We start from the raw sequence: 72,089 nt of genomic DNA, 5'->3' as shown, positions 1-72,089 counted from the left end.
AAATTTGGGCCAGATCCCTCCTGCGTGGAAAGCTCCTTGCTCACACATGCACATCTTTCCAGTGTTCATATGCTACGCTCCAGAGACCCAGGGCAGCTGAGAGCCCCCCGAAAGTCTCCTGTAGCGGTGTTCACGGAGAGCCACGTGTCTTAGAGACAGACACAGACAGAGGGAAGGGGAAAGAGAGGAAGAGAAAAAAAAAAAAAAAAAAAACACGGGATCCTCCGGGGCTCGGCAATTCACGAGCCGTCTGAGAAAGCCGCACAGTAATTTTGTTAAAGAATGGAAAGGCTGTGTAGTCTGGCGCTGAGTGACTTTTCCATTTGCTCGGACTACGTGGCGCTGTTCCTCAAACAGAGATCAACTGGGGAATAAGAATAATCAGAGACTCCTTCTGTCGGACAGCCGTGTGATTTTATCAGTTTGGAATATTAGAGGAAGGATTTATTTCAAGTCTCTTGTCAGGGACCTGTTTGTTCTGTGACACAGGATGACAGTCGTGGGCAGAATTGATAAAAACATCAGCCGGCAGAGGCAGCTGAGAAGGAGCTTTAAGAATTATCACCTGCAGTCGGTACGTTGTCCAAACGAAGCAGATGAGGAAACATTTTTGGGCGTAACATTTAGTTTTTTCCAACAATAGCGGAGGTGGCAACACACGATTAAGGCTCAGCGTTTCAGATGACGCGACCCGGATGTCAAACATCTGGATACCTGACCTGTCATCTTGTTGAAGAACCTTCACTGGCTGAGAAAATCACATAGAGCCAACGAAGAAAACATTTTCAGGCTTTTCAGCCGAATTCTGTAAAACTGTGGAAATATGTGATGACGCAAACATGGTGGGCTCTGCGGAAGAGGTCGCCCTCTCTATTTTTAACAGGTCATTTTAAGGAAACAAAAACACAACAGCTCCACTATTCAGCTGGTTGTGGGATGATGAAAACATAATTAGAATATATGTTTTTGTTCCTGCTTAAAGATTCTCTAAAATCTCACCAAGTTTAACTGGCAATGTGATTTTCTTTAGGCTTCAAAACATACAACAACAATAACAACAAAAAAAAAAAGTAAGCCAATCCCGCTTAAAATCATTAGAATGGTTAATTACAAATATACATAATTTCTCATGTTTGAAATCCACAAATGTCATGCAAGGTGTTTTCAGAAGGCATCTCGTTATGTCTCACAAAACCAGATTTAGAAAAGGTCATTTCAATGTAAAATTGAAATCTTGTGTCTGCACTTGTACACAACAATATACTTATATGTAAATATGATGTTTCCTGGAGTTAATATATTATATTTGGCTGTAGATGTAATGTGCACACTGCATATCAGCAAATATAATGGAAACAAAAAGCAAAAACACAACAGTGTTCATGTTATTATAATAAGAAGTATCAACCATTCCACTCATTAGGACCAATCCTTGATACTTCACCCATTTGGACGCCCAGCAACACTTCAAGTAACTTTTCATCGTTAGTTTTAAAGTTATGGCAAGAAATGTGGAAGTTATCAAATGTGGTCATCTTACAAAGGGTTAATCTACAATAAGTTAGCATCTTAGCAGTTAAAACAATTAGAAAATTATATATATATATAATAAATAATAATAATAATATATATTTATTTGTATAGACACTCAAAGGCACTTGACATCATCATATTGTAAAACCAACAAGCATAAAATGGAGAAACATCATAAGAAAAATAAAAAGATAATAATAACACATAATGACACATAATAAAAGAAATAGATTTGTGCTAAGCATTAAAAGCAGTTCTGAACAGGTGAGTCTTGACGAGGGATTGGAAGGTGTTCAGGTTGGTACAGTCACAGATGTGTCGGGGCAGAGAGTTCCAGAGTGTGGGGGCAGATATGGACAAGGCTCTGTTGCCCCCCGGCTCGGTGTTTGGTTCTGAGCAGGAGGGGGAGGAGGTTTGCATCAGAGGATCGGAGGCTGCGGGAGGGAGAATGTCGGTGGAGCAGGTCTCTGAGGTATGGGGGGGGGGGGGGGGGGGGGGGGGGGGGGCTTGGCTGTGGAGGGCTTTGTGGGTCAGGAGGAGGACTTTGAACTGGATGCGTTGTGGAAAAGGGACCTTGCGGAGGCTTTGGAAGACGGCGGTGACGTGTTCATGGGAGTTGGAGTGGGTGAGAAGGCGTTATGGGTTTATGTCAAGGTTCTTTTTGAGTACTTTGTTGTGACGCGATGAACTAATCGTGCTGATTGTGACGTACGAGGCAGTAGATGACCTTTAGAGATGCGGGTTCTTTCACTCTGTGATGACTCCTGTGAGGTGCACTGATGTGGGCCTGTATAGAACCCTAACAACAGACTCATTAATAAACCCTGTTGCTTTATTTTTTCCTTTCTTCTTCCTCTTCCTCTGCATAGTTTGCTGCTTGGGGACATAAATAGGTGGGGAAAGATCCAATTATGTTCACCAAGAGGCAATTCCCTTTAACGTGATTGTATCTGAGAATCTGCACGTCAGAGCCCATCGTCCCTGTCAGATAGCCAATTTATGATCTTACTGGATTTTTTTTTCCTTCTTTCTCTCAGTACGATTTGTCCTTGTACTTGTCCTCACATTCAAACACTTATTTCTGCTATAAGATGATGGTCTTACATAAGCACAGAAGAGACTTTATGTTAAGAATAACATCAGGCTATAGGGAACAGTTCTGTTTTTTCTTTTATTTGTTTTGTTTTTGTGAATAATATAAATGTACATTCCGGTTTGTCAACTGACCTTTATATTTCAAACTAAGAAAATGCCACCTGTATTTTCTGGTGCTGCTGTGTGGGCTGCAGGTATTTTATGGTGAAGGAACATCAGAAACACTATAGTTCACACTCTAATAGGTACCATTGCATAGTTTAGATATTGTTGTTGAGAAACCTATTTAACTGTGTGCATTGGTATAGGTTTCACATGGTGTTGTACCTGGGTCGGAGCGTCAACTTTTTTTTTTTCTTATTAGCCTTTTGGAAGATGAATTGATTATCACACGGTTGCTTCCATTCATTTCTGTCTCAAAAAGTGGCACATATATCACAGTAGAAACTCGTTTTGGCGAAAGCACGTTTCGATAGTTTGAACTGTTTTCTCACTGGAGTGCGCCAAATGAAGTTGGTTATCGCTCCCTCTGGATGTTTCTCTTGATACAATTACAATAAACCAATTAAGACCAGTGAATCATGAAATGAATTGTTTTGCCAAAACAGGGGAAGGAAATTGGGCCACAAATAGAACGCCCTCAAAAGGTCTGGGAGCACAGGTGGATCGTAAAAGTTCATTCATGCTTTGGTCAGCAAACTGTTAGGAGCCACAGAGCAGCTCGGGTCTGATCGTTGATGGATTTCACGTAGTGGTGGAGGAGCACACATTTGCTCTGGTGCTGAGAGTTAGATAAGAAGTTGCATATATATCTCTCATGTCTGCCTGCTAATTATGAAACCACAATCCAGAGATGGCACTATTATCTTAACATAAGTGTGTAATCGCATACGTATTTCTGCTTACTTTTACTAAAATAGAGATACAGATTTGGTCAATATATCAATTTAAAAAAAATTGCTTTTGGTGGGACTGTAATTCAATACTTTGCACTGCAGTGTGATGTAGCTGCCGTTTTCATGCGTTCACTGTGCGTACGTGTTGGTTTCGCTCACTGTCCAAAGACATGCGTGTTAAGTGGTTTTTAATTGGCTTTTAGTGGGACTGTGTGCAGTGATTGATTGCCTCTGTTGGTTAGAATTGTGATGGAGTGCAACCTGCTGTTTCTCGATCTGTGTTTGCAGGGATAAACTCAAGCCTCCCTGTGATCCTCATGTTCATGAAGCAGGTTTTGACACGAGGGAACGAAAAGAGAATCATTTCCAATGTGTCAAACCATCTTTTCGAGATCTAAGTAGTAATTACATATTATCAGTGAGTTTACATCTAATAAAGCCAAGAAGGTAACTTGCAAATAATCTTATTGAATGTTTGAGCCAATCTCTTTACACCTTCATATTGTACGTTATTACATTATGGTCTACTTTTTATGAGACCATAATGTCTAGTTTATTGCATTATTGGCAAGTTATTATGTTATTGTCTTTATTATGTTTTAACATGAAAAAATTAGTACTTTAGTAGCTATTGCAGTATTACGTTATTGGCTGCTACACAGTCACAGTTTATCTCTGGTCTGGACTGAATCCTCCTGAATGAAACTTTAAAGATGTTTAATAACATCACCAAGGAGAATTTCATTCTCTTTGAATTCTGTGAACCACACGTCAAATATTTGAATATGTGTTGATTTAGCTCCTGCTTGTCTTCTGGTAGACGCTAACGATTGTTCTTCTTTGTTTTGAATAAACTTGTCAAAAACCTGCATCATTTTAGGAGTCACGATCTCGAGGTTCTCTGATGACTCTGGTTTTAAACTTGTTTTTTGTTTTTTTCCCCAACTAGACAGTCATTAGGGTGCCATTAAGGTAATGACAATGGATTAATTTAATAACTGCCGAGCAGTGGCGTGCATCGGATAGCTGCCAGCGATAATTCATCCGTCCTGCAGCTTTGTGGATCACAACAGTTTGCTTCAGGCATATATCAACTTGTTTGTGTGAGAGGGAGACAGCTATCAATATCATTCGCTGGGCACGAAAATGATTTTTGTCATTGCAATGTCCTGTACGGTGCTGCTGGGGAATACTGACACTGCCACATGTTCACGGGGTGTGATTTAATGCCATGCATCGTCTTGACGTTATGCGTCGGTGTAATTGCTTTGAAGTCAGCAAGAAGAGCAGCTGTAGAATTTTGTTATAGACTTCCGAAAAGTCTCTGTTCAATTATCAAACTAGAACTTTAAAGGTACAGAATTTAAAGTAATACAGATTTTGTGCACCGGGGGGCAGTAGTGAGTCACGCTTAGTTAGTTAGATTTAGCAGTTTGCTGTTAGTTGTTGCTAAATGCTTTTTTTTTTTTCTTTTTTTTTTTTTTTTTTTCTTTTTCGCCCTTGTCCTGTTCGGCAGCTTGGGCCAACAATATGATGTGATTGAGAGCCTTCGGAGTCAGAACAGTTTTTGGTCTTGCAACAGGGGGAGACCTGGAGTCTCCTCCTGTTGCCTTCTCCGTCAGAAGTTGGCATGGCTGCCGTACACGACCGGGGGGGAACGCACAAAGAGAGAGAGAAGAGAAGAGAGAGAAGAAAGTCGAGGGGGGAGGGGGTGAGGGGGGAGGGGGGAGGGGGGAAGGGGATAACATACAATGTCCTTGTTGTGCTACATATATTATTTGCAATAATCACACTCATCCAAATACTTTCCAACTGTTATTAGATTGAACCAGCCTGAGCAGCTCTATCTAGACAGTAAGATGATTTTCTAGATTAACCAGCCTGAGCAGCTCTATCTAGACAGTAAGATGATTTTCTAGATTAACCAGCCTGAGCAGCTCTATCTAGACAGTAAGATGATTTCCTAGATTTAACCAGCCTGAGCAGCTCTATCTAGACAGTAACGTGAAGCAGGAACATGAAATAACAAAGAGGCAACAACAAAAGACTAGCTGGTTAGGTTAAGTTTTTTTTTAAAAACTAAAAATAGTACATACGGCACTTTTGTGGAATGTAATACACACGTTTTTAATCGTCAAATGGATTTTGGTTTTCTAATGTGTAATGTTTTTTTCTGTCTTGCAGGATTTCTGACTAACAACTCTCACTGTGATTACGCCCAACCTATTTTCAAGATTCAAGATTTTGGCTGTAAGTATCCCACCAGCAAACACTCTCTGTGCTCGACTACACGAGTCGAGGCGCCAAGAGATTTCTGTAAGACAGAGGGAGAGAAGAAGGGATGGGGAATAGGATGAGGAGAAGATTCTGTCCTTCATCAGTGCGGTCCAGAATAATTTCTGTGACCCCCCCCCCCCCCCCCCCCCGCTTTTTTCAAAACAAAAAAAAAGAAGACCCATCACTGCACATTGCTACACGACTCCATCCTCTGCAGCTTTCAGAGATATCACCCATTCCTCGTCATTTCAGCGCTGCAGCTCGCCTCTGGGTGCTCGCTGTCCACTGACGGCACGGCCCAGATGGCAGGCTGTCCATGGCTGGATGCTCCCTGAAACTGTCCAGTAATATAACACTCTGATGAGCTGTGGGGTGAAACACGAGTTGACCTGAAAGAAAAATCTGTTGATTATCATAATCTATGCAGTAGAAATTCTTCTTTGAAGAATTGAGTATCAGACCTTACTCCCAAATTTTAGATTTTTTTTTGTTTGTTTCCTCCACAGGAGTAATTTCACATCATGCGCAGAACAGTAGAAGAGGACAAATCAGTGTAGTGCAGCAAAAGAATCTGTGGCTAGATTTCAGTCGTGTGTAATCACATGTTTTGGACTCCACTAGATGTCAGCATGAATCGTCGTGTGTTGGGTTTTCCCCGCTTTCCCATCTGCTCTGAGAGAAGCTCTGAATGTGCCAGGCAGGAGGGAGCCCGCTGCAGTGCGTAGTAAGCAGCAAAAGGCGTGGCGAGGATGAAGGTGCAGCCCACTGTGAACAAGCCGTGATTTACTGTAGGATTTGCTCTTTGTGCACCGCTCTCCAGCGCGGCCTGCACACTTCAGCACTCAGCTGATTAATCAGACTGATTTCCATGAGTGATGGAGGCTCCAGTGCTGCGGCAGGCTAAAGAAAGGTAATAAACCCCGGCGGGAATTCGGCTACTCCTGTCAGGGCGTTTACTCGCGGCTGCATTCATGCCAGCTCTGTCCGGCTGCCGTCGTCCAGCCCTCACTGCCCTCCGCCAGTGTCATTGTTATTAGCATTGATCAGGCCAACATCTACTGAATTAGAATTCATACCCTGGGGGTGGTGGGGCACAATAAGTGATTTTAATATGAAGAGCCATTAGCTGGTTGGAGCTGCTGCTAAATATATAATGATACTCTCACATCTCATACATGGCTGAATTAAAGAAAAAAAAAAAAGATTTCTCATTACATTGGTTTTGCCATCTTTTACACTGCTTTGACCCATTCGGGGTTATAAGAAGCTGGAGCTCATCCCAGCTTCGGATAAAGGATCTGAAAGGAAACTGGAGTAAATCCACTCGTGCACAAGGAGAAGATGCAAACTCAAGACTGAATAACTAATAAGGACTTGGACAAGGGGCATTTTTGCCACTCACAAATCAATACACCACCGTGAAGCTATTGTAATTTTTAGATGTCAAATACTCCACATACTTGCCGGTGCCATTACTGACGACCTCTCAGGTTGATGTAATGAACCTGCAATTAGCTCTTTACAAATGTCTCTGTCCTCAAGCAAAATGATGGTTCATTTGCAGTTGTGTTTTTTGACTATGTGACGAATGTATGCCCAGTAATGACTTTGACAACTTTATCTTTCACCCTATTCTGATCCTCATTGGCTATTTACCTGCTAAATGATAATGTCATTCTGTCATTTGCTGCTAATTATACGGCATACAGTTTTTGTTGTTGCTTCATTGAACAGGTACCTAATGTCTCTTTTTTCTTTCATGTGTTTATTAATATGGTAGAGACAGTGCCCATCGCTCAACAAAAACAATTCAAATGTAACTGAGGTAGTTTTCATCATAATGTCCCAGGCAACTGCTTAATGTGGAAACCTGAAAACATGACTGGAATGTTATACAACTTAATACACAAACAGATTTTTATATAAACTGATACTGATACTGGGCTGACTCAACACATCCAGTAAACTTTGTGGTGTATATATGTGTCAAAAAAACAAAAAATATCATACTGCTACTGGTTCAAATAAGGATTTGACTGATGCAGTTTAACAGGGTTAGGGTGTAGTGGTTGGCACTCTCTCCTCAGAGTGTGTCCCCGGTTCAAGTCCCAGTTGGGCTTGGGATCTTCTCTATGAGGAGTTTCTCTGTGTTTTTTCTCTGGTGAATCTCAAACTGACTGCAGGTATGAATTTGACTATGTCACTGTCGGCTTTAGTCCTGTGCTGGACGAGTGAGATGTCTCGAATCTAACCTGCCTTCACCCATAGTCAGCTGGGATTGGCTCCAGCGGTCTGCAGCCCCGAACAGGATATGGAAAGATGATGGATTTAATACAAACTTATAGCTGTATGCTGTAAACTGAAAATAATGGGTTTAAAGATGGTAAAGGAGTCAGTAGGAATGCATATTCATAAAAACAGCATAGAATAGGAATCCATAAACAGTAAGTGTATCTGTATTACAGCTTTAATAATAATAAATAAAACAACACAAAAACTAACTGAATGAATACATTTAAATGACCTTTAAAAGATAAAGCGTTAGAATATAGCATTCAGTCTGAAATCATTATTTCCACTTCCTGTAAATGAACCTGCAGCCACGCAGACAGTATCGCAGTACTTTCTGATCAGCAGTGTGGGGGCACAATATAGAAACGTGGCTTCATCACCACATCGAAAACAATGTAATAAAAGTATTGCACTGTTGCACCTCCTGACATCTGCTGCACAGATACAGAAGCAGATCTAATCCCTGACTGCCAGCCACAGCATGCAATATTTACCATTCGTACGAACATGAAGGCTGCAGTCAACAGAAAGATTTGCAGATAGAGCAGCAGTAACAAAACTCTGATGCTTCATGTTTAATAACCACCGCAGACATAAATCCTGAGACTATGCTCGATAAAAAAGACAGTAGATCCTATCATACGTTTGTGCATGAATGCTTTATGTTTCATCATGACACCTCTTTTCGTAACCTATTTTTTCAGTCTTTGCACATTTCTTAAAAAAAAAATCAAATTCAGTTGCACTTGCCTGTTTTTTCTCCTCCTCTGTTGTTGTAATCCAGCCCCTGAGGACAGAACAGGAGTGTAAGCAGGCACAAACACTATTCACTCCAAATCCAATAAACACCAAATGCATAGAAATGAGCAAAGCACAGGCAAATATTAAAAAGGAACCAGGAGACCATGGGAAGTGATTGAAGGAAGCAGCTTGGTTTGACCTGATGGATAAAAACAAATAGATGGGTACTGATGATGAGCCAAAGGCAAGACAGGTTTATCAAGCAAAATACATCAAATTCATGCGTGAAGATTCTTTTTTAAAAATGTTTTCTTGTATATTCAAATGTAAATATAAGAATTTTCCAAAATGTTCATATATTTTCAAAACATAATTGTGAATATTTGGTTAAACCTCATCAAATCCTTCTTTCACATGAGTCTTGTTTTTTTTAACATGTGGTCATTTAACATTCTGTTTTGCTGTGCTGCATCATTTGTGTCATTTCTTTATTTGTCATTTATGTCTATTTGTGTGTAAATGATGACCGAAAGATCACGTCTCAACACTGATTTTAATCTGTACCAAGTGCAAATCCTAATAAAGTATTCACTCATTCCTTGGTAAGGTGACATAGATCATTAAAAACAACAACACCAATGCTAATAACAATAATAGTTTCCAAAAAAAATGTATATCATTAGGTCAGATAAGTCTTATGTAATTCAAATCATTATTATCATAAATCACAATCACTTCATCCTTTTTCTCCATTTCACATTCTATTTTCATCTTGGGGCCACACGGTGGAACAGTGATTAGTGCACTCGCTTCACAGAGAGGGTTGTGGGTTCAAATACCAGCTGGGGCCTTTCTATGTTGTGTATGTGTGGGCTTCCTGCTGATACTCTGGTTTCCAACCAAAGTACAAAAACATACTGTACATGTGAGGTTAATTGGTGACAATACATTTCTCCGAGGTGTGAATAATGCGAGTGTGTGTTGTTGTCTGTCCCTCTTTTTGTCCTGTGATGGACTGGAGACCCGTCGAGAGTGTATCCGGCCCTCGCCATCGTCAGCTAGAATTAAGTTGTATAGAAGATGGATGGATGGATACTGTAGTGATGAGCACTCTTGAACTCATAGCATTAATGTCTCAGGAGTCTGCCTCTCTCTCTCTCCTCTTTGTCTCTCTCTATGCCGGTGATGAACTGGTGTCATACCCATAGTCAGGTGGGATCAGCCACCCCCCCCCCCCCCCCCCCCCTTCTCGACACTCTGATTTGTAACAAGCGGTATAGACGACAGATGGATTTGCAGATATATTTATTTTTACTGCGATAGTACTTGCCATGTGTTTCTAGTCCCTCTTATAGGTCACCCAGATTCACTCATTCACATATATAGAGTACACTCTCCTAGAGAACATCATGTGCAAGAAAAATGCTTCTCACGAACATGAGGAAACATCAAACATAATGTTAAAAAAAAAAAAAAATAATAAATAGCACATAATTAAGATAATTTGAAACTATTGAACCATAAAAGCAGATCAAAACATATAAAATACAAGACATCATCTCAGTATGGTAAGTCAGACTCTTCAATATGATTCAAAAAAAGGCATCAGTGAACATCAAAGCCTGGCAATGTTTCTGCCCCTCACTCCCCCGTGATGTCCCAGTACTTTATGCATGGCTTCTTTTGGCTGCAATTTATGTTTTCTGAATGCATTTTATTATATTTTAGCTCCGGGTTTCTCTTGAAGAGCCTTAGTAAAGTTGTGTTGACTCTGATATGCAGTTGTATTTCAAATATAGCCAGCTTAATTATTACTTAAAAAAACACATCACATGCTGCCTCATGTGCTTGGTTGTGCATTTTAACAGCTTCCTGCAGCCATTGACTGAGCAGCTTTTAATACACGGCTGTAAGCCTCATGCAGCTAGTCTCCACAAACACGCACGACTTATTAAATATGTATTTCAAGTTGCACCGAATCTCTCCGGAGACTTGGCCTGTTTAGTTCAAAGGAAGGTCTGTTAGATTTTTCTATTTATTTATTTTTACCTCTTACTCAATGAAACTGTGTTGGTGATCACTCGCTTATAAGTGCATTTACAATCTGCTGTGGCAGCATATAGGATAAAACAGTGATGGGAGCATTCATACTAGTCATCTGTCACTGCAAATCAGTGTCCCTCTGTGTTTCATGCCTCATGGGAGAGGTGCCAGTTTGCCTCGTGATGGGTTTACGCAGCATGCCTATGAATCATGGTTGGATCAATATCCCGTTCATACGTAGACACGGAATCCGCCCTGCCTGGGTTTCAGGGCTGTGGGCTGTAAGACATCTCCCACAATGTGGAAAGGATTTCACAAAGGAATACAAGGTTGACTAGATTTCACAGTTTCAATGGCGAGGCCTAAATGTCACCATGCAGAGGGAATAGAAACTATTGAGCTGTTGAGTCAAAATTGCAGTGGAAGGCTGCCATTTTGCCTTCACCCTACACAAAACAATATGGAGGCGTGGTGCTGCGGGAGGAGAAGAAGCAGCCACTCTGTAGGTGTGCTCACTGATCTCAAAGTGATCTTTTGTACTTTGGTTTGTCCCAAAAAAAAAGAAGAAGAAGAAGATGACAAAAAACCAACAATAAAGTGTGACTGCCAACAAGCCTGGTATAGCTTTTTTCCCTCGGCTTTATTGTTGTTCTGCCACTACAAACACACACCATGTTCCTTCATTTCATGAGCAGTGTAGTCGTTGTTTGGAGCCGATCCCACATTCACTGCCCTGCTGTTCTGAAAACACAACAACACCAAATGTGTATCAATCTGCAGCTCAATAGAGGAAAATTCTCAATTTGAGAAATGCCCAACTGTTAATAATCTTTTTGCAAGCTCATCTCTTGGTATGCAGCTGGTCATTGGACGTGCTAGCGTAAAGCCTTTCTGTATTGTAGCTTCCGCGATTAGCACTGGGATGTCACTCGATGTTTTACTTTTAACATGTCCACGAAAATGGAAAAATATTAAATGGAATCAAAAAGTATTTGGAGACTAACCAAGACGCCATATGAATGAATATTCAGATTACTGCTGACCTCACCCTTTAAAGACAAATTGAGATGACCTTTGAATACGTGATTGTGTAATGGGAAACAAGGTGGTGTAGTGGTTAGCACTCTCACCCCACAGCATTGATGCTGTGGGGTTTGAATCCAGGCTAGACCTTTCTTTGAGGAGTATGTTTTCTCTGAGTTATTCTTGTTTCTCCAACCGCCCAAAGACATGCATGTGAGATTAATTAGTGACTCTAAATTATGTGTGACTGCCTTGACGACCTATTCAGGGTGTGGTTTACTCTCCCTTTGCACATTGTTCGCTGGGATCGTCTCCAGTGTCTCAGAACTGAATGAAGCTGTGTAGAAGATGGATGGATGATGACATGTTTCCAGAAGAGAACACTTCAACGTATGAGCGATGTGTTCCAGATTTTAACAATATTTTCAGTAGCCAGCCGCGTGTGCGTCACACATCCAAGTCAAGTTGAGTTGACATCCTAAGCCGGTGCTGCTGTTGGTGCAGAGGAGTCACCCACGTAGCTCCATGTGCATTTCTATTGGATGCAGAATTAGGAAACACCCTCGAGCCCAAGATGAGTCATCAGGCGTTTGAAGACCATTTTACAGGAAGAGAAACGGGGGGGAATATTATCTGAATATACAAGAGTAATCTTTTTTTCTTTGATAATTATTATCCTATGCACACAAGCTTGTTTTTTTTTTCCACATCATGGAGCCTTGTAAGTTTTTACACTCCAATTATCATTCATAGATGTTTCACAGGGTTTTCAAAGAGACAGTCATTTGCATAGTTCTTCATTCCACCAAACACACAACATCTGGGTTAGTCTCTTAATGCTTTCTGACAGAATATTCTATCTCCTCATCTCCGTTAACAACCATCATACATTACCGCCTTGACCCTGGACTGAGAATTGGTACGTGCGGATGGAAAACAAATTGGATTCCCTCTTCTCTATGTTGTATGTTCTGAAATTACGGAAAGCTATCCCTCCCCTGCCCTCTCTCTCTCTCTCTTTACCATGGTCACTGATTGAGACTTTATTGATTTTTGGTTCAAGTGCTCATTGCTGCCCAATAAGGTGCGTGATTCACTTAGGGCGCGATGATAATTCTCGGTGGCACCCAGCAACACCCTCTGGGCTCCAAACTGTCTGGTTCGCCATTGGTGTTAAGCAAAAGAGTGCGTCACATCTTGTCATTAGTAAGCACATTCACACAATAATACGCCTACTGCAAAGGGAACGAAAAGTTGTGTGAGCTAAGAGGTCTGCGTGGCGATTTATACTGGGAGTTATTCCCACAAGGAATAAAAGAATAAAGTTTGAAGCAGAGTCAGAAGGTAAAAACATGTTTTTCAGCCAATCACAACAAAGACGCATGAAACACATACTGCATAGTTTATTTATATGCTTATATAAGCAATGCCGTTATATACATACATATATATATCCTGCAAATGTTAAATATTAACATCTTGCATGATGACAGTGGGCGTGGTGCAAATCCAAAGACATAAATCAGATAAATGGATAGCGATGCGTAAGAGCTAAAGTAGCAAACTACTGCTGTGGTAAGCACACAGCAAATGACAGCTTCATTGTTGTCTTCCTTCCTTTAGGATGCCTTTCTCTTTTCCTTTTCTGTGCCTATTTACATAACCTGTCTTTTTCAGTTGTGGGCTTACTAACATACGAGAGCCCCGTGGAGTCCCCCCAGCAGAGATGCTGTTCGAACGAGGCTGCGTCTGGAATGCCCTCATGCTTTGGGACACAGATTGCTGCATACAGCATCTTGTGAGCAGCATCACAAATCATCCGTCCGGGGCAGTGAGTGCTGGAGTGGAGGCAGAGATGGGAGATGGAGCGAAAGCTGAGGGGGGAAATGGGAGAGGTGAAAGGAGGGGAGGTGGGAGGGGGGTTCCTTTTCACTGAAAGAGATGGAAAGAGTACAGAGAGGGAGAGGAGGGGGGAGGAGGAGGAGGAGGAGGAGGAGGAGGAGGAGGGGATGGAGAGAAACAGAGGTGGGGGTAGTCACAGAGAGAATGACTGAGAGTGTGTGTGCGTATAGGAGAACAAGTATTGCTGCAGTGGAAACACTGCGAAGAGGACTGCAGTTTCTGGTGCTGATGGGAGAGCGGTCGAGGGACGTTATTAAGGCACTGAAACATTAAGCCTAAGTGCCTGTCTGGTGAATGGGTTTACCTGTTGTGGAGAATAGGATTACGGATTTACGGTAGTGCTGGTAAGGGTGTATTTCAACTCTCCTCTCAGCATTGCCAGAGCACTTCCTTTGAGGAATCTGGAATAGAGTTGCAAGCGTTTAAGGCTGGTGTCTCTCTCTCTGCTGTGTCTCATTTGGTCAGTGTGTGCATGTTACTCAGTGCTGCATGAGGTCCCAACTTTGCTTCAAGGTAATTCACGAGCCATGTGAAGGAGGACATCCTTTGGGTCCCGATGTGCCCTCCCCCCCACCCCCCGGATCGAGCTATGGAAGCTGTCTTCCTGCTATTTGTGTGCTGTCTGCTATGGTTTCACATAGGGACTGCTATTTTTTCAGGATGGGGGAATGGTGCAGCTCTGGATTGAGATTATTCTCATTGATCATGCCTCATTTAGCTTGCCTGGTGGGTGTAGTACCTCTTTCCTGGAGAGTGTCCAGGAGGCTGCCCTGCTGACAGATGCTTTGCTTACCCCTTTAGCTACACCGGCATCTCTCACAGCCACTGACAAACGGCCAAGTGGAGCCGAAAAACAGCACAATGCATGGAAATAGCAACCTGGTTTAATGTGTTTTATGCACCAGATAATAAAACAGACACAAGCCCAAGTGATCTTCAGTTTCTGAATGTAGTCTCAGACAAAACGCGTCTGACAGTTGTGCTGAGGAGTAAAGAGAGACGGGTGGGGATTTCATAAAGTGCTGCAGGATGCTTCTTCTTCTCTTTTTTTTGCTGTCTCTCATGGGACATATAGCTCCGGCAGCACTGAGGTGACAGTACCAAGGACAAAACCTATCTTAGGCGGCTTGTACTTCTTACTACCGAATGCTGACTCTTGTGATTCCTCATCAGGCTTTTGATTAGCACAACAGAGCTTTTATTTAATCAAATTTCATTTAAATTCATGAGAGCAAGCTGGCTATAAATAGTAAGAGGATGATTTTTTGAGGTGTTACTAGGAGCCTGATCTTTTTTTTTTTTTATGAACAAAGGATTATCCGTTTAATTTCATAATTTTACATTATGCAAAAAAGAGAATGATTTATTCTCCTGTTTGCACAGGGTGTCGTGTCCTGAAGTAACAGCTTGAAATATAAACCAGTTTTTTGGGGGTTTTTGTATTCGGGATTGTAATTATCATAGACAGTCAATGGATTTCCTTTGGAGTGGTCACATGATCGCTCAGGTTTCAGATGTGTAGTAAACAAACAGCGTGAAAGATAAAAGAGATCACATTACAGATCAGTTTGTGCTGCTCATGTATGTATATTTACTTATCCAATAATGGGATTGTGGAAGCTTATTTGATACTGGGCATACTCTGAAGGTTTCTTTTTTGTCAAGCTCTAAAACATTCAGGCAGGCTCATTAAGTCTGTACCTCAGGCAGCCGCTCCCAGTGGCTCTTGCGCTAAGAAATACTCTCCGAGTCTCTCACACATAACCAGAAAAATGAGACGGGGCTTTGAAGTTCACCAATCTTATTTCTGTTTTTTCTTCTTTTTTTCTTCCTGTTGGCTCCCTCCAAGAAGGCAGCTGGTACCCGAATGCTGGAACTTCTGAAAGAGAAATAGAAAGAGGAAAAGAGGCTTATTCTGTCTGTCTGCACTGACGGGAGTGGGTGTGCCCGCTCCCTCTCGCACTGTTGTTTTCCAACTTGCAGCTGCTTCGCGTTTCTCTCTGTTCATATTTCAAACTGTTCCACAAGCAGAACAATCTTTAAAAAACAAAAAACAAAAAAATATATAAAAAATGACAAAGGCCGCCATGTTGGACTCTAAGTATGAGTCAGTGCTTTTCCCTGTGACACATTAACACAACTATGACTGTGACTGCTCAGCTGCTGTCAGCTTCTCACACCAGGTGAGAGCTGAGCCTCTCCCTGTCTTGGCCTCGGCCCACGTGATGGTGTGTTGCTGGCAGACCATGGCGGAGAGCTTTCGTGTTAAATGCTGTCACTAGTCACAGCATCCTGCTATGTGCTGACGGGGCATTTTTGCCACTGTTTATTCTTCAGAGGGAAAAAGGAAGCATGCCGGTGGTGGTAGTTGTAGTGGTGGTGAAAGTGAGATTTCTGGAGGCCTTTTTTTCCCCCCCGGGGTCTTTAGCTTTAGATTGCAGGGGAGGATTTGTGAGAACATAACACAGAGCAGGGAAGCACTTTGCCATGGAGAATGAGCAAAATGATTTTCAGCGTATTTCATCATGCTGGAAATGGCTTGAGTAGCACCCACACTGTTAGAGCAAAATGTAGGAATTCACAATGAGACGGGCTGCGTGGAAACGATAAGTAGAATGATTTACATAAAGTGCAACGGTGATGAAGCCTCACACCTGAAACATTTCAGTCCTTCTCTTTAGCCTTGTCTTCAAGTTAACATGTTTTCAATGGATCTTTGTCTTCATGTTAAAAATAAGATCTCCAGTTAACACAAGCTCAGTGGATTGTCATGTTTAATTCAGTCACACCAGTCAAACCTATAAATATTAAACTTTTCTTGTTATAGAATTAAATTTTCTTTACTCTAAATGCGACTTCGAGGCTGTACCAGACATCATCATGTTGAGCACCTTCATTGCTTTGTGTTCATATATTTGTGCTCTTAAAGTTCAATCGTTCACACATTTATGATTTATGATGTGAAGACAAAAGAGGTGAGTGCAGGTCACAAACCTTGTTAGCAGAGGGACCAACGGGACAAGACAACAGTTGTTGTGTGCTTTGTTGTTAGCATAGCATTCGCTTTTCTCCATGAGCACCTTTATTTTAAATCAGGAAACGGTTGTAATGACTCCCTCACATAACAAAACATCTAAGTATCACTCTTCTTGCGATCCAAAACAACAAGGGAAACATCCCAGTGACCTCTGGCTAAGGGAAACAAAGTGATGCTCACCTTTCGGTTGTCATTTGTAGACTTTTGACACGATATTAAAGAAACAACCATCAACCTTAACTTAAGCATTAAGAACTGAAACAGAAATACCTCAGTCCAGAATTTGATCACTACATTGTGATTTCAGACAAAAGATGACTCAATGAGGGCGATGATATGTGTCTCCATGCCTTAAAAATGTGTGGTCTTTATAGTGCAATAAGATGAGTTTATGCACCCTGAAAGAATTTTATAACAGCTATTCTCCAACTAATGAAAATGCAGCAGGATATGATGCAACAAATACAGAGAAACTGGTGCAACAACCAAATATGATGACGGATTGCAATGAAGGTGAAACACCAAAGAAAAAGTTTATGGGGTTCTAGAAAAATCCGGTAAACATGTAGAGCTGTGGCAGTAGAAGCTTTTATTTTTCTTTCACACATCCTATCATCCAGCTCCCACCATGACCGTGACGTTGATACACCGCATCGTCGTCATCGTTGCATGTCGATGCATGACGCAGTCACATCAGTATCTGTCCATGGGCGTCACCTTCAATTCCATGGAGGTTGGCATCGTACTAAAAACATGCTGTACCCAAGTTTATGAAATCGACGTCACACAGTGTGCCGAGTAAAGAACTTAGAAGCCTGCTAAGAAGACTCGCAAAACACTATCCTTATTTGACCAACGGTCCAAAAATTAATCGCTGCAGGAATAAGAAAATATAACACAGAAAACTTTTGTTTAATAGGTCAAATAGCTTCAAAACTTAAGTTAACCTGCTGCTGGTTGTAATCTAATGTGTGCAAAGCACAAGATAGTTTCAATGTTTGCTCCGCACCAAGCAAGATACAGACATATTTCCCATAATGTCCAGCAACTCCTTTAATACACTCTTATTGAAACGAGAGCTTGGACTCACAGTGCTTCTTTTTCAATTCTGAAATCAACTGTCATTAGCCGTGGCCTATCTGCAATGCTGCAGAAGCCCTCTGCTCTGTCACATTTCCTCTACACAGCCTTACATGCAGATTGGGTCACTGTCTCTGTGACAGAATGATTAATCGACCTATCAGGGGACAGGGAAAGGGGCCGCGCTGAGGGGGTGAGGGAGGATGTATGGCAACTGGCTGTAAATGATCCCTGCAGCAACTCGCTCAGCATTCAAACCCCGGCACCTCCCACCTCCTTTTCAAGGATCTCTCCTGATAATAGCTGAGTCACATTCAGCTGCAGGTGAGAATAAGCATTGTTTTATCTGCACGAGCAGGTTTGTAAATGAGCCTCTCTGGACCGGCCTGTGGGTCAGCACACAATGAGATATATGAGGGAGGGACTTCTCTCTGATTCTCCTCAGTGAGATGATGTGCAGAGCACCTTTTTGACATCCTTATCTCCGACGCCGCTCTCAGATCGGCAGGGACACCGGCAGGATTTCCTGATGTTTTCCTGCATTTTGTTGACATGGACGCGTAATTGCCCCGTTGACATCTCTGATTGATGATTAGTTTTTTTTTTTGTGTGTGTTTGTTCTTTGTTTTGTTTTTCCCCACTTGTATGGTTTATGTCTGTGTTCAGCATATTTGTGGAGACCTGAGGCAAAGCACAGGGAACTGGTGCCTCGGTAAAGGTCCCGGATGGTTGCGTAAGCAGTTTTTGCTGACTGTGTTGCAGATCACTTGCTGAGCGAGTGAGTAAATGTCATGCACTCTGTTGTTTGTAGGTGTAGAGGAATGGTTATTGTCATGGCATTGGTTTAAACCCCCCCTCCCCCCCAAAAAAAACAGACTTTAAATCATTTCAGTTCAGGGGTAAGCATACAGTGAAATTTGATTGCAAAAATAACCACAAGTCCTAATGTTTCCATCAGTATCCATACATAGGCAATGTCCTCGATTGCTACAATAATAATGTGGTGGGAAATACATAACGTTCTTTTACTACTCGCACTTTCTTTTTCTTTTAAACATCTTTCACAGCTAAAAAAATGCCAAAAATATTCTTGGCTTCTCAAATCTGCAAAAAGATCAATCCTCTCAGCAACAGTATTCCTCCTCGCGTTAATGTTGGCAAATGCCTGTGACTTTTCACGACACGCAATATCGGCACTCTACACCATGTATGTTTTTGTTTTTAACATTTGAACTTCACCCTCATGCATTGGCTACTTTGCGAGCAATGAGAGAGAGCTACTTTTTGTGCAGCCCCCAGTGAATAAACCACAAACTGCAGATGTTACTGTTAAAAACTGAACCCCATATAATTGTTATTAGTTTTCACAGTTAGCAAGGTCGTCCTGCAAGTCCTTTTCCCCCCTCAGGCCTTATGCCTGACACGCCTGGTGTGAATTCATCCTGCGGGCCGGATGAGACTCTCTCCTGGGCAGTTTTGGCCTGCGGGCTGTATGTTTGAAACCCATGTTCCAAATTAATGCCATCATTTATCAATATGAAAACCCATTAACTACAAGCTACTGCTAATTGTTAGTCATTATCGACATGATGTAGATTGGAAGATTCTTGCCCTAAAATGGAGCCACATGGTACAAATTTGCTTAATTTTGGAGTCTCCTAACTTGAATTAAATGTCTTAGCCACTATTAAGTTAAAGTGTGGAGCCCGACAGATGCTTGGCACCGTTTCCCATCGATGCATTGTGGCTAAAGACTGAGAGGCTCTTGGTCAGGCGAGGAGAGAGTCTGGCGCTGGCACATATTTCGTACCGTGTGCTGTGTGTTTGGATTTGCCAAAGCTTTGTCAGTCTCCTGGCTCCCGACCACCAAGTGACAACAGAGGAAGTGCTTTTCAGCTACAGTAGGCTACCTTGCAGAAATGACACTCCTAGCGTTTATCTGACCGTGCATGCCAGCTGAAGTCGGTTCAAGCGACTTCTTGTGAACTACAGATGAAGATGGGAATGAATTACAACTGTAAACGACAAGTAGAGTCAAGGCAACTGTGTGAATTCGTTGGCCTCTCCCTTCTTTTTCGTTCACTGAGTTAAAGACAGAGCATTTGGTGAAAGTTTTTCAGCAATAATTAGCTCTTTCGTTGATTTATGGTATAAATGAGTATTTCCATAATAATGAATTTTCTTCTCAGGTTCAGCTCAGGCCAAGTCACAAACAACATCTCATCCTTCAGTGGTAAATAACAAGCAAAGCAGCCATCAGAATCCTCCCAGTAATCCTATTAAAACCTGGCCAAAATGAGACCATTATGACTACGGGAGCCCCAAGTCCATTACAGTAGGGGTGAATTACCATAGAGCAGCAAGAGTTCAGGAACAAAGCTGCACATTATCTCTAATTGAAACAACTCCACCATCTCCGCTCAGCTCCCTGACTACAGTAATGCTCTGTCTGATGGATCTAATAAAATACTATGCCCCCTGTTCTCTAGATGTTCCAGTCCACATTCTCAGCTGAAATCCAGTCCAGACAGATCAGAGGTCAGCTGTGACTCAGAGGCAGCGCAGCCAATATTCTCCTCCTCCCGTTCCTTCAAGTGTGTTTGTCATGAATCCAGAAAGCAGGCGATGCCTTTGAACAATTACCCTTTAAATGATAACCTCAATTTCTTATGCAGTTTGGCTCCTACGTAAAACAGCTCATTGGGATTCCGATGAAGGGTGAGCTCACGATGAAATATGAAAGCACACAAAACACGTGCAAGCATGCGAATGTCGTCCCCCCCCCCCAACCAAAATATGCTTCTCTCTTGCACGTGCAGCCTTTGCAGGTTTCGGACTTCTTCCCCAATTTTTTTTTTTCTAAAATATTCCAGCCCATCTCGCTGCAGCAATCACATTAGCGAGACTTGGAGGAAATGAAGTTGTGCAGGAGGCACAGCTAGTTCAGCTGGAGGCCAAGTTCTCCACCCACACACACATAACCCTTAATGTCACAGATGGCAGGGGCCTCGGTGGGGGCTGAATGATTTCATCGGGGTCACAGCGTTCAGATTCCTTTGTATCTTGGAGGACCCTGGTTGTCTGGTGGCCTGTGACAGCCTGGTAGCCATTGCAGCTGACTCTTTCTGAATACAACAACCTTTTCGCTGTGCCTAATATTCAATACTTAATTTGCCGCCCCACTGCTCCTGACTGTTGCCCCGAGCGGCAGTCACATGACCCCGTGACCAGTTTTCATCGCTTTTACAGGAGCCATTTTGAATGTGTGTGTGGCAAGACGCCTGTCTGTTTTGAACCGTGCGCTGCACCCAATTACCAGTCCGCATGAAAATATAAGCTTTGGTTCGAACACATACGCGTATGGATTGGCCACTGGCTGACAGCTGCGTGAGCAGCTATAGAGGCACATCGTCAGTGCCAGAGGGAAAACAAACTTAGCCGTCTGGATTGTTAATTAATTGCTGTTCGGGGTACTTGTTGTTGTGCAGTAAAACAGCTGCAAGACTTTTGCTCTGTCTCCTTAGGTTATTTTCCCTCGGATCTGACCTGGGTGCTAATAAGCCCTTAATAAACCAAATCCCCACTCAGGGCTGATCTGCGGGCTGGGGTTTCCCATCACCGGAGAGGATGTCACGCTGTGTGGTCAGCGTGTCATCACGGAGACACGATGCAAGATAAAGAAGCAGCATTTCTCCGTCATGTGTTTATGAGTTCGAGCGAGTCGTGGTTATTATCATTAGAGTTTGACAGGTGCTGGATAATTAGGGAAGAGCCTTCAGGCATGTTTGAGTGTCTCCAAGTGACTCAGATTTTCCCTTTTAATGATGATGCAGATAACGTATGATGTGATAAGTCCTGAGCGTTTTCTAAAATGTAACCCATTAATCCTATTTATCACAGAGTCTTGTATTTACTGCAGAAATGCATTCCGTTTAACCTTTTAATGTGCTGCAAGATGATATACCATAGCTTAGATCAGCTATTGGAAACTTCTATTCATTTGAAGCCCACTCACAGTCCATCCTCCATACCATCAGCTGTGTTGGTAAGAATATTGGCAAGAATATATACAGATTATCGCTACTAATACACTGCCAAGCACAAACTGTAAATCCGTTTTTTTGAATGTGTTGAATTAGCATGCATGCATTTGAGTTTTCTCATTTTAGAATGAATTTGGAGATAATTGCAGATAAATTACTAATTCAGGTCTAGTTAAACTGTGTTTTAATGTTTTTCCTCAATCACCTATGAACCATTAATTCATTGTTTTTCCTGACAGGCCACAATGAATGATGGTTGTCGCCCCTTGCCTGTGTCTCATGTCGGGTTTTGGACACCATGTCTTCAATTTTCCCCACATCAAATTCCACTTTCCTCTTTAAAAATCAATAAGATGAAGCTGTTAAAACAATCTCGACAAAATTACAGGAGAATTCAGATCGTCAGATTGTCAGAAGTAACACTACCTGCAAAGTATAGTATATTCAAGGGTCTTTAATGAAATAAATGCATACCATTTAAAGCATTCCTCCTTTTTAAAAGATGACCATGATTGCATAATGTGTCACATAGGTTATTAAAAGATGACCGTGATTGCATAATGTGTCACATAGGTTATTATGTGTCAATAAGATGAAGCTGTTAAAACAATCTCGACAAAATTACAGGAGAATTCAGATCGTCAGATTGTCAGAAGTAACACTACCTGCAAAGTATAGTATATTCAAGGGTCTTTAATGAAATAAATGCATACCATTTAAAGCATTCCTCCTTTTTAAAAGATGACCGTGATTGCATAATGTGTCACATAGGTTATTATGAGGAGAGGACCTGTTCAAGGCTGCACTGATTCTTCCTCCTTCTTATATACTGTATCATGGAAAGATTCCTTACACATCTTTACCTTCTCATGTCCCCAGCAGCTGGGGCTGCAAAAAAAAATCACCTACAGTATATGTACCACAGATAACAGTCAGTATAAGTGCAGTGATAGTGCGTGGGGAAGCTATACCCAGTTTGTTTGTGCAGCAAAGATTAAAGTGCTTGATCTCCGTCCAACTCAGAGCAGTGCTTTTAGTGATAAGGGCCAGATCATGCCCATAGCTGCGCTGGGCTGTGCAGCTGAGCCATTTTGTTTCAACTAATTCTGATGACTCAAACTCTAATGAAATGAGACGCATACTGAGAGATGGAGCTCAACACTCCCACTGATCTCAGTAATCGAGTATTATGAGAAATGCATATCGGATAAGACGCATATTTTTCTCTTCATTTCAGCCAGGGAAGGCTTTCCTGAGCATTAGCACTCCTCTCTAAGCGTCACCCAACCGAACACTCGCAAAGTTACACACTCCTGCAAGCTGCCCAGCATACATTGTGATCTGTCAATCTCTCCACTTCCGCTGGAGCAGATGGTTAAGAGCCTTGCTCAAGGGAATTTTAGCGATGGCTGTGAGCAAAGGGCAGCCACTGTGACTGCTACTGTTACTTCTCTCCGGGGTTTAATCTGTTGGTTTAGGGGCCAAACCAATGACTCCTCGGTCACAATGCCAGTTTTCTTTCCGTGAGGCAATTTTTTTTATTTTAAGCTCATAAGCCCCATAAACGCTTGTGGAAACTGCTGTGTTTTTATATTTGACATCTTCAGTGGCTTTTAAGTGCAGTCTGTGTCTCTCCGACTCTCGGCTGCACCAGCAGTTATTTGGTGGGTCGCTGTGAGACAAACGTTCACTCTTCCTAAAGCGTGAATCCGTATTTACATTTGGTCTTTCACCGTCTACTCTCATGTCACTAATACGTAGCTGCTTGCATTTAATGTAAACTAGTGTGCACAAAGTCATTTACGATTCTGCTTGCTTGTGAGTTCCTGTTGTGCCAAAATATATTGACACTTGTTTTTAGTAAAGTGAGTTATCAGATCAGCATGGTGTGTGGTAGCTTTAGTGATCAACTTCTCATCCTTTCAAGAATCTGAAAACAAGTTTTTTATTGTGGTTGTTATTTTGTATTTATTTATTTTTCTACAAGGTATGATCAAAGGCCAGCTGCATCGTATGAAGAGTAGCCACAGATTAGTGCAGATCAAAGTGTGCTGCAAGAGGTATAAAATGGAGGTGGAAGAAGATAAAGTCTTTTCTGAACAGGTTAGATGTATTGGGATCGTATGAATCGTTCGGAGGTTGTATTCCTGCGCAACAATTTTTGAAATTGTTAAGAAAACTTAAAAAATGCTAACCTTCAATGCAAACCAATGCTCAACCAGTGAGGTGTTACTGTCTTTATTTACCTGCAACCGCAGCTCATATTGTACATTTACGGCACGTCATATCTATGTTTAATCTGGTTGATCCTGGACTACTCTTTATGCCATGCTCACTCCAATGCACACAAAACAGGTCGCTTCACTCTGACGTGCTCCTCTGTGCTCTTGATATAACAGCAATGAAAACATAAATCACTTACCTTGTTGGCTTTCGACTGTAATTTCATCCAAATGTGGTGTAACGCTGTAGTCTCATGATACTTTTCCCACTATTACTGCGCACATTAAGCAACAAAGTACCAAATAAAGTCCAGGTGGAGAGTCTGTGATGGGCCCTCGTGGAGTTTAAAAATGTATTCGCTTTAAAATACTGAAACATTTTATGGGTGGATCACTGTGCATTTCAAAAGGGAGCAATAATTAGATTATATTTTCCAAACTAAGTAGGATCAGAGCGTTGTTTCACAAGTCCGTCTATCTTCCACTTCAACCAACTGGTTCAGTTTGGGTGACTCGTGGTGATTTCTTCTTGTTCTGCTGTCGTCTTACATACTACACATCCACCACTACTTCTCTTTTTATGTTATCAGACCTGAAGGTGTAAGACAGTGTTGAGGGATAAAAGCGGTTTATGTAGCTGATGTTGCTGGTGTGAATAGTAGGAGCCGGCTGTGAAAAAGGACTAATGGCTTGTCATAAAACAATAGTGTGAGTCTGTGTCCTCTCTGTCCGTCCTCCCTGTCACCAGCAGACTGGAGGACATAAAATGCTTCAGCACATATCCATGAATGTTAATTTAATCGGTCTGGCTTGGCACAGTGTGAGGGACAAACAGGATAAAATGCACATCAACCTTTGATGTTAATGGAAGCCTTTAACACTGTCAGACACATCTACGGTGAAGTATAGTGCAGAGTGGAGGCAGGAGGGCGAGTTATTGCTGTTTTATTAAACAGCCCACTCCTTATTAAAAGTCTAATGGTTAAAAGTGTTTCTCAATCATTTTCGCAATAAAACCACTGCTTTTCGGTGAATTGTCAAAGAAGTGATAGTCTTTGGTGATATCAGCCCAACATGTTAGCATCATATGTTCGAAGATGTATAAACTGGTCCCTGAATAATATAAGCTTATCCTTCCCGCTGTCAGCCTCAATTTGAATAATTTATACGCAGCAATAAATAGAAGCAGAGTATCTGGCTCCAACTTGGAGGTTTTTTGTTTTTTTTCCCACACGAGGAACGGGGAAATTCTTTTTTTTCTCCCCATTTCCCCTCAACTTTAATAAAATCAACAGCAGAAGTCCCTTCTCGTTATGCCTGTCATATTTCTCTGCTTTCTGAATGGAGGTCTCGCCCGATCACTCATCGCTCTGTTGGCAGGCTGCTTTCAGCTGCACTTGTCACACTGTGATTTCTGGAACCGATAAGAGCTCCGATTGAACATTTGTTTGGCCTGTGGAAACACCAGCGGAGGACGGCTTGCAGTTGTTTCATGCTGTTTCCCCGTGTATGGTTAAACACCTCTTCACGTCAGGCCCCGTCGGCTCGAGTTTACAAGCAACAGCAGCCAAAACAAAGGTGTGATAAATGGAGGATTAACAGTTACTTCTCGGAAATATTTCTGGCACCTCATCTCAAAACCTTCTCCTGTGATCGCACAAACATTTAAATTCTAATAGAAACACTTCACTGCTGGGTAAAAGCCATAGCCAGTTCAATCATCAGATAAACATTGAGCCTTGGTGGAAATAAATTGAGCGTTTTACAGTTTTACAACTATTGTACATTTGTTTTTGACATTTTCAGTCTTGAAATATCTCATTAATTGTAAGATCTGAATGTCTTTTGAATTGGCATCCAATCGTAATGTGAAGGTAGGACCCAGTTATATTCCTTAAATGATGTACAGTTTCCACAGGATGAGTATTATTACTCTATAGAGCATTTTATTCGACATTATTTATCCCATATGATAGTTATTTTCTTCATCCCTTCAGGTGAGGCTGTTGGAGGGCATACAGCAGGTCACACCAACACAGACACTTACCCACATTCACACACACATCGACACCCTATCATCACCATTTAACCCTGTAGTTTCCATCCTGGGTCTTTGTATATATATTTATTTTTTAGATAAATTGTGTCTATATGTGATGAGTCTTAATTTAAAGATGAAATGTGCCTGTTTTGAGTATGGATAGAAGAGGATTTTCTCTACTCGTAACAGGAGCAGTAAATTGGTGACTTGAAATATCACATCATCAGTAAACAGACCTACAAAGCAGCTCATAGCAGGTGTGTGTGTTTTTGTGTGTGTGTTTAGATATGACTGGCAAGCTGCATGAAAGTATGTTATTCTCTGGTTTCATCTTTAAAAAAAAAAAACGTCTATTGATGTCAATGATACTTCTGGAATGAATAACGTTTAAATACCGACCGCACAGATGCAAACACACCTCCAAATCTTTCAGCAGCATTTTCATTAGTAGTACAACAGCGAGACCCACTTTAATTTGTTTGGCTGTGTTTGTTTATGTGGCGGATGAATGTTTTTGATCTTGTGAATGTGAATTCTTTCTTTGCATTCGAAGATGTGGGGCTGAAGCCACCTGCAAAATATTAAAAATTAAATGTAACTGAATGCAATTTCACTAAAATACAAGTATTTTATGATGTTTTAAATATCTATATATGTGAATGTAGAACAGCTGTTTGAAAATCAGACAGTGAGAACATTACCTTTTGTATCCATAGCTTTATAAAATCAATATGGGTATGCATTAGTAATGGATGAGTGAATTCAGTAAACAAGCGGCAGTCTTGACCTTGAATGTGGGGATCCAGATTCAAATCCTGGTGAGTTGCTGTTTTGACCCCTGTGAGGTGAAGCAGCCTTATAAATATTCTATCAAAATATTAAAAAACTAAGTGCAGGAAACAGGTTTTCAATATGTAATGAATTAAAAGGATTTGGGAATAAATGATTTTTGTATTATTACTTCCTTTTCATTCTCTCATCTAAATGATGCATTTACTTCCATTTACTCTGTCCATAATAATGATTATTTCAGTTCAACAAGAAAAAAATGGCCTTTCTTATATCAATATCCACAAACAGCAACCAAGCACACACATATATTGTCTATATAATGATCCCACCTCATTCTACATTGTTGGGGTTTTTTCAGGAGCTCAACTGCCCAATTTCAACCCATAACTAAGTCTCTTCCGAAACAGGAACACAACTATATTTAACTTTAGTTCTCCATGTTTCAAAAATCCATAACTCTTGTATTTCATTATTTTTCTGCCCTCAGTGAAAGTGATAAAATGAGGACGGGTGAAGAGATAAAACCATTAAATCTAAAACATCTAGCTCCTCTTCACCACCTTAGCTCCAGCCACCTTCTGTTATGCCATTTTTGGATGAATGTGAGTTAAGTGGGTCTGTAGAGTATCTCATTTAAATGGCAGTTGTACAGCATTCCTTTGTATTGTAATATATCAAATCTTACCTGCCTATTATTCGGAGCGGCTCTGGCTCAGTTGGTGGAGCAGGTTGTTTTTCCACCGTCACTCTCGGCAGTTCGATCCCACCTCCTTTGTGTCAAAGTGTGTTTGTGCTGCTGAACCAGGAGTTTTTCATTATGATGGACATAATCACCTTATGTCGCAGTCGTGACCTTTGGCGTGGATGGGAGAAAATGAATGATCGCGTGAATCACTGTACTTTTGAATGCGTATCTCTGAAAAGCAACACATTTTCTCAAACTTTTAATGACAAACTCTCAACTGGTCAACTGTGGCAGTGAACAAGCATCATTAGCTTGATGGTTTGGCCTCTCCTAATGGTGGTATCTGCCCGCTGTGTTCCAGGGACTGCGCGTGCAGCCTAAATGACGAAGTGGAACTTGTTTAAGCACCAGACAACGCCCATGGTCGCTGCCAAGCCAACGGGGGCCAGTGCCTTGACTGTGACTCCAGCCCCCGTCGCGTTAGTCTCCACCGACAACTCCACCGAGCCAGTCAACAAGAACGATGCCTTCGACGAGATCAAGAACAAGTTCCTGAATGAAATCGACAAGATCCCACGTGAGTGCCGGGCGAAACCTGTCCCGATCAGCCATCGGTTATCTTGACGTGACTCGAAGCAGTGATTTTAGAAATTAGATTTTCCCCTTTTGCTTGCAGGCATCAGCAGCAACATAATGTCTTTATTTAGTATTGATCACTGCCTGCTCTTCCTAATGGCAGAGAAATCTAATTTTCACCCAATCTAATTGCTAACCGACCACCTCTCACTGAACATATTTGGCTGACGTGAAGTTCCCTAAATGATTGTCTAAACCAAAAGTAAAAAGATATGTTTGTTTTCTTCTTTGTTCGGGTGTGAAAATGTCATCTGCACATTGGTGTGTATTACCTCCTCCAGTACCGTCCTGGGCCATCATTGCCATCGCCGTGGTCGCTGCTTTACTCATTCTAACATGCTGCTTCTGCATCGTCAAGAAATGCTGTTGCAAGAAGAAGAAGAACAAGAAGGGCAAGAAGGGGAAGGGTGACATGGGAATGAAGAACCTGAAAGGAGAGGTATGTTTCACCGCCGGAGGTGGTGTCCCGGCAGATGGAGCTCGCACCCACACCGTAGATGAAGCAAAGCAAAGCAGGAATATCATTCACACGTTGATGAGGCTTTTATGTAACAGCTGTGGGGCTTAAGTGAGAAATGGAATGAGCTAAAACACAAGCAGGGTCAATTGAAGTCATGTTGTTTATCACTTTTTGTTTTTTACATATTTCAACCCAGTTTAACTTCCTTGTATGCATTTTGCTAAATTACAGGTTAGACTACTTGACAGGCTGTTGAATGTTTTGATGTTTCTCTAACGCCGTCAAGTGTACTCTCCACAGGTGTAAATTACATTCTTTATCCACCATTGTTATTGTTTTTCTTTCTCTCTCTCTCTCTCTTTCTCTCTCTCTCTCTCTCTTTTGTTATTTAACGTATTTGTCATGAATGTTATTGTTGCACTTGTGCTTTGGGACTTGAGTGAAAAATGACAGGAATCTCATCTATTTCCCCCCACCATTGTGTGCCTTACAATCATAAAAGAGTAATTATGAAAATTAGTAGCCGGCCTAATGCTGTTGTTTTGGTGACTGTAATTATTATTTTTTCCCCCCACATACATGATTGATGATTCGATGAAGTACAATAAGCATACATCCAAAAGAGGAGTTATTAAAAAGCCCACCGGCCTCGCTGCACAAGATGTGATTGTGGTAATGAGCAGGCTCCTCTATCTGTCATTTTCCTCACTCCCTACAGTGTAGCTGACTGCATTTGCTGTGATTACCCTTCTTTGGTGTCTGCTGTGAGTTCAATCTCTTCCTTTGTCTCTGCTCTCCTCCTTCCTGCTTTGTGTCTTATGTGTGCTCCGTGTATCTTGACTGTGGTGGACTTCTCTGCCTACGGTAGGTCTGATAGCACGCGGCACCCCTCTCTGGCCGCTTTGTGTAAGCGCAGACCAGGGCAGGGGCGAGCGGTGTTGGGGGAGGGGGGCGGGGGGGTGTGGTGGGCTGGGCTGGGCTTGGACGGGTTGGATTGCAGTGATGGTGACAATGAGTGCTATGGCTTCCTTAGTTTTTTGCAAGCTTTAGGTGCTGCGGGTGCTTGAGGACTCTATGGGAGCGATTAAGCTGCTTCGCAAAATCCACTGATATGATATGCCGCACCAAATGCTATGTCTTGAAAATCCAGAGATTGCAATTTTTATTTTTTTTAATTTTTTTTGGCAAAAACTACAAAAATCTGTTTAAGTGTTTATGGTATGAAATGAACATGAAAATCATCCTCTGGTTGAGCCTTTGAATGACGAGTGCACTGAGCAACTCACTAGAGATCACTAACATGCATGTGCAAGGGGTAAGCTGGATATTTGTCAAACATTAGCTGAAACTCTACCTAACTGAGAGCTTAGAGCATGTTCCTCCCCCTCTATGAGAGACCTCGATTGTGCAGCACAACCGACAAACAACGCTTTACAAACAATTGATCTCCAGAGATTCTTTGACTCGGGTATGCAATTGAAAGCGGTTGTGCCAACACGCTCCGAGTTCCACCGCAGATAAAGCTGTTTGTATACCTTGACAAAGACCAGCATATGCCCTTGCAGTAGGTACCATTGAATGGCCACAACTTGACTTGAGAGTAACTTTCCTGGATGACCCATGCTGCTGACATACAAGGTGACAGTCATTGATGCCCTCTCTCTCCCCGAAGCACTCGGGTGTCACTGAGGAGAAATGGTGGGCCAGAATGTTTGCCCTCATTCGCAGGCAACTGCAGAGGATTTATTTCAGACCCAAAAGCTAAGGCTGCTAAGGCTTCTTCAACACGAATCCCGTTTAATCAATCCGCAGTAATGAGCTCTCATTTCACCCCATGGAGTTCACCAAAGGGCATTCATTCAGACGTACCATGTCTTTATCTTTGAACCCTTTACTGGAAGTCTGAGCGAACTGGAAAATCTCGATATAGCATGATTCCTCCATGGATGTCTACATTTCACGACTGAAATTTTTGGGCTTGGCAAAAATTTGTCTCAGAAGTTTAAAAAAAAAAAAGACAAACATCGAAGCACAACTTTTCCTTCTCTTCAGAAATCATAAAAAAATAATAATCCATTTACATTCGCCATCAGAAATAAACCTCGGATCCTGCATTTTGTGGCCTGGCATGCTTGAATGAAAAGCATTTACCACAGTAAAGATAGAGAATGCCACATTACAGGAGACTGTGTGAGAACGTGTATGCGTGTGAGAGCGAGAGCGTGAGGAATTCAGCATGCTTGAGAGTTTGCATGTAAGCAAATATGTGTGTGCGTATGGCGGGAGTGTACAGTGTAGTATGGTGTGCAGTGAATGTGCGTATTCTGTGTGTGTGTGTGCGTGTGTGTGTGTGTATGTGTGTGTGTGGGTGTGTGTGTGTGCACCCTGTTCCTCTTCCAGCTCATCAGTGAGTAGCTGGATCCTCCAGTCTTACGAAGACATCAGTGTTTTGTTTTTTTTCAAGAAGACAGCCATAGGAAAGTAGGACATACTGAGATATTATCCGGCTCCTTACAGTACCCGCAATGAAAGTTTACTTTAATATTCATATCGGGGCAAATTGCTCTCACTCCATTAGTCGTGGCCGCCTCTAAAGGGACGAAACACTCAAGAGCCACTGGGCGTGATGTAAAGGCAAGATGGCCGATAACAGAAGATTTGCTTTATCTTCCTCATCCTGTCCTGATTATCTCAGGAGCGGTTAGCTGTCAGCGAGCTGGAGGATTCTCTTTCACCAAGCATCCAACAAAAAAAGACACATCAGCTGGAAAAATCTGGAGTCTGTTTAGAATAAATTGGGAAATTATTCTGGAGTGCACTTAGTTACATCAGCCAGGCTGGAGCGCGATAATGGGAAAATGAAAAAAAAAAAACTAATAAAAAATGTCATTCTCACCACAGCAGAGTAGGAACATTGATGAGATGTCAGAAGGAGATAAGCGGCAGACGTTAATGTCGTCTGGCTTGAAGTAACCAACTGGCCAACTGTTCAGTTGGCACAATGTGCGTTATCGCACCTTTTTTACCTGCAGTTAGAACAACTTTGGGAGCTTTTCAAAGAAAACATTAGGAAACACTACGTCAGTGTTTTGATTAAATCACACCGATGCCTCCTGGCTCTGTCCTTCATTTTCTTCTCAGTAAGGACATTCAGTTTCAATTGGAAAAACAAAAAAAAGAAAAACTGTACACGGGGTAAACAGAATATCAAGGACACCTAACACTGTGGTGCAATTCAATAATGCCGTAGCTCTGCAGTAGATGCTATATTTGTCAAGATTTATATCCCCACCTTTGTAAACATTCGAAAAAAAAAAAAAAAATCCGCTCATCTTTGCTGATGCAGCTTTTGTCTGTGTGGGATATGCTATCACGATTTATTTTAAAACTTTAGAAATGAGTTAATATGACTCATGTGGGATGAGTCATTGTGGATTTGTGTAGCTGCCGTTTGACCGCAATGCATTTCCTTCCAAAGTAACGGTGCTCTTTCCTGCTGTGTTTCTCTTATTTCTATCCTCTCCATGTAATAACTTTATTACTGGCAGCTACACAAGCGATTCATGCTAATTTGATGCTTCCCAATTACTATTTTCTTGTGTAAAAGACACAAAACGTCCAGAGTATTTGCAGAGCTATGGTAATAGAATGCACTGCACTGCAATGTGATGTGTTCTTGTAGGGTTTTTTTCTGTACACTTCCTGTATGTTGATTGTCTTTATTCTGTTGTTTCTCTCTCTGATGTCACTCTTTCTCTGTCTCTTTCCATTCTTGGCACGATTAAAAAAAAAAAAAAAAAAAATACAATTCTGAAAACATGTAGTTGAGGAGGAATTCTCCACATCTGATCTTAGCAGATGTTGCATCCCTGTAATACTTATGAACAAACGAAAACAGCAAATGGTGTCACCCAAGAAATAGTGAAATCAAGTCAGGTTGCAACCGTGGTCATCGATGAACAGATTGCACTAGTAACACGGGGGTAAGTGGCAGGTAGGTGCTGTGACTAACCCCACTGCTGATATCCAAGGTTTGGTGTTCAGCACAGCTGTCACCTCAGAACTGCCCACTCACTGGATTTTCCTGCTGCCTTGCCCCTCTTCTGTCGTTCCAGAAACCACAGGATGACGATGATGAAGAGGATGATGTGGAGCCGGGACTGACTGGAGATGAAAAGGAGGAGGAAGTGAAGGAGAAAGAAAAGCTCGGGAAGCTGCAGTACTCCATCGATTATGACTTCCAGGAGAATAAGGCAAGCGCTCTAGTTATTCATTCAACACGCTGTGGTCAATATTCCAGTGGCCCAGAAGGGACAAAGCGATGGAAAATGAATTACTGCACCATGATTACTAAAGCCTTAACACAAATCTAAAAGCCACTGACGCATACATAGACAACAACATGAACAAATGCATGCGGCATGGAACAACTACAAAAGCCATAACACAAATATGCAAAGTTACAAATGAAAGCAAAAGCCAAAGCACAGATGTAGAAGCCACACTCAAACACTCAAATGCAAGCCACAGATACAAAAGCTACACCCACATTCTTCAGCATGACTACAAAAGCTGTCGTAGGAATATGAAAACCACAGGGTTAAAAAAAGAAAATACAAACAAAAGCCATAAAAACTATTAATGGATGCAAAGCCCACAAAACTAATGCCTAAAGCTCAACACAGCACAAAAGCAAGAGCCACAGCAATACAATAGAGACAAAATTAATAAATATAAACCGCGACGCAAATACAAAAGCTACTATTACATACAACAACAACAACAACAAAGTACAGTATGTCTGTGCATATTTTACCTGATTAATTTGCTTTGACATACAAATCAATACAAAAGCAACAGCAATGCAAAAGTCACAGTTTGATTGGAAAAGGCGCATCCCAAAACGACCCACAAATACAAATCCACAACACAAATGCACGAGTTCAGAAATTAATACAAACGCCACAAAGGGAATGCAAAAATCTAGAAAAAAATGCAAATCGGAGAGCGACAACATGATTTCTAATAACGCATGTATGCATCGCATGCTTCTGCTTCTTTTTCTTTTTTAATCATCTATCTTAGCCTCCTATTGCTTTTGTAAACTGTCCGTTAATAAAAGCTGAGCAAAAGAACAATAATAAGTCTTTGTTTCGCCAGAGAAAACTCCTCTCTTTTATTCTAATGGCTTCACTGTTGACTCGGCAGCTGGCTGTTGGAATCCTGCAAGCAGCCGATCTGCTCTCCATGGACAGCGGCGGCACTTCAGATCCCTACGTGAAGGTTTTCGTCCTCCCAGACAAGAAGAAAAAGTTTGACACGAAAGTTCACAAGAAAACGCTGAATCCTGTCTTCAACGAGACCTTTACCTTCAAGGTAGGACGGTACAGAAGGGCAGTCGCCTTTTCCACATTACTTATTAAAACAGCACGAGCGTCAAGCTGTTTGATGGGTAGGCCAGGTCCAGTCAGAGGTGAAGTGTCCCCCCCCCCCCCCCCCCCCCCCCCCCTCCTCTCTCTTCCTTTAGCGGGTACTTAGCTTCTGATTTCTTTTACTCCAACACTTCAGGCTGGCAATGATAAAAAGCAGCAGACACATTGAAGGTGTCTGACAAGGGGAGTATGGCAGAGAATCAAATTAAAGGAGAGGGCCACCTCTGGAGCACCGCGGCTGCTGACACAGCTCCCTATAAAACAATTCAAATGGCTTTACCTTGTCAAAGTCGGGCGGCTCTGCTGAAGCAGCATGTTATCGAGCCAGATCATTCTGGAGCTGGAGGCCAGAGTCCCGACCAATACGGATGCTGTCTGCCCGGTTCTATACAGTTCATACGTAGTTTTAATCACAAATGTGAGATTTGTGCCTCAGTTCCTTGGAAAAAAGGTTTTAAATGAGTAAATGTGGTCGGTTGCTGTCTTTCAGATTCCTTTCCAGGAGATGGGAGGAAAGACTCTGGTCATGTCCGTCTATGACTTTGATCGCTTCTCCAAACATGATGTCATCGGAGAGATTAAAATACCCATGAACACTCTTGATCTGGCAAAGCCAATTGAGGAGTGGAGAGACCTGGACAGCGCAGATCAAGAGGAGGTAAACACAGCAGTGCTTTTTTTTATTTTTTTATTTTTTAATTCCTGCAAAAGACCCACTGCTTAACGTTCTCCAAACGCCCTGCTTCTATGGTTGACAACAGATTTGAGATCACCTAAAAAAAAAAAATGGTTTAGGTCGGTATATTTGCGAATGAGAGTAGCCTTGGTAATCAGAAGCATTACCAAGTATTAAATGAGTCATGCTAGACAAAGCTTATAATGAGCAATACTTTTTTTTTTTTTAATGTATTTGCAACCCTTTTCTTCTTGGAGTCGCCATACAAATTACTTCCAAGAAAACTAGTCTGCCACTTCTCTGATTTGTCAAAACATTCCACTGAATTCAAACACTCCCGCTGAGCAGAACAACAGCAAAAGGTAAAATCTGACGTCTGCTCAAATGGTTTTCTTAGGTTCTTATTGGAGTTTGTGTAGCCAACTGTGAACAATGCGACCGTGCATAAAACAGTGGACTAATCATGTAAAAATTGAGTTTATGCACCATTTTCAAATGCTCCAAACCAGATGAATTATCAAACAACGACGACCACATAGCTTCATTTCTTCAACTTCTTGCCACACAGACAAATTTTTACAACAAATGAAAGCGGGGACTCTTATGGAGAATATAGTGGTATTTAATGTTTGGGAAGAGTTTGAAAATATATTAAAAAGTATAACTAAAGATTTGCCTGCAAGAATAAAGGCGCAAATATGGAATCTATATTAGGAGAAAATGGTCACTTCTGGATGTGTTTTTAGTTTTCATTAGAGCTTAACAAACATCATGAAGGCACACCTTTTTATTTTTTTATTTGTCTCAAACATCTCAATCCATATTTGCCATAAATAACTGACTTTATATCATGTTGAAGTGTATGATACATCTGTGATATCGCATTAATTCTCCTGTAACCACGCAACCTGTAATGGACCTGGTGTAGTAGGAAAAAGAATGTAAAACAATAAAACTGCCCCTCCAGAGCCATCATAAGGAATAACTACACCACAGTTAATTGTGCTTGCAGTTTCATATGCTAATTGAAAAAATAAAATAAAATACAGCTTTAGATGTAATGAAAAATAATTCCAGCTAGTGTCATAAAAAAAGTTATGGCAGCAGGGTTTATTTGTACATCTAAAATGTTCATATATTAATGTGTTTATTGCCCAGCAGGGTAAAGAGCTGAGTTTTGCGTAAGACCTTATTTAATGTTCTCGCCCCCTTCCCTATTTCCTTTCCTCACAGCCGGAGAAGCTGGGTGACATTTGCATCTCCCTGCGCTACGTCCCCACTGCTGGCAAACTCACCATCTGTATTCTGGAGGCTAAGAACCTGAAGAAAATGGACGTGGGTGGACTGTCAGGTGGGGCTACTTCATGTATATATACAGCTCTGGGCATCACACATTGAATTATTGTAATTGGATTTGTTTGTTTTTTTGTTTTTTTTTGTACTTGATGCTATTTCAATGCCACAGCCCACCAAAACACAGTGACTTGCAGCGAGACTGCAGTGGATGAGGGAGTGTGCCTCCGAGAACAGCCATTAAATCCGTCCTGCTCTTGCTCACGTGCTGACGCTGCAGTACTCGCCATGCAGCGTCCCTCTCTCCTCCTGGCCTCAGCATTGGCCCCATCTGTTGGCGCATGACAGCACTGCCTCCCAACGAGCACGCACGTGGAAGAGATTTGGATCAGCGTGTCACTGGTTTGGACTCATTTCTCTCTCTCTTCTTCTTTTTTTTTTTTTCCCAGATCCCTATGTGAAAATCAACTTGCTGCAGAATGGAAAGAGGCTGAAGAAGAAGAAGACGACGGTGAAAAAGAACACCTTGAATCCTTACTACAATGAGTCGTTCAGCTTTGAGATTCCTCTTGAGCAAATGCAGGTGAGAACGTGAAGTAAATTCTACAAATTTCAGATGTAGAACAAATTGCTACTCGGAAAAGCTTAAACGGCGACAACAAGCAGATGATTGTGACGACACACTTTGATGAATGGATGATAGAATTCAGATGAAGGACAAAACTGCACAAAAACGACCGTGCTTCTTTTATATTCTGTGGAATTGTTGCATTTCTCATAGACAACAGAGCAACTGGTTAAACATACATTATATATTCAATTGAAGTTTTCTTATACTCACATCATTTTAAATTCATAGCATAGTCATGCTACAAAAATAATCATTCTACCATTATGTTCAACTTGCATTAAATCCTTATCATCATATTTGATAACCTGTGTCCTCAAGCATGATAAAGTATAGCCTCTCACAGTCCGTATGATTTTGTAGTGATGGTTAATATTGAAAAAGCACCTTTTAAACCAGATCATGCATTTTAATGTAAAATATCTTAGGTGTTACAAGAAAAGAAAAACAATGAAAGACAACATTATTTTTTACTATTCTGTTGTTGGACAATGATAATGTTTATCTGAACTTTCAGAGAAATTCTTTGAGAAGTTCCTCTTCTTGAGAGACTCTTTAAGGCATGACTTGACAAAAACGCTATTTAATAGAGATACAGTATATAGGCTATTTTAATTGCCCTCCCCTGCAGTGCATTAAGTCTTGACCTTGAATGTCCAGGTTTAAACCCATGTTGCAAGAAGGACATCCAAAGTAAAAATGAGCCTCAGTCTATGGTGCAAGTTGCAATCTATTCATGTGACTGAATGGTTGCTTTATTATATAATATGTTCATTTATCCAGACTTTAAAATTTCAAATTAATGACTGCTCAAACACAACTTGACTTTGGATTAAATTAGCAGCAGCGATTCTCATGGATCGATAGATGTGTTGAGCTACTGTGTCGCCTCGAGGATGATGGAAGCCGCCCACCCTGCTGTAGAAAAGGGTTTTCCCCTTGTGGTGCCTGCAGGCACCTCGTGAGTAGCCATCTTACTGTGGGAAATATACGACCAGCAGCTGTTATTTCAGCTCAGTTTTTAAAGTTTTTCGGCTACGTTTGAGGTTGCTTATGATAAGTATAGTCGCAGCTCCCAGCCGGGGGATTAATGTAGCACATCGACTGTTTCTTCACACACAGCAGTGAGTACAAATGAGGTGAAGTCTGTTTGTATTGGATTTTTATGCAGAAATGACAAAAAGAGACATTATAAGGAAATATGTGGGAGTGAATTTAGTAGATATGTCAAATTTTTGGATCATGTAAGTAATGCCTGTCGCTGGCCCTGGAAGGGGAGACTGTTTATTGTGCAGTGACTAACTGCGGCCCTAAGGCTGTATTGTAATTTATTTTTTGGTGACTTTTAAGAACATGCACATACACTCCTGAATTGTTGTTCTTCTGCACTATTCATGATAGTTTTAATAATGCATCTCGTTTGGAGCGGGAAATCTTAAAGAAAATGGATTTTTATGCTGCATGGGGGTGTGGTGGTTGGCGCACTCACTTTAATGCAAAAATATATGAAGAGTTAGAGTTTGCATGTCCTTCCTGTGAGGGTGTGGGTTTTGTTTTTTTTGTTTTTCCCCGGGTGCTCAGGAATACTCTCACAGTGTAGAAAACAAACAAAAACATGTGTTTGAGGTTATCTGGTCATGTTGTGTCTCTGTGTGTGTGTGTGTGTGTGTGTGTACCTTTGCCTGAACTCATCTAGGATTAGCTCCACCCTGCATGACCCCAAGTTTAATAAAGCAGTGGAGCAGATAGATTGATTTCACCTGATAGTGACATGCAATCTGTATCATGTTTAAAAATAATTTCAATCTATAGCCGTATTTCTAAACAGCACTGCCAATGAGAAGACCAGACCGGTGCAGGCAGAGCATTTGGGTGTAAGTAGGTGGGCAGGGAAACGTTCCCATTGTAGTTGAGTTCAAGTATTTCAGGATCTTATTCCCATTTGGTGAGAAGAGGGAGATCAACACAGCCACTGTACTGGACCGCTCTGGTGAAGAGGGGAGCCGAGCTGCAAAGCAAAGCAGCTCAGTTCACCTATGGTCATGAACTTGGGGTCAACAATTTGATCACTGATTCAAGCAGCTGAAATGAGTTTTCTCTGCATTCTGAATGAATGAGGAGTTTAAAGATCTGGGCGAGACTCAGTTGAGCCACTGCTCCTTGATGGATGGATGGATGGATGGATGGATGGACGCAATTATATCTGAAAAAGCTCTGTCACCACCAACTTGTAGGGCTTTATAGAGAGTCAGAAGGTGGATGTGTAATGTATGAAACTGACTGCAGCTTTCCCTTTCTTCTCATCTAACTCTGTGCCAGAAAGAAAACATACATATATATATATATACACGACTATAACAGCCCCGAGTGAACACTATCTGCAATAACTAGTCATCACACAGACGTATCAATAAATATACAACCCCAATTCAAAGAAAAAACCTTGGGATGCTCTGTTTAATTTAAATGAAAACAGAAAGTATGGTTTTATTTTGTTTGACCATAAACAACCACCGAGACTTTTCACCATTTTGCAGAAACTATTCACATATTTTGAAGAAATATGTAAATTTTGCACAAATGTGCAACAGTGAGATGTTTACTGTAAGATTATTTAAAACAATGTGTAAAGATTCAAAAAGATAAACGAGCACGAAGCGTTTCTGGAGACCACGCAGATGGCAGCAAGCCCACACGCCACCATTTAAGAATGCAAAGTCCTGAGGGAGCTGACACCGCCTGCATGCCCTAAACACTTGGCATCGTCCTCGACTACTCCAACAAAACCATTTGTCTATTTAATTATTAATATCATTAAAAGCCTCTCGTGCTTTGAATGTGGAAAAAAAACCAATGCCGGAGTTAGTTTTGTCTTCACCCCTGGGTGTTCGTATGATCTTCATTGTGGAGCTCGTTGTAATGCCTTGTCCCCCTGCTCTCCGCAGAAAATCCAAGCCGTGATCACGGTGCTGGATTACGACAAGATTGGCAAGAACGATGCCATCGGGAAGATCTGGGTGGGAAGCAAGTCGACGGGGGCCGGGCTGAAACACTGGTCCGACATGCTGGCCAACCCCCGTCGCCCCATCGCCCAGTGGCATCCGCTGCAGCCCGAGGAGGAGGTGGATGGCGCCCTCGCAGCCCTGAATGCCAAGAAGTAAAGCCCTCATCCACCTCCAACCACACCTTACCCACCCATACACCATCTTCCCCCTCCTTCTTCCTTCGCCTCTTACACCCCCCCCCCCTCCCCCCTTTCTCCCCCCCCCATGTCAGTGTATATTTCAGAAGAAGCCCCCAAACTGTACATCTGCCGCCCTCCCCCACTTTTCTCCACCTCCTCCTCCTCCCCTACTGCCACCTTTTGAAAAGATCCATAGATACCATTCAACATGATGGGGAATATAGTTAAAAAAAAAAAAAAAGAAGTAACATGTTATAATTAAATCATGTCACTGAAAAAAGAAGACAAGCTACAGGATGGACAGATACTCCGTTGATTTCCTTTAGATCTATTTTTGTATTGGGGTTGTGGTTCCATTAATAAGAATACAGAGTAGACTTTGAAGAGTAAGAGTGCTATATATGGGAATCTGGTGATACGAGGGGGTAAAACATTCATTCACTCACATTGTTCTACTCACCCTTTCCCTTTAGTGACACAGTTTGCTTAGGATAGCGCTTAATAATAAAAATGCTTTATACTGCCATATGATAGAGAAATAACACAAGCAGGTCCATTCCTTAGGTGTTTTGTGCACCATGTTCCACACCTGCCAGTTGTCATACGATAGATGATTCTGTTAGTTTGAAGTACATTCCTAGAGTTGGGTAGCAAAGTAGGGATAGGCACATATCCAGTTACCCACAAACACACTGCCTTTTTCGATTAGTTGACCTTCCGCCCATCGTCTCAGGAAAACTGAGAGGAAACTGAAACTCCATGCCTTTTTTTCTAAACGGGTTGTTAATATTTAAAAATCCTCCTCTGTATGAAGAAAAGAAATGTGGGATTCAAAAGGCTGACTGCTGTTTTTTTATTTATTTATTTATTTTTAGTTGTTGTTGTTTGTTTTCTTTCTTGGTGACCCTAAAGGCTCACGGCTCGTGTTAATCTGCCCACGAAATGGGAGGGAATAATGATTTTTCTTCTGTTTGAGAAAGAAAAAGAAAAGATTATTATGTGTTTTTGACTTTGCAAAAAGGCTGTCATCGGAACTACAAATAGCGTGGAAATATCAGAGCGGGGTGCAAAGAGAGACTGATTCCAACCACCAATGACATGATATTTACAAGGTGTCGATTACTGCCTGCGGTCTACCACCTCCCCTCCCAACGCCTCTGATTCTGTATCTCACTTGTTCAGTGCTACTGCCATTAGTCATGGACTTGACACAAGGGTTTTACTTCAAAAGAATCCCTATAACCGTCTTACAGTCATAAAGGAGACAAGCCTTCCAAGTAACAAAATAAGCAATTTTCAACTACCAGGGACGCCTTCCAGTTAACGGTGTTGTTCTCATTTCTGTGTATATTTTTTATTCATCTTTAGTTTTCGTTTTTTTTCTTCTTTTTCTTCACTTGAATCACTTTTATTCCTTCTGCACTTTAAATCTGATATTTTCATTTTGGGGTGCTTGGAAACCAGAGCTTTAATTTTTTTCTTATGTTGAGATTAACTGCTGTTTTTAAAAGGGAAACAGCAAAAGGAGTGCATTGTTGGCTGATTTATGAATTAACTTAGTTTTGCTTTGCTTTTGTTTCACCCTCGACCTTTTGTGTCCGTGTTTTTAATCGTTTGGATGCTTCACTTCTCACATGATTGCAAGGATGTGGTCTGGAAGAAGGCACTGATCCATGTGTATTTTATACACAGCTTACCAAACTGTTGAATTTAATTGCACTACTGGGAGTTAATATTCTGTTCTGTGGTAATTTGACGCTGTTATTTGATCTGTGTACGTTGTTTTGGGGTTTTTTCTTCTTCTTTCATGTTTTTGTGATATATTGTTGTGAGATTGGGTTTTTCTGCACACTTGGCACACGCCAGACAAGTCTCCTCATGTAAAACGGACTGCTCTGATAAGACTAGAGGAACGTTTTAATGTTCTGCCAATCACAAGCTCCTTTAAAACATAATGTCTGAATTTCAAGTATATAGAGCCGAGGCAGGAAGTTCATGTTGTGCTTCTGGTCGGGCTTGACGGAAAGAAAATGATTTAACATCAGTTTTTGACGTGATTGCCAACGATCTTCCACGAAAGCTGCTAAATCAATGATAATTATTGAAAATAAAATCTGAAAAAAGCTCCTCTTGGTTCTGAATCAAGAACTAAACATTTATATCAAACATCTTGAAAAGCTACTCTTCTTAACTACAAAAAATGAAGTTTTTGATATTAAAACTAAGTAGTTCTTGAAATACCCTGATATGAATTGGAAAAAGAAAAACTACACAATTAGTGTAATCTGGTTACAAGTGTTTGTATATTACATTTTTTTTGTGCCAGATTAGCTCTTCACGGGTAGTAAAATGGACCAAACCATTGTGAGGCAGATGGAGGGGGGATATGGCATTTCTAAACTTACACAACTTTACTATTGGCTTTTATTGCTTTCGGTTTTTATCAATCAGTAGTTTAAACTTTATGCAGTTTCTTCAAGTGATGCATCGGGAAGCATTATTATTTTTTAGCATTAGCCAAAGTCTCATTTTTTATGTAGGACTTTCTCAGTTTTTATTGTGCAATCCATTTGAAACGTTCATAAAACTAACTTAATGTATTCTGATTTTATTATTTATCTATTCAAGTTAAAATATATAATATTTACGCCTCCACAGTAGAAATGCTGACCCAATTTTTTCTATTAACCCATACTTTCTTTTTTTTTTGCAAAATTGGTTCAAAATAAAATTTACTATTGAAACACTTGTATGCATCCAAGTCTGCAGTGCAAGGTGCAATGACTTCCTGTAAAAGAAGCAGCTAAATCAACACTTTTATTCACTGGCTCTATATATTTGAAAATCAGTTTTCTGTAGGATAAAAACTTCGAGAACGACCTTTTGTCCTGCTTCAAATATCTGACCAAAACTGCCCGGAGTAATCCTCTTGATATAAAAGATTTAAAAAAAAAAATCATAAAAAAAGAATGAAAAACAAAAAAAAAAACTGCCGTCTCAGAGCACCAACAGCAAAAAATACCCGTTGACTGTGCGCAGTGTCGGCTGATGTTCAAGCAAACGCAGTCAACCTCTTAACAAATTACCAGACTTTTTTGGGGAATTTGATGAATGTTGGCTCTTGTCTCTTCCTCTCTGTGGGAAATTTGTGACACTTTTTATTCTATTGATCACAGAGCAGACTTCAGTTTTTCATCTCGCATCGATTTATTTCTCGTTATCTTCGGTTTATGAAGCAACACTAAAGAAAAGGCAACATGGAAGCAATCAAGCAACCCATCGGTGTGTAGTTTTGCCTATATACATAGTTCATACACGTTGATACTGCATGTTTATACAAAATACTGTACATAAGAGCATGTTTTAGAGACGAAGCAAAAATATCTCGTGTACGTAAATGGGTGTCATTTGTCATTTTAATAACACAATGAAGGGGGAAAAAAAAAGATGCACTGTATATTTTCTAAATGAAACAAATGTGTATTTATTTTCCATGAGGGTCATTGGAGAGAATGTCATACAAATATTAGAGTACTATTACTAATAACAAACCTTTCCACGCCTGAAATTCTTAAGCAAGTGTGTCGTCCAGTACTGTGTGTGAGTTCATGTAGGATGAAAATGTAGCCGCATGCTTGCTATCTAATTCCTTGTGATCGAATCTTTTATTTGACGCCATTTATCCGCCATTCGTTCTGTTGCAGCACTTTTTCTGAAGGCCAATGTTTATTGACATATTCCTGGATTTTATCGCTATTGCTTTTTTTTTTGTTTTTGTTTTTTCCTGTTTTTTTAAAAAGTAAAAAAAAAGAAAAATAATAATAATAATCATGTTTTAAATGTTTAATGTTTGGAATTTGGGATCTCCAAGTCTATAAGATGATTATTTTCTAATAGCATATTTGATATGGTGTTGTTCTCAAATAACTGAATATAATAATTGTGCAATCTGTAGGTGGATTGTAGGAGTTGTTATATGTGCCAGCACTGACCCAGAGCGGAGTCCGTTGGATCATATCTTTATATAAAGGGGCCAAAAGATGAATAATCCAGTGAACACAAGTGACTTGGAATCCCTTCTTTTCTCCTCCTTTACTTGGAAGTTTTTAATTTCTTTCTCTTCTATTTAAATGACCTGAAACACTCCACGGCTGTGTCTCTTTTACTGTGTTTATTATACAATACGTGTACGTGTATACGAGATAAATGAATAAGATAAAAACTAAAGCCATAAAACTCAAGCACTAACTCTTTAGAGCTCAGCTGACCAGCTGGAGTCTATATATGAAGAAAAGAAAAAAAATCTGACGTCTTCATTTTCCTTGGCCAGTGTTTCTCTTTTAACATTCCTTTCTGAGGTCTTTGTTCATCAAGAGGGCAAAATCCATTTTACTGTATATGTGAGCATTGAGAACAGTTGTGAGTTTAGTAGAGTGAGTGTGTGTTTTTCTACTTTCCGAGCTGTTGATGTCCTTGTTTCATAGAGGTAGCTGATTTTACAGTATTGTGGTTAGTAATGTATATGCCTCGTTTTGATAGTATAAACAGATAGTTATATTACCACAATAGGTTTCTCAATAATAACGCTAAAATTATCTATATTATCTATACGAGAGTGTGTACTATTCTTGGGCTGAGTGCAATTTATAAACCAAACCGGGTCACTCTTCTAGTTTCTCCTCTTCTTCCAGTTTAGCAAAAGAATGTACCAGTGACTACATGTACAATCAATAACCCACTGCTGGTGATGTTCTGGTTCACGCTCATGTATTTTTGTTGGTTTCTTAGCAGAATTAAAAAAAAACAACACAACAACAAACGCCCAAGCAACAAACGGTAACGCATAAAAGAGAGAAACGTGAGAAAGTGGAACCCAAGTTTTTAAAGGCTGAATCCCTCCCATAGAACTATGCATAACGTTATGATTTTCACAAATACATGACGGGAAAACACAGAAATGTGTTTAATGTCATGCACATGAAATCAAATTAAAGAATCAGTTGCAAACGTTGGAAAATTGGCTTATTTGCTCTCCTGCCAAGCAGCAAAACAGAGAGAAATGTGGAGGGGGGAAAAAAAAGCCTAAGTACCAGAATGTCTTCAGTCGTTTCCTGGAAAGCTCATGTTGATGAAAAGACCACTTTTCTTTTTTCATTTCGTATGATCAAAATAGCTGTTTTCCAGCCTGTGTGCTAAGCTTCGATGTCTAACAAACAGATAAGAAGATGGTGAAAGTCTAAATGTACGTCTTGCCAGGGAGGCAAATGAGCAAATCTTCCAAAATAAAACCGTCGAACTAATCCTCGACGATCACCTCAGTAACTGAATTTCTTTCTGACGTAAACTGCCACATCTGTTCCGGCAACAGTCCTCGGTGTGTTGCGCGACGCTGCCGCACACTATCTAATGCAATATTATGTCTTTTCGCTGTCCCGTTAATGCTTCTGACTGTGACCAAATGATGCACTGAGAATAATTTAAAGACAAAAAAAAACCCAACAAACCCACAGAGGTTTCAGTGTGTTACAGAAATACTGCCAGTACCTGATTATAGTTGCCTGCATCCGTCAACCAGTGTTCGAATTTGCAAAAAGCCACAATAATAGTGCACAGAGGATACATCAGAGGATGAGGCAAATGTGATTCCAGGTAATCTTATAGCACATTCAAGAGATTTATTCATGCTTTTATTTCCTTTAACCGCCTGGATCACCACGGTCATGTGACCACCGGACCGGACAAGTTCTATGGGGGACAGAGGTGTGTGTGTGTGTGTGTGTGTGTGTGTGTGTGTGTGTGTGTGTGTGTGTGTGTGTGTGTGTGTGTGTGTGTGTGTGTGTGTGTGTGTGTGTGTGTGTGTGTGTGTGTGTGTGTGTGTGTGTGTGTGTGTGTGTGTGTGTGTGTGTGTGTGTGTGTGTGTGTGTGTGTGTGTGTGTGTGTGTGTGTGTGTGTGTGTGTGTGTGTGTGTGTGTGTGATGAATAAAAAAAGGCCCTTTAGCAGACACAGTGTGCAAAGCCAAGCATTGGAATACACAACACAGAGTACAGGTCTGCATGCACGGGACACATTACCCATTTTTAAATGTGCATCTTTGTGTGCATGACTGTACCACTCCCAACAACACTTTTTTTTTTTTTTTTTTTAAGTTTTTCAACTACGGGTTTTGATTTGTTCTGTTCATGGCTTTTTGTGTAGATTTCTAAAAACCTTATGCACAATTGCATCTGAGACTACTTACAGTTTCAGCTGTGCAGAGACGGTTTAAAAGCAGAGTCGTAATTATTTTTTTTTCTCCCTTTGTTTTTGTGTTGTTGTTTTTGAACAAACACTGCGATTTAAAAAGGGAAATCATCCAAAGTTCAGCAGATCATCTGTCACCTTGTCAAAATGTGTTGAGGAGCCTCTCAGCGGGTAAAGATGCCACAATGAAAACACGCCGTCTTGTCTCCTCTATTACTCGCTCTATTTCTTCTTTGTATTCTTGTGCAAACGTGTAATCACTTCTTCTGTCGTTTTGCTTTGTATTTTCTGTGATGTATACCTCTATTGTAGAATGTAGGACTGTATTTGAGTCGATGTCAGAGATGTGTCGCCATACTCCTTCACATTTGCTTTCTGTCGTCGTCTCCGTCTTGTTTCTGTGTAACCAGCTGTGTACCATCAGTATCATTATGCTGAATAGGAAGCAGGCTCGCCGATTTGTCCACTGAATCTGCTTTTGCTGAGCGTAAAGAGTGCTGGCCTTCATGTTTACAACATGGACATAGTGTATACTGCCAAACATGCAGGACTGTACCAAACTCCCCCTCTTGAGCGCTTAGTCCTCCACCTGTCATGCCCCCCTCCCCCCCGATGCAACTGTATTCTTCAAGACTCCTTTTCTTTCCTCCTTTCTTTTTCCACCTCTTTCTCTTCATCATCTTTTAAAGCATTGGAGGACAGTCAGGTTGTGTCCTCTAGCTGTGTTTCTTCGTGTCTAGTGTCGTGGTGCGCGTGTTCATGTCAGTACTTGTGCCTACTGTGGATCGCATGCTTTAGCCCTTGACTGGACACAAACGTTGCTCACAAACTCCTCTTGACCCTTGTGTGGACAAACGTTGGGGATCCTTATAAAGTTATCAAGGGAACCAAATAACTTATTACAAAAATTTATCATATGTGTTACCAGTTCTGTAAAAACAAATAGGAAATAAAGGCCTTTTAATTACCATGACTTGTTTGTGTTTACTATGCGGAGTGTTGCCGCTCAAGCCGGGTTTCGCTCCCGTTGACTTCACAGAGAACACGTTTGCCCTTTTCACACTTTATTAAACAAAGTGAATGAAACAAAGTGTGTATATTAAGCTCATCATTTCAAACATAATATTCTGCATAGTTTAATATATCAGCAGCACATGTGGAAACAGACACAAACTGCAGCTTTTATTTTTTTTTTATATGTCGTTCAGGTTACAGGATGTGATCAAACAAAACACTGGTGCTACTGCATGCTTCCCTGGTTGTACACCAAAACCATCACATTGTTTAAGGAAGACATAAAACAGAGCAAAGGTGAAGGGACAACAGATACCGAAATCCTTCATATCTCTAGTGCTCGATATCCACAAGCTGGATCTATTAAATGTTGAACTAATTGTTTCACACATTAAATATAGTTTATGAAAGAAAGTGTGGATTTCAGGGGAATACGACAATGGGCACAATGTTCCAGTTGTCTCATAGCTCAGAATCGTATTCAGAGAAGTTTTGAAAAGTTTTGAGGGCTCTGAGGTGAGAAATATATACATACTGTTTCATATCTGTGCAAGTAGTCTTTGAATGTTAGTTGTTAAAGTATTAGTAATGAATAATACCACTGATCTCCTTTCCAATCTGATACCAAGCAAAAACCCTAGCTGGTATACCAACAGCCTACCACTTCCTCTATGTGGTAAGAGAATAGATATGAAGGTCTTTCCTTTCAAATTCTAGCTATTAAAAACACACCATTGCAAATAGCTTATGTGGGACATTAATACAACTGTTTCAATAATATCATGTGGGGGGGAAAAGCCGTAGATATACCAAAAGAGGTTAACAATTCAAAAAATGTAGCCTTATCTAAAAAGCAAATACTGATATTCTTACATGATATTCGCTTGCAATAATAGACATACAAGTGTCTAAGGTATCAATATTTTGATACCGATTACTAATTTGGAGGTTATTCTTTACAATTCCAATACAGTTGTACCAGAGTGCTGCTTGTGGGAATAAAGATAAAGTTTTCCTGTGAAAATAAAAGTAAACCAGGTATCATTTTGTGAGCCTGCCTCTTTAAGAAGTGAAGGCACCTTGGCTTTATATATGTTGTCAGGCAGAATGCAAGATTTTAAGAGAAAACATATAAATGAGCAGAAATCAAATGAGGTATAATGATTTTTTTTTTTAAAGAACCTGGACTTGCTCTGATGAGTCCAGACCACTGTGCATTCTTTTTTATTAATTAAGTACTCGATAATGTTTTATTTAGGAGGTTAGGTCAGCCGTCTTGAAGTATTAATGCTGAGGCAACTGAAGCTTCAGATCACATGGCTTTCTGGATTGTTAGGACAGGTCAAACCTTAAAAGAAGCGAGACTTTACTCATTCCTAAAGATGTGTGTTTGACTCTGTTGCCTGCATTAAGCAAAATTCTTACAACACCATGGAATCGCAGATATGGCATCTATACGAAGAAGCAATATTTCATTCATAAGAATGGTATTGTTTGGAGGGATAGAAGAGTGACTTTAAAACCCCTGTTCAAATTTATAAGGAGAAACTGACAGTGACATCAATTCTAACATTAGCGAGTGCTTTCACAGTTGTTATTTCTTATGTCAATAATAGTGAATTAACTTCTCTGATTCAAATATTTAATGGAGTCAAAACACTGAAGAGCAATAAAATATGGCTTCAAAACCTGCCAGAAGAAAAGGTCTTGATGAAGAGTAGATTTATTGCAACTGGCAACAAATTCCTTCGGTCAGTTTATTAAAGTACTGTTTAATTAAAATGTATTAATCACTGAGTTAATCCTTCAAACTTTAAATTGTGATTGGTGCTTAAGGAGACAGCGAGGCTGCAGAGAGGAATTATTATTTTGGGATTTGTCTTTGCATCACCAAACACAAAGATGGAATTCCTTTTCAAACAAAACTGAATAAATGAAGCATATGGACTAAAACTCATAAATCTATAAATAAAGAAATATATCTCTATTGCAAAAAAAAATTTACACACATTCAGAGTGTTTTCTCTGTTCAGCCATTTTTTTGTTATGAGTTTCCCGGGTTAGAAAAACTCCTCTGCAAAGGATGTGCAGACAAAAATGATGCATGGCAGCCAAAGAGGACACAAAGGACTGAGTCTCCATCGAAGATAAAACAGGTTCTCATGGAAACTGTACCGTTCTGGATGTGACACGGGGCTGCAAGTGATGCCCAAGCGATCAAAGATCAGCTTTGTCTGCAGTCTGCTAAGTGCATGTACCCAGGGCTCTTCCATTCACATCTAATGTAATAGCCTTCAATAAAGGAAAAAAAACCAAAAACAAACCTGAACACAGTGAGGACACTCTTGGATACTTGTGAAACAGGAAACACATATCACTCAAAATGCTTGCAAAAGTAATTTTCTAAATACGAAAATCTGGACTGAAACGTTGGAAATCCAACCAGTTGGAATAGTAGTTCTGCCAAAGGCTTCTTGGTGTTGTGTGCAACGTGTTTATGCCCCTGGGCATTGATACAGTGAGCCTTATAAAGCTGCATTACAAAGAAATCACCATAAACACCCACGGAAGTCTAAGGTTTACTGTTCCAGTGGCTTGAAGCTTATAAACTCACCGAGTTGTGGCAAGCAGGCACTGCTGACTGACGAACCTGAGCCAGTTGTCAATCAAAGCAACCCCCCCCCCCCCCCCCCCCCCCCAAAAGAAAAAAAAAAACACATGCATCTGATTAATCCTCGTGACTGTCTTCATCGCAGTGTGGACGCTTTTCAGGCTGATCTGAATGAAAGAAACCTTTGTTCCTCCCTACAATGGAATCCGACTCTCTCTCTATTTCAGACGTTTAACAATATATTACGACACTCTTTTGCAGTGCTCGACGTGGCAACACACGTGACGTCTCAGTGAGAAGTGTTGGTGAAATGTCGGCTTCAGTTTCACCACGCTACTTGTTTGTTTGAATTGGGGCTCGTAGCGTCGTCCAAGTCGTACAGCTGGTCCCAATTTCATACACGTGAAAAAGAATATTCTCATAACTCATCAAACTTATCTCTGTGTAAATTGACCAAAAAACTTTTCAACATTTCTCTTTGGATCTTTCCAACTCTCACACACAAATTTTCCGGGTCGTTCTGTTGCAAATGCAGCCAAATTTGGCCCATCAGCACACGGCGCCTCAGAGAGGAGTTAAAACCCGGGACCTGGTGGAAGATTTAACCGCCACACCGGGGGTCGGAGAGCGTCCAGGGACAGAGCAGGAGCTTCACAGACATCTTTTCATTTGGACAGTTTGCTGATGACTCGGATGAGAGCCCCGTTCTCATCCTTTAGCCTCTGGTTGTCTGACTTGAGCTCCGTTAAGATCTGCGATAACAGAGGGAAATGAATCAGGTTAGTAAATCAGGAAGGTTCATTCTTGGAAATACAAATGTAGTGGCCCAAAGTCTGTTTATTCCTTCTTCAAATGATTTGGGGAATGAACAGAAGAGCTCAGTATGAAAGACTTTACTTTTAGATAACAATACTAATTACATCTATTATATCTATCGATCCCCTTAGGGGAAATCACTGCTCTGGATCTTTTTCATAGTTAAGCTTGGCTACACATACTTCCACAACAGTGGGATGAGAACCTGGAACACAAGCCCACCAGTATTCCCCACAGAGAGGAGTTTATTAGAGATGACATCCAGAATTTGAGAGTGCGGAGGAAGAAGTGGACTGTCAGCAGTCCTGACCTCAACCTTGAGATGTGATGGGATCGACTGTGCTGTTGCTGACGAGAGTGACCAACACAACAAGTTCCGTTTGTTTCCTCATGCCACTGGAATTGATGAATCAATAGTCAACTTTCAAATATTTATTAAATCTTTAGATTTTAATTCTGGCTTGGAACCTTTTGGCAGTGTTTCATTGGTGCCACCCACATATTTAGCTGATCTGCTCATCCCACAAATGCATGTTCCTCATTTGAAAGAGAAAGGGACAGACTGTCGAAGATAATAAAAAATATTTTACCAAACACATTTCTGTTTTTTGTGTATTTGTATTTTGAAGCTTAATCATCGCCAGGCTCTTTCATCGGATTGAAAAAAAAAAAACCCAAACATTTTCAGTCAACACGAGCAAAGTGGACTAAAAGTTATCTTCCTCTGATGCTCGAGGCCAAGCAATGAGGGCATGCTTTACAGTATTTAATCATGCAGTGAGAAGTGACACTGACAGTATGTGCGGTATGTGAAAAGTGACAGAGAATGAAGTCAGAGAGCGAGAAACTGAGAGAGGGTCAATTTCCCAAATCTAGGTCACGTCTCTCACGAGGGGCTGAGTCTAAAAATAGCCCTCCTCTTTGTCAAAGTATTTCCCCTCCGCGAGAGACAAACAATAACCTTCTGCCTGAGCTGGGCCACATTACTGCCACCGTCAGTGAGCAAACACACCTGGCGACAACTCGCTCATGACCTGTGGCAGATCACACGATGGGAGTCGATTTTCTGTCCCGATTTCGCCGTCACTCTCAACAGTGTGCTTAATAGTCACTCAAACACTCTGTGTAGTGAAGTTCTCACTACCGCGGCGACGGCCTGTTGCAACAACACTAATAGGAAGAGTTTTGAGAATGTCTCACATGAGGTTGGTACCGTCTTCATATCTCGAGATCAGATATGAAGCTTGTTAGTTTAGCAGAAAGGAAGGAAACCGGAGGGAACGGCTGCGATAATAAACCCTCATCATCTTCCTCCCGGCACCTCCAAAGAGTTCTAATTAGAATTTCATATCGGAAGACGTAACATGATGCAAAAGTGACTGTGGTTGCTGCTTGGCCAGCGCACTGGCAGCGTCTCGGTGTCATCGTGAATTTGGATGTTTCATGGCCAATAACTTTTACCAAGCCTCGGGCGGGAAGACGCAAAACCAGCTGCCCCACATTAACTTCAAAGGGGACAAAATGCTTCAGTGTGTTACTGTACATATGAGAGAAGTAATGGTATTTACTGCATGTTGGAGGGATTCCTGCAAGGGGGAAATTTCTCTCTCAGTTCGGGTGACGTTTGAACAGACTTACATCCGCTCATCAGTGATTTCTTTTCTGATTGTCTTCAACTGACACAGCAGCAGTCAGTCATTCACTGTAATTTAATTATCTCCCTGTCTTAATTTGGCAGGGTCAGTGCCCATTAATCAAGAGAGAAAAAAACCCTAAACCAGCATAAATAGAAGCTGGTGTTCATGAAAGCGCTTCCGAAATTTAAGAAATTACCCTTTTATATCTCAAGACACAAGATGACGCTAAAACTGAGAAGCTGTGGTTACTTCATGTCGTGTACTGAGACTGGAGCTTGATGTCAACATGAGTTTGAATATTTCATAGTTCATAACGTTCATCAAGCCTGCGGCGAGAAGACGCAAAACCGGCTGCCCTAAATACAATTATTCCCTTAAAGTGGACATACTGTACTTTTCCCCCTATATATTCTGTCATATTCACAATGTGCTCGAGTTTAATACACATATTAAATAATGAATCAGGATATTTACAGCCCTCAATTTAGAGTGAAGATGAAACAAACTGACTTTGACTCATTGCTGTTTCTGCGAGTGTCTTCGCCAGACACAGCTGCAGTCAGCCATTTCAAATATTTTCATTGACTTTATTTATTCATTTGACAGGGTCGGTACTTATCAAATAATGGAGGGTGCGGTGTATTGCATGTATAAATGGTAAGGTGGAGCTGGTGGTGAATTATTAAATTACAAACTACTGTTGAAAGACAAGGCTGTTTGGAAACTGATCATTAAGTTGATTTTCAATGAGCTGTTCTTCAAATTAATAAGAGATAAATATTTTTCAAGTAAAACATAAATTGGAGGGTTGCAAAAAGGGGCCAGTCCATGATGCTGCTCTGGCATCATTTGGAAGTAAAGGGTGCTCTTTAACATTTGTACACATCAAAGTTTACAGGTCGGGTTCAGTATCAATAAGTACATAAAAACCTGTAGTATCATCTGATATATAATGGTAACAAGAAGCATTGTTCAAGTATTCAGAAACTGGAGAGATTAAAAAAAAAAAAAAAAAAGCATACAAGGATAGAGGGAAAGGTATAAACACCATTTTATAATATTTCTATATGAACTTTGTGGCATTTTTTTTTTTTTTCTGAGTCTCAGGCTACTCCTTGTGTTTTATTGCTGTTTCCTGACCTGATGTCTTTCACCTGTGCCTGAGTGTGTGATTGTCTTCACCTGGCCGCTGTGATATTTAAAGGCATTGTGTTGTTTGCTCTGGCTGTCAGTCCGTCTGTGTTGCTGCGTCTCAATGTGGCTGTTCTGCTGCCTGTCTTCGTCTCTGTGTTCAGTGGGATTACGCTTCCTACCTTTCATTTTTAAGAAATATTAGTTTCACCTGAGTTTGGCAATACAATGCCTTTTTAAAAACATATTCTGTGCTTCGGCACAAATGAACATGATGATCCTCTTATTATCATGATCGTATTATCAATTCTGAAGTTACAAAAAATGTTTTAATCAATCAAAGCTGTTCTGTTGTCTTAATCTATAGATTTATAAGTGAGGGTTTTGGGTTTTTTTTTGTTTTCTAGCACGGCTTCATTACATGAGAGTGGTATTGATCTGAACTTCCAGCAAAGACGCGAAAGGTCTCATTTCTTAAATTGTCTAATGACACTGTGAAAGTGTCCATAGTCGTCGAACAAATATAAACTGAAACACAGTTGTGTGCCTGTGTCTCTACTCTTGACACATTCATTTTGAAGGCTAATGATGTCACACGTTTCATTTCCTTCAAAGATCGAATAGGAAGGCCATTTCCTCAAAAAACAACTTTGCATTGATTACACAGCACATTACACAGGACCTGCCTATATTCGGCTGTTGTGAAATCAATAGCTGCTGTGTTTTTCTTCAGTTTTCTATTATGCAGAGACCTGGATATTCATCCAGATGGTTAAAAAAAAAAAAAAAACGGCTCCCATAATGCAGTGATCACGCCATGCAACATGATGGAGCTAAAAATAAACTTCAGAGGAGGGTTTATGTTAAGTGCTTGGGGTGGGGGAAGCAGGGTTGGCTTGTGATGGCTATGTAAGAGACTGGGGTTTGGAAAAAAAAGTGCAAAGAAAGATGCACTGCAGTGTGGGGATGGGGAGTGAGCATTGAGAGGGTGCATAACCTGCCTGAGAGGAACACAGCAGAGGACGAGGGGGCCGGAGAGGCACCAGAAGGAAAGAGGTGTGAAGAAGTTATGCGGCTGAGGCAGGAGGGAGCAGAAAGGGTGGTGAAAGGAGGGCAGACGATCGAGGATCAGAGGTCCTCTGTCTCCGGCATGGAGGCCGTCTCAGAGAGGCGGGTGAGGACACGCAGCATGGCTCTATTCTCAGCCAGGAGACACTCGTTCACCCTCCGCAAGGCCTGGACCTGAGCCAGAGCAGGGAAAGCCTGCACAGAGGAGGACAGAGATACAGAGTGGGGCAGACAGAGAACGCATGCAGGGAGGCAGGCCGTGTCCACAGACAAGAGACTCGCACAGCATCCCAATCCACTCATACAGGCATGCACCCACACACCTACACAAACGGGGGAATGAAAGCACGACAGCTGTGGGATTTATCAGGGAAAAATAAATTACACAAATATTTACACGACACGAATATTTTCAGAAGAAATAGCGAGGGCTGCAACAAGCAAAGAAAATTAGGAAGCCGCTTCTCTAAGGGTCTGTGCTCTATGTGAAGGGCTTGAAGGTGTCGAGGTGGTATTATATGCCGAGTGCAGCAAAAGGAGAAGGGATTACAATTCATAGAAAGCCCCAGAATTTTCACCCACTAAAACTCTATTTGTGATTTTCACAAGAATCTCAAGTCAAAGAAATGGAAACGACTCATTTCCCTGCTTTCTTCTTGGCCCGACTTTTTGAGGCGAACCTCAGTGTGGTTCAGCAGAGACGTCTGTGGTTTGACGCAATTCCTGAGGGTAAACCACAGAGCAAACACACACACAGACATCCAGGGCAGTTGTAATGTTTCGGGCCACCCAGACTGGAGTTTGTAAAGGTAAACGCCGCCAAAGATGATGTACAAGGAGAACATCCAGCTGCTTCTTTTAACACCAAACACAATGAGAAAAGCAATTTGAATCCTGTGTTTGAGGCTTCACAGTTCATGCATATAATGTTCTCTTGGTATTGGAATAAAACAGAGCAATTTCTGGAGAGGTGCCCTTGGCAACAGTGAAGAAAGAGAAGCAGAGTGAGGAGGGAATGCATAATGACCAGTATCCCTTATTACACTCTGTTAATACCGAGCTCTCTGATATTAAATCACGTCTGACCACGCTCTCAGGTTCTGCAGAGAATTCCACACGGTTGCTATTCATTAAGTTTTAAAAGCTGTCAAGAATAGTTCAGGTGATTTTCTGTAACGCAAGAGCCGACGCAGTCATCTGACACCGCTGCCGTTATCACGGTGAAACCATTTGAAAAGGGGAAACGAGGACATGCAGTGCTTTTGACATGAGGCACCTGGGACCAGGGCCAGTCGATTACAGTGCGAGAAGTAGTTTCCAACCCAAACTGTGCCTCCTGCGGGTGGGAAAAGCAACAACAGCGAAACTGAAGGTGAATACATGTGTCTCCTACAGGCAAACATAGTAACAGCCTTTTAGGGAAAGAGTCACGACTGCAGTCAATTCTTGATGCAAAGGCAGAATAGAAGCATATGTGTTGAGATCACAGTTGATACTGTGTTTGCTTGTGGGAAACAACACTGACTGGTTTTGCATGCGGTTTTTCAGTGGTACTGCTGCCTTTCCTTTCTCGCAGGCGGTGCCGTTTGGCACGAATCTGAGCAGCTCCCTCTTGTGGGCAACCTGGAGTGACTTTTGTGAGCGAGTGGCAACCTGGTTCCCCCGGGCTGCTCTGCAGCTGAGGATGTACTCTACCCTCTGAAGTACTTGTACTCTTGAAAGGATAAGGTGTCCACACGTGTAAACATAATAGAAACATGTGAGGTGACAGGCAGGTGTCATCACTCCGCTGCGACACAGCGACCACTCACCATCCCCCCTCCCCTGAGACAGCCCGCCTTCAGGGCTGGTACCCACAGCGGAACCGCAGTGGGGCGTCCTGCTGGGGGAACCATGACATAACCGGGGTTAAACAAGGGCTGCTAGCCAAATCCCGAATACTGTTAGAATATACCTCTAACTCTCCCTAGACATGTTTTTTCTTTCTCTGAATACAGCTGTGTACTTTGTACATAAATGGCTCACTCTGTCCAGTCGGGCCTGAAATCTCTCAGTAGCAGAACAGGAATATTTCACAAAAAGCAGGTCTCTCGCTCTTGGACGGGCTTTGGTATTCAGCTAGAACTAGGTCACAATGTTCACCCCAACAGTGGGATAAGTGGAGCAGGGGAGCAGCCACACAGGCTCCTCCTTTAGCCTGGCAGAAAGTGGCCCTGCACAACACTGCGGGTAATGAGCCTGAAGCAGTAACCTTCCCTCTCCTTGACTCCAAACGCACCTGGCTAACCACAACCTGGCCGGTGAAAACACTTTAGGAGTGCTTGGTTTGGTTTAGTATGGATGGGAGGGGGCTTTTCTTGTCGGTGTGCACCTTCAAAGATGACATTAAGGAGAAAACATCAGTGAGATAAATGAACTCAATTAGTTTCTGAGACAGGACGGTTGCCATTCAAATCCATGGTGAATACCCACTATTTATTTTTGCATGCACTGACCTTTACTTCTTCCTCCATGTCTGACACTCTTTTCTCAAGAGCTTGTTTTTCCTGTAAATATAAATGAAACAACAGAAGTGAATATATCCCCATGCTCCCTCAAAGTGTGAAAGCCTCTGAGATTATAAATTCGAAGCAAACGGGATAATTGAAGGGATGCAAACTCATATAATGCCCGGTCATCTTGACGATCACCTAAAAATCCTAAAATGTCAAGAGGTTGCACAAACACTTACCCTCTTCTCTGATTCAAGTATTGATGATCTTTCTGATATCCTGTCATGTCTCTAAAAAGAGGAAATATTCAAATATTAAAAAATGTCCATGATACAAAAACAACCACCACTGGTCACTTTTTTTTTTTTTTTTTTTTTTAGCACACTGTGAGACTAAAGTACGTACCTGGGTGATTTTCTCCAGCTGGGAACGGATCTTGGCTAATTCCTGTTTGCTGTCCTGCAACCTTGACTTGAGCCTCTCGTTCTCATGCAGAGCTTCAGCATACATCTGAAAATAAGAAGAGTGAGCTGCAAAGCTACATGCTGGTCATCATTAGTCCTTTCAGTTTAAAAAGATACCATAATTCACACATGAAGAGATGTACGATCGAATCCCACATAGGTCCACCATAGGTCATATGTCCACACAGCTGAGACTCTTAGATAGTTTTACTTAACCAGAATGGTCTTTTCTGAATGTTCTTTTATAAGTCAGGTCACCTTATATTACAGCCATTCTAGCTTTTTAGCCAGTTTTAGCTTCTTGGCTGTGTTTATTCCTTTTAGCATTTGTAGCCGTTTTAGACATTTTCGCCAATTAGCACTGTCACCATTACCATTTGTGATGTTAGAACATTTCTTTTATTTAAAAGCCATTTGCCATGTTAAGAATAAAAGATATAAACGTTAATTTCCAGCCAATTTTCTGAAGACTCCACAGATGGATCCCAAATGGTGTTTGCTTCATGTTGGTTATTTAGCGCAGACTTGCACAACAAACTGTGAAACAGGTTTGCCACAAAGGGAGAGTCGACACAAACGTTTAATTTTGAATCGAGCTACATCTGAGTGGTGTGGTGTGATGTGGGTTATCCAACTGTGCATTGACCCGGATCAAGGCTAAGTTATGCTGCAAACATGATCTGCTCACCGTCCTGTTTATATCTAAAATTAGATGGTTTCTTGACAATTCAGCATGTGGAAAGTTTCAATTCTCTTCTACAGTGATTGGTTGTCAAGGTGATGAGCCAAGTTCTGTGTTTTCAGTTCCTAAACCGTATCTTGCCCTCATTATTGCTGTAACGTTCCAGTTTGCTCTTTGTAAAATGCACCACGCTGTTACCAGCAGACTATGTTTGCAATGCATCTAATTCCAAGAAAACAGACAGATTTTTATATATATATACTGTATATATATTTAGTGGCAAAAAGCATGTCGTGCCACAAAAACTTCCAGCAGTGTTAATGACTTTACCCTCTGAGTTTTTTCTCTCTCTGCAGTCTAGAACAGCAGAAATTGTGCAACGATAACTGGAAATAAAAACTGAAGCATCTGTAGTGTAGGCGCAGGGAACAAATTCATCTGTAGGGACACCACCATGAACTTGCAGAGCCAATAAATTCAATAAATGTAACATCTGATTTTGAGTCAGCGTACCTGAATAAACTGTATAAAAGTTATTAGTATTAACACTTTTTCTATCGTGATAGTGGGCATTGTATATTCAGTAAGATTATAGCCAATTTTAGAAGTATGTTTAAATCTTTGTAATATTATAAGATAAAGACATACAATCAGGGTGCAATTTATGAAGAAATCAAATACCAATGAGCAGATGTAGAGTCAATGAACAGGATCCAGAGCCTTCTAAAAATAATCACTGTTTTCATTGTTAACATATATTAAAACGGAATGTTTCGGTAAAAAAATAATTGCGTAAGGGTGATGAAGACAAATCAAACGTATGAAAGAACAGCCTCAATAACTAAAAGTCAGAGTAAAAGTCTCCGACTCACATTTTTCTAATGCAGTGCTGTTTACAATCGCCTCACAGAGACAATATCCTGAGGCCGCTGTCAGAGGGACAATCCATCCAAAGCCTCACTGTGTGCTACTCAGGATATAAAGGTCCCTGTAAAGGGTCGTCAACTCTGCAGCGAGAATCACCGGCTACTTCCGCCACCCTTGGAAGATCTTGCCGCCTCAGCAAAGCAAGAAGCATCAAAAGAGACTCCTCGCATCCTGCTCAGCATAGCTCAGGGGACACAGAGCACATAAAACAAACACCTCTGGACTGAAACAGTTTTTCTCCCAACAGCCTTCACAATTCTGCTGCACCAACCCGCAATTTAATGAAATATCACTGTTTGCACTATTTGTTTACGTCCTTTCTTTCTGTTTACTCATTGATGATGTCTTTATTTTAATATTTAATGAGCTAAAATATAACTTTGTTGCATTTTGTACAAATATAAAGGATATAATTTATTTTAATGCAGTTTGATTGAGGATTAGCAAGGCTCTCCTCCAGTAAAAAATTTGTTTGGTGAAAAAGTAACCAAAATAATGCTAAAGCTAATGCTAAAAAGTTTTTGTTTTTGGTTTTTTTTCAATGAGAGTATATGTTATTTTTCCCACATGGTGGGGCAATGGTTTGCACTCTTGCCTCATAGAGAGATTAACCCAAGTTTGAGTACAAGTTTTGGTGGAAGTAGTTAGGAAGAAAACATGTTTTCTGTGTGTGTATGCAGGTTTTCTTCAAGTTCTTTGGTTTTCATCCAATAGTTCGATTAACATGCATTAATAGGTGACTATGAAATCTCCTCTAGGTGTAAATGAGTGAAGTAAAGTGAGTGTGTGACTGTGTTTCTCTATGTTCATCTTGATTTGTTGGGATTCTCTCTGTTAAAGCACAGAGAAATGACTGTGTTTATGCGGTGCATTATAAATAAAGTTAATTGAAATTTATTGAATTGCCTGGCGGCCATAAGATGGATAAAGTGGTGTTAGCTGGATGGATGGACATTAGGAAACAACCTATAAGCACCTAAAAGCAAGTACGTTATTAGAGGCCTCAACCGGGGAATTCCACGATTGATACAAACAATACAGGTATATATTTACAATGACTCCAGTCAGCTGGTGAAGGAGCTGTACTCTTTATGGGATCATGTTTTTCCCACTTGGAGATAAAAACAATTGAGCAGAAGGTGAAAGACATTAACTATCTCCCTCAGTCAAAAATCACAGCCTACTGTATGTAACCAATGCAACAATCTGCATGATGAGCCAGCAGTCAAAGGGCATGCAGGACTGCAGCTTTAAATCAGTCACATGGGAGTGTTCCTATCTGAAGCGAGGAGAGAGTTAGTACCTTCTTATAGTCTTTGGCAGTGGAGTCCTGCTCCTGTCGCGTCAGTGCGGCCAGCCGTGTCTCTCTCCGTGTGTACGAGCTGGTTCGGCCCAGCGGTTTGTCCGTTGCACTCTCGCCACTGGAGTCGTATCTGCAGGCACCAGAGTTCAAACTCAAATCACAGTGCAGTTTACTCTTCATTTCCCAGGAAATATAACTCGGTTATACAGAAGAAAAAGCCTTACCTTGACAGCCTCTCATGCTGAAAAACAAAAACCCAAAGAATAAGACACGTTAGTTTGATCATTCGGCACCACAGCACAGGAACAACTCAGTGAAAAGCTATCCTGTCATGGTTATATCCAGATTTATTCGTTTGATAAGACCGAACAAAGGCTTGGCCGAAAAGTAGCCTTCATTGTTGAGACAACGGAGAACAAAAACAAAACTTCCAATTGAATTATGGCCGTGCGTTCAGGAGGTGCATGCCGAGGTGGAATACATTTCACCCCGGTGCTGCACTGACAGGGTTAACTCGGGTCAAACCTCCCCAGTGAGCCCGTTTAATCTGGCAGAATAGGCGGCTGCCACCCAAATGCCTGCAACATAAAGATGACATCAGAAGTCAAGTATCTCCTGTGTGACGGCCCCTCGGAGGGCAGACTGATATCAAGCTGTCCTGGCAGGTTTCAGCGATGACGGGTCCGCTGGACGTCGCTGCCAAGTTGCCTGTTGTGATCATATTTTGTATTTGTTCCCATTTCACCAAGCAGCCTGGGTATAAGACGAGTTGTATGTACTTTTCTCCGGCCGAAATTAATTCTGGTCTGTGTATTCGACTCTTATATTACCTCAGAGACGTCACTGTAAGGAATTAGCACAACATCGGTGCTTCTAATTTATTTCTGTCTCCTGTCTTCTTCTGTTATTGTTCAAGTCATTTGCGCTATATAAACGGTGGACGCCCAGTCAAAAATATTCCAAGTCTGAGTAAAACATGCCACGGTGGATAAGTCACCGCCCGTTGTTGATGGCCACATTGAGACATGTTTACCATCCATACGAGACAGGAAAAAATGTTGGAGGTATGAAGCCAGGCTGATATGACTCTTTCTGTGGTCTTATAAATGTTAAATTCAGAGATTCGGATGTGCCATCTTCCCAAGTGGGGGGAGATCTTCAAACACCTCTGTTTTGAAAATACTTTGCAATAAACATCTTGTGTGGTGGTTTGAGCTTTCATGGACAAAAAGCAGACGCAGACCGTCATAAGCCGCGTCATAAGAGCTATTCCTCGGCAAGTGTTTACATAACTGAGCCAGCGCTGCCTGTCCTTATGTGGTCATGCGCTTTAGCAGAGCTATCCAGGAAAAAACAGACCTCTGTGACCTCAGATGAAAAAGGGCCAAGAATGGAGCGAAGGAGAGCTTTCAAAGACTCCCATGGCTTGGTGTGAAAACGAAGAGATCCTCTCCATCAGATCTGGTTGTCGTTCATCAATCGTCAGGGATGAATGGATCCCTGAGCAAATCGTTGCAAATCCTGCTTTAAAGGATACCAACTAAACTGTCATCATTATTAGTTCCTGTACAGAAACCTATTCCACAGTGAGGGGAATTGGCGAAATAATTATTATTTTTTTCTAAACTTAATTCCAGTGAAATGTTGACGGGGTCCTGTGGGGATTTCAGAACGACATTAGTCCTTACTAATAATACGAACATAACATCGATACTGAACTGAAGCCTGAAAAAGAGGCCATAGTTCCTACTTCTGATGGCAGCTGCTCTAAAATGATTCCCTTGTTAGGAAAAATGGAGCGAGTGAGAAGTGGCACATGTGGCTCTGGAAGCTATTTGAGGCCGAGTGGATGCAGGAGGAAAGTGATCAACAACAGGGTGACAAACTGGTGGAAACTGCCTCCGATCGGGCGTGTGCTTGAAACACGGCTACTCTGTAAACACGACTGAGTCCAGCGTCGTGCACGCCGGGAGGGGGGAGTGAGAGGTGCTCACACTCAGCTGGCCTGAATGGGCTCACTGCAGCGGTGCATCACATGATCACATTAATGACAGTTTGCAGAAAGCAGTGAATTCATCATTAGAGGACTCTTCACCCTCCTTCTCTCCTCTTCCACTTCCTTCCCTCTTTCTGTCACAGCATCGTTGCCTCAAAGATGACTGCAGTAGGAAAATCTGAGCTCAACACTCACTCCTTCACCGACTCCCACCGGTGGAAACGACACTGCACGCACAACCATAAAAGATTTTTTTCTTCCACGTTCGCTCACCTTTCTACACTTTCTACACAACTCTCCCTCACCGTTAACTCTTTGCAGGACGTCTGAGACCTCCAGGCGACACAGGCCACTCTGTTAGTTTTCTTCTGCAAAATCTCAGCTTTGAATGTTTCTTACTTAAAGTCACTATCCGGAGTAATACATTATAACATTGGATTAAACACATGACTAAAAAGTGACATATACATTTAAAAGTGCTCTAAATAAAATAAAGATAAGCATGGGAAAAACAAAACTCTTGATAAGCACATTTATGCTCATTTTCCATATTCTGACAACTTCTAGGGCACACTTATTGGAAACTAAGAGTCACCAACCACCCTTTTATATATGTTTTCTCATTGTGGGACCAAAAAAAAAAGGAATACCTTCGAGAACATGCAAACCCACACAGAAAGGCTCCCGAGCCTAGACTCAAACTAGATAGTTTTCTAGATGTGATGCTATTTTTTTCAAATCCCCATCAAGTCACTGTCATCTGAACTCAATCTGAAGTACTCTATCATGTCACAGAGTGTTAGAATTATTGGGTGAAATACTGTATTATGGAAGCATCCACTTCAAATTCATTCCTCAGAACATTTCTGTTGTACATGTACTTAATTTTATTTTACTTTTTTCACCACTGTTAGCATCTGCCAATGCTGAGTGTCCGCCAGCGATACAAATGTGTTTCTGTTTATTTGTCTCCCAGTTGCTCACAGCTGTAGCACACATTGTGTTTCACTGAAACAGACCAAGGTCCTCATCAAAACATTGTGTGGCAAGTGCCTTGAATAGTGCATCCGTTCGATTCCAGCCTCCCTCTGCATTCCATTTTCTCTACTTGGAAGTATCTGCAGGTTCACATCGGGCTGACATCATGGAAAATAAATGCCTGAGTTTGTCCGTGGATACGGCCAAGAGAGAGTGGCACTTCTTTAAAAGTCCAACATCCACCAGATGCGTTCACTGCTGGCAACGATGAGACCGTCTCTGGTGCTTCATGGCCGTCCATGTCTCCAAACAGGCTCCAAACACTTAATGTTGTTTTTATTCCTACATTTACTCTTTCCTGGTAAATGCGCCTGTCAGTCTGAAACACTGACATAAACACTACGGTCTAACTACGCCCGTGAGAATAAGCCACTTACTAAAAAAAACAACGAAAGAAAACAAACAGGAAATTACACAAGCAATGTTTCTCTCCCAACATCTTTTCCTGGGAAACATGTGTTGAATCTGTGAGAATTCTAAGTGCAAATTTCCACTTCTGTTTAACATGTCTTCATATAAACAGAATAAGAGTCTAACTCATTGAACTTTGTTTCCTTGTTTCCTATTAAACTGGAACATGAGGACAGATAAAGTGTCTCAATACGTCCAATCAGTACGTCCAAGTTTGCAGCTTGTTCAAAGGAATGCTTCATTGTCTGTATATATATATATATATATATATATATATATATATATATATATATGTATATATCAAATATTTATTTTGTCTGAAAAGTGTAACAAAATAGAGGAAGAAAATATCAACACAGATTAAAGGCAAATTAAGACAGGATTTTGGAAAGTAACATTTTTAAGCTTAAGAATTCTAGAAAAAATACTACTTGTACTTACATGAAACTTGAGAATTTTTAGTTTGTATCACTTTTATTTATGTGATTGTATAGATATCTAAATATTGGTGGACCCTAGAGGAAATGTAAAAGAATTGTGAATCAAAAAGTCATTATTTAAATATTGACTATCAAAAGTCTTATCAAATAAATCTACCCTTAACAGGAAATGAAAAAGTTAATAAAAAAACATTTAATGGGAGATGGTTTTGTTTGGTTTTTTTTTTAATACCACACGTGGTTCAGTCAGTCCCGTTTGACATTTTGTGTCTGTAAAGTGAAAGGGTGTATATCTCCGAGAGGGAAAAAAAAAAAAGAAGCTTACTCTGTAGTTTTTGTCTGTAGCGGACGGAGAAGACGGTGGAGAGTCTGTCAGTGACTTCCTGGTGCGGGTCAGGTCCTTGGTGCGTGGGTAGTAGGATGACATCTCCCTCCTCTAACCCAGACTTGTCAGGTCAACTTCTACTGTAACATTCACCGAGGTCACTGCCAGATAGCAGCTGCACGGACGCACAGATTCCCTCAAGCAACAGTGACGCAGATGTCCATGACTGCACTCCAGGGGAATCCTCAACAACAACAACAACAGGTGTGTGTTTGTGTTTGTGTGTTTGTGTGTCAGTCCAGCTTCACACTCCCTTGTGCTGGAAGAGGCCTTCACCCAAAGCTCAGACAAGTAAGGCAAGCATCTGATAAGTTAAAAAAAAAAAAGAAAAAAAGAAAAGCTAAGATCAACAAACAAAATAGCCTCTTGCCGATTAAAAAAAGAAAACTTGGGAAAGTAACTATTCAATGAGGAAAGTAAACAAAGGATTGTCCCTGGTGCACGCTGTCAGTAGTAAGGTCCTTTTAGGAAATGCAAAGTAGGTCCAAAAGAAAACAACCAGCAGAGAGAAGTTTGTTCCCTATGCTGCCTCGTCTTGCGCTCCTCAAAGTTATACACTCTCCTGCCATCGCCCTCCCCCTGTTGCTTTCTGTCTCTCCTTCTCCTTTCAGTGTTTGGTCACCCTCCCGGTCCCTCCACTCCCCCTCCAGCCCCCCCCGGCCCTTGCCTCTCCCTGCTCTCTTCAGCTCTGGCAGCGTTCTGTGGCAGCCTGCCAGAGGCTCTGTTATGGACGGACTCGGCACTGAGAGCTAAAATTGTCCACTGATGTGAACGGGGATAAGGGGGGGTGGGGGGGTGAGGGGGTGAGGGGGTGGGGAGGTGTGGCGCAAATCCAGAGTCAGGAGGTGGGGAGGGCCACAACAGTTTGCGTCCTGGAAGGTCAACCCGCGGCGTATTACCTGAGGAGCCATCAACAACTGTGAAGTGGCGAGTAACTGTGTGCACCCTGCAGTGTGATGGAGGCGAGATGTTGTTGGAGTGAGAGGCCTACATGGCGCAAACACACAGCTCTTGTGACACCGCTCCTCCTCCTCCTCCTCCTCCTCCTCAATCCTGTTGCATTCACATCACGTTGGAACAATGTGAGATAAGTTATTTTATCTCAAACATTGATTTTATTAACCCGGTGGAGTGACCATGTTTGGTGAAAGTCTACTCGATTGAATCTTGTTCATGGAACAAGGCAATCTGAAAATGGTGAAACCACATAAAACTAGGTTTGAAAATGAATCACTCAAGTCTTCAGTGTGCTCATTTTTTTTTATATTTGATGTGAGTGTAAAATGAAACAGTAGCCTATCTGTCCATTTTTACGCTGTTGCATAGTGTATTTTTTTTATTGAGAATGTCAAAAAAGATCAGAAAAATATCATTCAACAGTATTGTCAAGGGGAAAATGTTGAATTCCCTTATATTTGAACGAGTGTCCTGTAGAGGATTCAGTCTATCAGGCTCAGATTTGTTAATATGTCCTGTCTTGATCCTAAATTAAAAAAAAAATTTGTGTAACAGTTTCACATTTTTGGGGGGGGGAACATCTTTCCTTCTGAGCTAGTTTCTCAGAAGATTAATGTGTTTGTGCAACGATAAAGCCAGCAGCCTGTTAGCTCAGCTTTGCAGAAAGAAGGACCAGAAGCCCAAGAACACAAATTCTAATCCACAAGTTGAATCTTATATTAGCCTGTGCTCAGGCCAATCTCAGACACACCAGACTGTCACATTCACACCTGCAGGCGATTATTCTCAAAACCTCCACGCAGTCAGAACATGCAAACTCGCCACCAAAACGGGTTGGGGCTAGCCTCAAAGGAGTGTGGCATGATGTAGCAGTAAGAAATAGACTTTATAGAGATGAAATGTCATTTATCAGTCAAAATGTTAGTTTACCTTTATGAGATCTGCTCTCGTTTTTTTCATATTGCTGTCGTTGTCGTATGCATCTCACATCACAATGAATTATTTTTAATTCTAGGTATTGCTTATCTGTAGTTTATTATCTTGTAATTCCTGTTTTACCGTCACTTGCAGACACTTAGCTCTTCTGTTTTATGGACCCTTAAAACACAACCAGATTTTATTAATTTGTCATTGATCGAGCTTGACTGGGATTTTTTTTTTTGTCAAGAACAGAATCCAGTGAACTGTTTCTCTCAACTTCATGTACACCAGAGACAGATGAGGGACATCTATCGTCTCACCTTATTCTTTACAAGACAGCCAATAAACATATTTCTACGATGGTCAAAGTGTCCCTTTGGACAACCCCGTAAAAAGACCGGTCCAGCACTTCCCTTGCTCACAGGCTCAGTGCCGCCTTCCTTTTATAGTGAGGTTTGAAGCACAGCGCTGCTCCGACACTCCCTCATTCCTGCTCAGAGCTTAATAGATAGAAGGATTGAAAGAAGCTGAATAGAAGCTCGGGGGATAAAGGAAGACGGATAAAAGGTGCAATGGAATGGACAGAAAATTTATATTGAGGTTATAATTATGTGATTTTCATTTGAGAGAAATATCACCGACATAGAGGGACTAACGTACCCTCGGGTGCCACAAGCTTTGCTTTAAATATAACTTAATATGGCCAGAGGAGAGCAATCTGGCCTAATCATTCCCGTCTTTTAGATACGTCTTAAATACACACTTACCTAAATTGACTTAACTACATTCATTCTATTCCAGTTCTTCCTTATTTATACGCCCCTGAACATTTTCTAAGGCCTTCCTCTTCTCTTCCAGCCTGGCAGCTTCATCTCTCATTCATCCACTATCTCTCCTCAACACCTGTCCAAAACCATCTCCACCTGGCGCCTCTCTCGCTCTATCTCTGGACCGCTCAACCTTTGCTGTTCATGCGATCTGTTCGGCTTCGTTCTGGTCCACGCTGGTCAGCCAGAATAAGATTTTCAGCATCTTCATGTTTGCCACCTCCAGGTCAGCCTCCCATGTTTTAGAAAGAATCTCCAAACAATGCGACGACGCTTCTCCTCCTGTATGCTCTCTCTTCTTCACCTCCTTTTGTGCGTTGGATGGTTGAACTCATCCACCTTTGCCAACACTCCTCTTTCTCACTCATCTTTTTCCACCTGCTTCCCTCTTATTCACAGACATTTATTCAGTCTTGTCTCGACTGACAGTTCTGCTTTTTACAGTCACCATAGAGTACACAGTCATCTGCAAACATCAGGAATTTGAATTGTCTATGAGTTTGTCTATGTTATCTATCATGATGATGAGGATGAGGATGAGGATGAGGATGAGGATGATGATGATGATGATGATGATGATTGTTCTTCTTCTTCTTGTTCTTCTTCTTCTTCTTGTTCTTGTTCTTCTTCTTCTTGTTCTTCTTCTTCTTCTTCTTGTTCTTCTTGTTCTTCTTGTTCTTGTTCTTGTTCTTGTTCTTGTTCTTGTTCTTCTTCTTCTTGTTCTTCTTGTTCTTGTTCTTGTTCTTCTTCTTCTTCTTGTTCTTGTTCTTGTTCTTGTTCTTCTTCTTCTTCTTCTTCTTCTTCTTCTTCTTCTTCTTCTTCTTCTTGTTCTTGTTCTTCTTGTTCTTGTTCTTCTTCTTCTTCTTCTTGTTCTTGTTCTTGTTCTTCTTGTTCTTCTTCTTCTTCTTCTTCTTCTTGTTCTTGTTCTTGTTCTTGTTCTTCTTCTTCTTCTTCTTCTTCTTCTTCTTCTTCTTCTTCTTCTTCTTCTTCTTCTTCTTCTTCTTGTTCTTGTTCTTGTTCTTCTTGTTCTTGTTCTTCTTCTTGTTCTTCTTCTTGTTCTTGTTGTTCTTCTTCTTGTTCTTCTTCTTGTTCTTGTTCTTCTTCTTCTTGTTCTTCTTTTGTTATTCATGTGTTATATGCAGCATATCTGAACTACATGTTTGATTTTGGGGACCATCTGTAGAAATCATGACGCAGTGGAAAATAATTACACTGGTGTTTGAAGCTTGTCGTTCCCTAAGGCTAATTTCTTAGAAGACTGTCCATGTGTTGTTTTACACACATGCACTCATGTAGAGCAAAAGATTCAAGGTTACTTTATGAGTACCCGTGGGTAAACTTGTTTTACAGGTTTTGCGATTGCTTGGCACGTCATAACAAATAAAGACACACAATAAACCAAACAAGCAGATAATAATAATAATAATAATAATAATACCAATATTTGGTCGAGTGACGCAAGACAGACGAGACAAGAGCTCAATGTTCCGATAAATAATTAAGATAAGATCAAAAATAGCTGAAGAAAAACCACAATAAAAACCACAATAAAACCTTACAGAGGTAAAACCAGCCACTAACATAAACCCGAATAAGAACATTCAATGAAGAGCCACGATAATAAATAGAGCTAAAAATGGATAGATACAATAAAGTGCAATGTCACTGGGTCTTATTCAGTTCAATGATGGTCAACAGGAATGAAGTAGGAAGCTACCACAGATTTTTGGGGGGAGGAGATTTGGAAAAAGTGGAAGATGAGCTTTCCTGAGTAGAAAAACTGGTATTTTTGCAATTATTTGTTGCCACCACCTCGTCGCATGATCCCTTGCTTTGCACCTGTCTATTTCTCTGTGATGTTGAAAAAAGAAATGTGGAAAATCTGCTCTGATCATCATGGAGTCACGCAGAGGTCGGCTTGAGTGATGGGCAGTCTGTCATGCTGCTGCTGAAACCTGGCTGCTCTGGATGATTATCACAGACAGATATAGTCTTCTCAGTAAAGTTGAGAATCATGTTACTAACACATCTCCTGTTCTTATTGCCAGACCGGGGGACAGCTGAGGCGCTGACCTGCAGTCCGCTCACGGGGAGAACCGCTTTCCATTCATAGCGTATCACACACACACACACACACACACAGGACAGCCATAATCATCTTTAATCTCAGCATAATCTCGTAGAAATCGCCGCCTTATCATCTCTCTGTCCTCTCTGCTTCCCCTGTCACTGTGGTATCTATTTCTATCTGCTTTGTAGACATCCAAATTAACAGATTATCTCTACCAAAACATATGTAAATTGGGAGGCTGCATCCAACAGGAGGGATTAGTCACGGAGTTCAGGGTGAGGGGTGTTTCACATGCAGCTCACAGGTGGAAGGAGGAGATGTGTATCAGCTCAGGAGGTAAAAAAGAAAAGACAGTCAATCTCTCTAAAGCCAAGGCTGAGACGGAGCGGAGGCCCGTCTCAGTTTGGCCCAATATGGTATGGAATGCTGAGACACCTCAGCCATGTGATGTGAAGAAGCAAAGTGACCTAGAGGGAGCAGCAGGGGGGGAGGTGGGGCTTTGAGGGGTGGCCTCCCCGGACTTTATATGAGATATTAACCAGCACTTGTAGCCTAAAGAATCTGCCAACACAAGCGATTGCAGTGCATCTTGGAATGTTGCATCAGAAATCAGAGCGGCGCTGCCTTTGAAGCACAGGTTGCTTTCAGGGGGAAGGAGTGAACAAGGGACAACGCTGCTGATGAATATTGACTTATATGGAACAATTAAATTATTGTGGCGTGTGGCTTTTGAGTCGAGTCTAAACCTCCTGAAATCAAAAGTCATGTTACTCTGTGATCAACGACATGACCTCAGCACACCGAAGCTCAGAAACAGATTCTCGGGGGATTTGTTTGTATTCAAATGACATATTCTTGTGAGACGCAAGTTCATTTCTCCTCTGAAAAAGCGAGGCAATGAAATTTGGATTATCCTTTGTCTCCATCTAGTGGTGCAATATTTCACATGTGCTGAAGCAAATGGCTCTCTCTCTCTCTCTCTCTCTCTCTCTCTCTCTCTCTCTCTCTCTCTCAAAATACCTCATTACATACCTCTGTATTGTAGTTTGATCCATCAATGTCACACAGCTTTGAGGTGACTGTGAAGTGTGTTGCATCTCCAACAGTATTCTGATTTTCATCCTTCCACCATCGCTCACCAACTGCACATATAAAGTATTTAGGCTTTGTGAATCTCCCCGTTGCTGCTCACAACAAACAATAACACTGTGTTTTTTCAGAGTTAATCATTTAAATCAAATTTTCTCTTTCTGGTCTTGGAGTCTCAGGGCTCTTCTTAAAATTTCGTTCATAGCTCCTTTATACAAATCTCCAGTGCATAAAGGGCCATAATAGCTTTAAGGGACCTCAAAGCTATAAATAGAATTAAAAATGAAAAAACAAACAAACCATGAAATAAAATTACTTCATTCATTTTGGATTATAGTTGATAAGTTGTTGAAATGAGGGTTATCAAACTCAGTTTAATCCAGCAGCCACATACAGTCCGGTTCTGATCTGCACTGGACCAACGCAGCAAAATAGATGCATGATTATTTTAACCCTTCTTTTTTACCATTTAAATATTTTATTGAATTTTTCAATGACAATAACATAACAAACAAAACAACAAAATGAAACAAAACAAACACACAGACACAAATAATATAGACTGGAACACAAGGCACATTGTGCATTGTACATACAAACTAATTCCTCAATGTCCGAGTATTGGTGAGACATGGCGAAATGGCAAAATAACAACAGAAAAAGCACAGTACGAGACAGGGAGGAAAAACATTCATGTATGGAAGGGAGTTAGGGAGCTCAGTCCACAATTATAAGAGCATGGACAATGTCATAATTCCTTCTTCTGCATTTATTACATTTCTTCCCAAATGAATACAATTTAGGGTTCATGATATGAAGTCTTTAAAATCAGTGCATCTGATTATTGCACCTATCTTGAAAAAGAAAGCACAGATTTCCTTATTTAATTTCATATGGATTAGAAAATCCTGAGCATGTTTTTCAAGAGAAATAACGGTATACCATTTTGATAATGCTCCTGGTGCAAAATACATGGACTTTTCTTACAAACCAAGTCTTTCATTTGTGGCATATTTTCTACAACTTCTCTCTCAATGGAAGCTTTGCCTTTGATTCTGATGATGCCTTATCAACAAAGTTTAGCAAAGTAAGCTGCTGCAGCGTGTTATTTTATCGGAATGTTGTCATTATCTTCTCATTTTTACACCTTGTTTTGTCATTCTAGGTGATGACATTACAAGGCAGATGAGGGCCATATTGGACAATCTGTCGGTCAGTTGTTTTTTTTTAACTCACAGGTCATAATGATTAAAACCCCTGGTTTTAATAAAAAGTTCAAGTGATTCCTTAAAAGTTTGGGCAGTGAGCTTATAAAAGGGGAATTCGCTAGTTTGAATCCCATCCATCCATCCATCCATTTTCTCCCGCTTATACGTTTCCGGGTCGCGGGGGTGGTAGTCTGAGCACTGAGTCACCCAGATCACATTGCACCGATTAAGAACCTTTCCTGCAGGTGGCGAGCCCACGTAGTTTGAATCCCACAAGGCTCAAATAACCTTCAATTCTCAGGTTGTATCACAAAGTTAATCCACTGTGGAAAGTCCAGACAGAAGCAGC

At 41.1% G+C, this 72,089-nt stretch overlaps 2 protein-coding genes across 6 annotated transcripts; one reads left to right on the top strand and one right to left on the bottom strand.

Moving 5' to 3' along the window:
• Positions 1–28,063: 28,063 nt before the first annotated feature.
• LOC308113055 (synaptotagmin-2-like) lies at positions 28,064–40,237 on the top strand (the record flags this gene model as incomplete). Of its 2 annotated transcripts, none has more annotated exons than XM_080468965.1 (8): positions 28,064–28,279; positions 28,620–28,777; positions 32,923–33,051; positions 34,007–34,174; positions 34,721–34,888; positions 36,140–36,257; positions 36,649–36,782; positions 39,773–40,237. In XM_080468965.1, the coding sequence occupies 8 exons, from the start codon at positions 28,084–28,086 to the stop codon at positions 39,986–39,988; spliced, it is 1,287 nt and encodes a 428-aa protein (XP_080325091.1). In that variant the 3' UTR covers positions 39,989–40,237. The 2 variants fall into 2 exon arrangements, with proteins under 2 accessions (XP_080325091.1, XP_080325090.1); XM_080468964.1 differs by having other exon boundaries at positions 28,084–28,279; positions 32,914–33,051.
• A 7,071-nt stretch (positions 40,238–47,308) lies between these two features.
• On the bottom strand, positions 47,309–64,892 carry ppp1r12b (protein phosphatase 1, regulatory subunit 12B). Of its 4 annotated transcripts, XM_080468798.1 has the most exons (8): positions 64,608–64,892; positions 60,622–60,638; positions 60,398–60,527; positions 57,427–57,531; positions 57,261–57,311; positions 57,025–57,075; positions 56,341–56,411; positions 50,598–50,629 (listed from the first exon to the last, which is right to left on the bottom strand). In XM_080468798.1, exons 1-7 carry the CDS (start codon positions 64,707–64,709, stop codon positions 56,370–56,372), a joined length of 498 nt encoding a protein of 165 aa, XP_080324924.1. In that variant the 5' UTR covers positions 64,710–64,892; the 3' UTR covers positions 50,598–50,629; positions 56,341–56,369. The 4 variants fall into 4 exon arrangements, with proteins under 4 accessions (XP_080324923.1, XP_080324925.1, XP_080324924.1 ...); XM_080468797.1 differs by lacking the exon at positions 56,341–56,411 and having other exon boundaries at positions 47,309–50,629; XM_080468796.1 differs by lacking the exons at positions 50,598–50,629; positions 56,341–56,411 and adding an exon at positions 54,488–54,724.
• Between the last annotated feature and the right edge of the window lie 7,197 nt (positions 64,893–72,089).

Source organism: Lipophrys pholis (genome assembly GCF_963383615.2).
Source record: "Lipophrys pholis genome assembly, chromosome: 8".
In the NCBI taxonomy this organism is placed as follows: domain Eukaryota; kingdom Metazoa; phylum Chordata; class Actinopteri; order Blenniiformes; family Blenniidae; genus Lipophrys; species Lipophrys pholis.
Note: the sequence above shows the minus strand (reverse complement) of the source record. Positions and strands in the feature narration are given on the sequence as shown.

Bases quoted from the DNA above. Each gene is read 5' to 3' on its own strand.
- ppp1r12b (XM_080468796.1), bottom strand. From the start codon at position 64,709: ATGTCATCCTACTACCCACGCACCAAGGACCTGACCCGCACCAGGAAG. The intron at 57,532-60,397 runs GTACTAACTCTC...TCTTATTTTCAG, and splicing joins CTGCCAAAGACTATAAGAAG to ATGTATGCTGAAGCTCTGCA. The intron at 57,312-57,426 runs GTACGTACTTTA...TCCTCTTTTTAG, and splicing joins AGCTGGAGAAAATCACCCAG to AGACATGACAGGATATCAGA.